The sequence below is a fragment of the Onychomys torridus genome, chromosome 15 (genome assembly GCF_903995425.1).
Source record: "Onychomys torridus chromosome 15, mOncTor1.1, whole genome shotgun sequence".
NCBI classification, from domain to species: Eukaryota; Metazoa; Chordata; class Mammalia; order Rodentia; family Cricetidae; genus Onychomys; species Onychomys torridus.
Genome location: NC_050457.1, coordinates 48,408,768 through 48,472,576, shown reverse-complemented (window position 1 = coordinate 48,472,576; position 63,809 = coordinate 48,408,768). Strand labels below are relative to the sequence as shown.

At 39.8% G+C, this 63,809-nt stretch overlaps 1 protein-coding gene across 3 annotated transcripts; it reads right to left on the bottom strand.

Moving 5' to 3' along the window:
* Window positions 1-4,309: 4,309 nt before the first annotated feature.
* Window positions 4,310-54,173, bottom strand: Ranbp3l (RAN binding protein 3 like). 3 transcript variants are annotated; one of them, XM_036207356.1, is made up of 15 exons: window positions 53,486-54,169; window positions 28,759-28,817; window positions 27,751-27,790; window positions 27,240-27,317; window positions 26,654-26,728; window positions 24,316-24,387; window positions 22,907-23,046; window positions 19,198-19,298; window positions 17,478-17,562; window positions 13,033-13,135; window positions 12,369-12,493; window positions 10,890-11,010; window positions 9,172-9,314; window positions 6,831-7,011; window positions 4,310-5,012 (listed from the first exon to the last, which is right to left on the bottom strand). In XM_036207356.1, exons 1-15 carry the CDS (start codon window positions 53,574-53,576, stop codon window positions 4,969-4,971), a joined length of 1,458 nt encoding a protein of 485 aa, XP_036063249.1. In that variant the 5' UTR covers window positions 53,577-54,169; the 3' UTR covers window positions 4,310-4,968. The 3 variants fall into 3 exon arrangements, with proteins under 3 accessions (XP_036063249.1, XP_036063250.1, XP_036063251.1); XM_036207357.1 differs by lacking the exon at window positions 26,654-26,728 and having other exon boundaries at window positions 53,486-54,170; XM_036207358.1 differs by lacking the exons at window positions 17,478-17,562; window positions 19,198-19,298 and having other exon boundaries at window positions 53,486-54,173.
* Window positions 54,174-63,809: the final 9,636 nt, after the last annotated feature.

Here is a 63,809-nt window from a genome sequence, read left to right as displayed (position 1 = left end):
GACAGAACGACCTGTTAATCGGTCATCCATCGATGCTGCCAACCTTTTCTTTTTTGGTGGAGAACAGGGTGGGAATGGGGGCGGGGGAGGCGCTTAGTTGGCTTACATTTCTAATCCATCTTTGAGGGAACCACCAACCTTCTATCATCTCCCTTATTTCCAGAGTTAACCAGATGACCAGATTGAAACTCAGAAGATACCATTTAGTCCTTAAATCACTTGGTTATGTGAAACATTGAGCCGGCTCAGTTCTTTCTGGAGTACTTGGCTGTGGTTTCTCTCAGCACACCAGTCCCCAGTGCTGTTTCCTTCACCTCTCGGATCCCCCTCTTGGACTCTTCGTAGACCCATCTCTGGGATGTAGCTCCTACCATCGACTCTTCTAGCATTCTTACTTTCACTTGCTCCCCCAATTCCGTTCTCTTGGTCGCTTCATCTACTGTTGTGTAATGAAGAGTTTGGGCCTTCAAAAGACTGATTCAAATCCCAGCTCTAGTGTGTATTTGTTTTGGGAACCTTGGACTGGTTGCTTAAGCTTTCTGAGCCTATTTCTTCATCTATAAAACAGTAGCTACCTGTAAAGTTGTACAGAAATGAATAAATGCCTAACCTATATCCACTATAAATTAGACCCTGCAAATATTAGCCCCCTTTGCCTTAAATGCCTTCAGCTATTTCCAGCATCTTCAGCTCATACCATTACTCCCGAACTTCAAATCCTTATTTGTAGCTTACTGTAGGAGGTCTCTTCAGTTCAAATATACAACAAGTATCAGTGGTTACTAAAGTATATTTGAATAGAACACCCTACTGGGTGCTGGAAATCAAATGATTAAGAGTTTTGTTCTTTAGGAACCTGAAGAGTGTACAATGAGAGAATTCTACAGAGTGCTTCTAAGAATTCGGAGGAGCAGGTTTTAAATCCGCTTAAGGAGCTAGGGAAAATATCCTAGAAATGTCTTGAACTGACACTTAGTAAAACATGAGTGTCATCAAGAATGAGAAAGGAATTCTGCAGAGGAAATAGTTTAAACAAGTGTGTAGAGACCCAGTGAAGTGGCAATTCCGAATTTCTAATGAATTGTGAGCAGTGGGCAACACTCGGAGTCATTACTGCAGATACAGACAGAGGAAAGTGTTATATCCATGCCAAGGACCTTGGCTTTTGTGCTATACATGTTAGTAAGCAACAAAAAAGACACAATGGCATAATTAGCTTTGCAAAATCATAAAATCTTCTTGAAAGAAACACATGCAGTAAATAACCCCCTGAAGAGATGTTCAGCCATATTACAAGTCAGAATGATACAAATTAAGGTCGGAGTGAAATGGTTTTTATCCACTAGATAGGTAGAAATTAAGAAATTCTAGGAATATCCTAGTTAGAAGACTATCAAGCCATCAAGACCTTAATAGGCTAAACCATCAATCATTTCAATGATTCTTACCATTATTACAGTCTACAAATACTGTCTTAGCAGTTCTAATATGATCTTATATTTCAGTTTGATAATTACAAGTCTGACAGTTAAAAAAAATCAATCAGTATCATAGAGTATATATGAGAGGTATGATCTGACACAAAACTCCTGACATTCATTGGACAGGGTGTCAGCTTCACATTCTCTCAGACAAAAAGGAAAATTTAAAGATACTGAATTTCACAATCTAATCCCAGTGGTTTAGTATGGCAAAGCCAATGCGGTTTTCTTTCTTTCTATTTTTCTTTCTTTCTTTTTTTTTTCTTTTAGGTTTTAGTTTTGGTTTTGGTTTTGGTTTTTCGAGACAGGGTTTCTCTGTATGGCAATCCTGGCTGTCCTGGAACTTACTTTGTAGACCAGGCTGGCCTCAAACTCACAGAGATCCACTTGCCTCTTCCTACCAAATGCTAGGATTAAAGGCATGTGTTGCCATGCCTGGCTGTGATTTTCTAATGAGTGATCCAATCAGCTACATGTTAGCTACGTCTAAAGCAAATATTACTGTTCCTACATTTTATGAAAGCATTGTATGTCACTGATATCTTCAGTTTGGAGATCTCCAGATGCCTTAAGATGTACTCTTTCCAATCTCTATAACACTCAGGTACAGGTGACTGTGAAAAACCCATAACCCTTTTTATAACTTTCATATATTCTAGTACTTGTATAGATAGTTTTCACTGGGGATGAAGGGCACCTTGCTTTGGTATTAATGGATGTTTGTGGTGGTTTGAATGAGCAATGCCCCAGTAGGTTCAAGTATTTGAACACTTAGTCTGTGGTTGGTTGCACTGGGATAGGTTAGAGAATGTTCAGGAAGTACATCACTGGAGTTGGGCTTTGAGAGTGGATAGCCTGGTCCCACTTCTGGTTCATTCTGCTTTCTGCAGGTGGGTGAAGAAGTGATCTCAGCTTCCTGTTCTGGCTCCCTGCTGCACTGCGTCCCCACCATATGGATTCTCTTCTGGAGCTGTAAACCCAGATAAATCTCCCTTCTGGGAGCCCCTTGGTTTTGATACCTTATCACAGCAACTAAAAGTAACTAATAAAGGATGTAAAATAGTATTTTGTAACAGAAAACATTTTAATGATTCATTATTATGCTAAGCAATTGAAGTAAATACTATTGAAAGAGAATGATTAGATTATCTTATTTAAGATATGTAATTCAATATAAAATTAGATATATATGTGATATATTTGGAGACTAGTTAATCAGATTTTAATAAAAATAGCTCATGTGGAAATCCAGAATGTAGGATTAGCAATCACCTGTCTGACTAACTTAAGAAAAAGGTATTATTGTATAATTGATTATTTCTCATTGAAAGGAGATAAAGGTTTAGGAAAGTAGAGGGGGGCTAGACGACGTTTCTTTTAATCAAAATGGAGGAATCTGATGCTATATATCATGTTTCTGCTCTTTGTCACTCTTTCATGATCCAGAAGTTTCCACTGCCTCTGCCCTGCTGCCATTCTAACCTACTTGGGGGTCTCCTGGCATTTCTGCATAGGCCGCAAGTCAGTCTGTTTCTCCTTTACCATCCTCACAGAAGACCAAAGAAAGTCAGAGTAGATTTAACTATATTAAAACAGTTCAGACCCAGAAAAAAAATATTGCTTCATTTTCATTTCAGTTTTGGAACAAGAAGGAACAAGCCAAAAAATAAAGGAGGGCTCTGTTCTCTGCTTCACTTTAACAATTATCCTATAAATACAATGTTCCCACAAAGTTAGGGTCTTATAGGTGAGCCAGTGCTGCCTCCTGATTATGTTTTGTTCCTTGTAAGAATTATCCACTGACTGTGTTCTGCACCAGAGTTACTTGCTGTGGATGATTGATTGATAAATAAAACACTGATTGGCCAGTAGCCAGGCAGGAAGTATAGACGGGACTAACAGAGAGGAGAATTGTGGGAACAGAAAGGCTGAAGGAGAGAGACGCTACCAGCCACCATGATGAGAAACAATATGTTAAGATACCAGTATGCCACGAGCTACGTGGCAACTTATAGATTAATAGAAATGGGTTAATTTAAGATATAAGAACAGTTAGCAAGAAGCCTGGCACAGCCATACAGTTTGTAAGCAGTATGTCTCTTTGTGTTTACTTGGTTGGGTCTGAGTGGCTGTGGGACTGGCAGGTAAGAGATTTGTCCTGACTGTGGGCCAGGCAGGAAAACTCCAGCTACAGTTACTTTCAGGAACAGTGGTAGAGGAGAAAGAAATCATCTTAATTATATGTATTAACTCCTTCCTCTGATACTGTCTCTTTCTCTTCAGTATTCCTTTTCTCTTTTCTTCTGAACATATTACTTAAATCCATCTCTAAAAGAGCTTATTCAGCTGCTGTATGCTAAACTCTGAGATCTGAGCTGAGGTTTGGTTAGTAAATATGTACATGCAATGGTTTTGTATTTATGAAGGCAATTAAGCAATGTTAACTTTTAAAATAAATATTCATGTATACTTTCAAAGAATATTTTCTTCAGTGTAGCAGTTTGTAAAATTACACCCTCATTACAAGTATGTCAGGGTTCAGAAGACATTTGGAAACCATTTAGGATCCTGAATCTTTATTCCATGATGGGATTGTTTAGGATACTAACAAAATAAAATATGGCCCTAAGTACTGAGACTGATTTTCATATGTGATTCATAAAGTATCTCTGAAATATCAAAAGGGCATAAACACATCTGCTAAAAATTATTGAAATTATTATACCAAAATGATGGAATTTGAGATAGTTATTGGCTATATATGATACATTTGCTATAAAAGGGCTTCTATATAGCCACACCTACTAGACTATTAATGACAACCACATAAATAAAGCACATTGATATTTGGCTTTTATATTTTTGACATATAGATAATATATTACATTTTGTTCAATTATTCCCCAACATTTGTGAGCTGACTGTGAGCCTAATCACATAAGATGCAATGGATACAAGTCCATGAATGGACACTTTTGTAAAAGAATTTCTACTTGAATATATATATTAGGAAACTCAAAGTATAAGTGAAATATACTTTTCTCAGAAGATAAACATGATTTAATGAAATGCCTTGCAGTTATAATATTTTTAAAGATATGGCTGTAAATTTAGTAAAATATTATTTCTATAGCCAGACAATATATGACTAAAATACTTTAGTGAGATATTTATCAAAACCAACAATTTGTACTTTTAATTATTATATCCATCAACATGATGAATAGTCCAAATTAGTTAAGAAATCCCATTCTAGATTAATCCACAAAATGATGAATTTTTATCTTCTGAAGTTCATTTCTTAAATTCTATCCACAATAATCAAAATGCAAAATAAAACAAAACTTTTAATTACAAGAAGTTGTATTTCTTTAATTAAAAAAAAAAAAAACACCTCTTCAAAGTATGTGTAGAATCTTCTCAGGACAGTCTGGCATTTCAGTTGAGTGACCAGTTTCTGTAGATGTCATGTTTACATTCGAGAGTGCTATGAACAGACAACTGACTGTCTGTGGTTCCATCTTGAAGGATCTGTGGTAAATGTAAAATATTTCATTACATAACATCATACTTAGACTTAATGTCAAATACAGATAAACATGAATAGCTTAGTGATAAGGAAATGAAAGATAAAAGTATGCTTTATATATGTTTAAATAATGTTAGAAAATATTGCTAATAATTTCCACTCCCACCCTGTATCAAGGGTGGTTGATTTTAGCACGTGTGTACTCTGTTTTTTCAGCCTTTGGGTTTATCACCACCATTATGGTGTGTGTGTGAGTGTGTGTGTGTGTGTGTGTGTGTGTGTGTGTGTGTGTGATGCGGGAGCACACATGTGCTAAGGCATGTGTACGGAGGCCAGAGGATAACTGTGTAATATTGGGTATCTCCTCCCACCTTTATGTGGGTTCTGGGGATCAAACTCAGTTTGTTAGGTTTGCTTGACGCATGCTTTCTCTGCTGAGCCATCGTACCGACAACGTCCCTAATAATTTTAAAGATGCTATTTCCTGAAAAAAATTAATTCATGGGCAATGAAGTCCAAACAGGCATTTTATAACTTCTGTAACTTTTTAGCATTGTGTGCAATACTTCCTGAGGAAGGTGCTGTGTGTGAACGGGAAACGAGCAGAAGGAGGGGCCTGTGATTGACAGGTGCCTTACATTCTTTCCATTCATTTAACAGGAAGATGGTCACATATCAACCTTTTCTTAAAAAGTTTCATTACTGTGTCTCATTGATTAAAATTTGCCATTTCACCTTCATTTTAAGTTGACATTTTCTAATAGAGTCCACAACACAAACATAGTAATATGAAAGATAATTTACTGATTCATTTCATTTCATTTGGAGACTCATAGACCTATTGCTCAATAGATTTGTTTAAAGTGGAAAACCATACTCATGTAGTTCTCTGGCTCATTGAGTCAAGCAACCTAATCTGCCCACACGGTAGAATTTTCCTTTTAATTGTAACTTTAATGTTAAAAGCAAAGTCCTCCATCTTGTTTTATATGTTCTTTGTTTTAAGATTATGTATGATTAAAGCAGCTTTACGATTTTAAAATGATTGAAAGTGGGAAATGCTCATCACATTATCATTTTATACTGTCAAGTACCTCTAGGCAGAATTTGGGGTAAGTGAAGCTGTCACTAAAAGTGACTAGATGACTCTGTTAGAATAGCCACATCCATAGAACACAGCTACGCTTACAAGGTCTTTGGCACTGCCCACCCTCCCTGCCGATAATGATATCAGGGTGTCACTTTTAAATCCACACAGCAGGACAAACTAAAATCTGAAAATCATTTTGCTGCTGACTCTGTTTCAGCCTTAGTTCATTTGTGAATCCTGACCCAATTTAAAAAGTTGTCATTTTTGCCCTAGTCAACGGAGGACTTTGCAGGATAATACTTATACCATTTAGTTGTTTCTCTAAGCAGTCAGATTCCAAAGTGGGAATAAATATGATGTTCAGGACTTAAAACTAGATCTACCTGGATCCCCACTGCATACATTTCTATTTCCTCTAGTTATAGCCAGTAATAGACTGGAACGTGAGAAAATGAGTCAGTAGTGGTTACTTTCAAGACAGCAATGTAACACTTTAAATTGTGAATGAAGTCTTTTATGGAATTTATAGGCAAATGACCTAAGGGTCATTTGGTCACAGGGAGGTCGACTTGAAGGCCCCTCATAGGAGACATTTCCAACCTACAAACAGCCAGGCTCCAACCACCACTCACTTAAAGCAACCATTTTTATGACCCAAAGGCCTATTCAATATTCTGGACTATGACTGCGATACTGCTTTTAGGCTTCTGACCTAGCAAGAATTACTTACCTGATCCATTTTTAGTGACTTGCATGAAGTCATCCTCATCCTCGTCGCAGCTGAACTGCTGGAGGACTGTGTCCTGCTGACTTTCAGCTGGACCACCCTCAGCCTGCTTCCTGAGGCTTCGAAGGGCAACAAGGCGATGATGTATTGCCGCATACAGACAGCCTGTGTCTTTGGCACTAGCCTTTGTGAGAAAAGTTACCTTGTTGAGACTATAAGTAATGGATAAATGTAGCCATGTTTACATCTTTCTCTCTCACTGTTTATAAAGGAAGGGATTGTGCTACATAAATCTGGAAAGTAAATAAATGCCCGCAGCCCAACATGTTCAAAAGTAAAGCTGACTCATTTTACACCAAATTGTATCCCAAAGTGAGTAATGTTATAAGATCTCAATCCATACATTTTAAATTAAGCAAATGCAATTTTGTTATTTAAGAATCCTCTTCGAAGTGAAACCTTTAAGATGCTTCTTACTTTGCTACCATCTGCCGTAGAACAGCATAGACCTAGAGGAAAAGCATTCCTGCTTCTTCCCATCACTTTACTTATCCACCCTCCAACCCACACAGCTTTGTGGAGAAGCAAAGCTCCTGAGGAATCGGTGACATTTTCAGACATCGATCTTCTCAAAACTTCTCCAAGCTAAGTTTTGGTTGTCATTAAAATAAAAACGATGGCAGCAGTAGATGAATACTGGTATAGCATTAGCTGTTGTGTTTGTGTTCATCTACATTAGCAAAAACTCGTAGTACATGTGTACTCATCCCTCTTCCCTTTACAAAAGAGAACGCTGTGACTGAGAAAAAGAAAGGGACATGTCTATGTTACAACATTAAAGCACTCATTTACATTAAAAAAAATTAATGTTTTGTCATCATTTTAGCTGTTTAATCTCAGCAGTTTTATAAAGTATGTTACTGTTGCCTTCATTTTGCATGTGAGTAAGTCAGTTTAATGAAAGCTAAGTGATTTGGAGGTCACGTAATTGTACAATGTGGCACATATGTATGGATATGTACACATTTAGCTTTTCCTGATTTTGAAATATTTACAGATACATAATAAGATATTTTGTGGATGTAGCCCAAATCTAACCGAAGAATGTATTTATGCTTCATCTATACATAGCTTATAGGAATTTTTTTTCCAGTATTTTAGTGTGCCTGGGACCCAGTCATACAAGGTCAGAGGTGGAAATTTCCTTGTTGAAACTCAAAAAATGCTGGAGTTGGGAGCATTTTGGATTTCAAATTTTTAAATCCGGGAAGCTTAATCTATTTGTGTAAGACTAAAATGTTGATAGTGATCATAACAGATAGTCTGTATTGTATTTCCTTTGTTGGTCTCTTGTGAATGTACCACAATTTAAAAGTCCGTGGGGTGGAGTATTATGTCCTTAAATGATAAAGACGAGTTATCATCTTGCTCTTAGGTTTTTGTTGTTGATGTTTGTTTGTGGCTTTTTGTTGTTTTTTGGTTTTGATTTGTTGTTGTTGTTGTTGTTTTTGCTATTGCTCCTGATTCAACTTTTCCTAACACTTTAATACCCAAAAGGTCACTTATTCCTGACAAAGCACTTTTAAGTTAATAAAATTTGGGAGTTTTGTCACATACCAATTTTTCTTCATTATTTAGTAGAAGTCTATCCACTTATATTGTTACCTACTCCAAGTATCATTTGTGTACTCATATTTTTTCAAGTCCTCTAGGTCTCAGACTATGGAAAAACCCAGTTGAGGGAAGGAGGCTGGGGGTGGCGGGAAGAAGGCTTTGTTTGAGGCAGCTGGCTCTCTTGTATCTGTATCTTGTATTTGAGGTCAGGCCTTCCTGCTGCAGGGAACAGCCTGACTGTGCTTCCATCCGTTTCCCTGGAGATTTTCTCATGTTCAGAATTGGAATTTGCTGTTGGACTGGTTGTAACATGCTGGCCCTGTGCTTTTCCATTCCTCACTGGCTCCTTTGCTCTGCTCACAAAGCCTCCTCTATCTGGGTAACGGCGTTAAGTGGCAGGTTAAGATTCTGCTGACCTCCTAGGAGCCACTTTGACAATGTCGTCACTGGGAACTCATCAGCTTATTGACATGATTGCAGTAGTAGAGGAAATGATAGGTAGTAACATCCGAATGTCTTAGAATGAGGACCACCTAATTCATATTGACTTTGGTGTCAGTTTAAATAGATGTTAGGCCACATTACACTGTCAATAACCACAATGAGCAGCTGATTTCTTTGCCAGTCATGCAGATGATTATAGCAAAATGCAAAAATAAATTAGGTGTTGCAAGAGGCTAATTATTGTTTTAGTAGGCTAATCCCCTCATTGCTGAAATCTGTAACTTACCTGAATTAAAAATACTTTTATACCATCGTCTTCTAAGTCAGTCGCAGTGATTTGCAAGTTTTTGTGATTTGCTCTTTGAACCTTCATTTGAGTCCAGAGTCTGCTGTTGAGGACCAGCCTCAGATTGCCTTGGTTGTGCATGACTGTGATGAGCAGATAACAAGTCAGATTAGAGTTGGTGATGCCTTAACCTGAGAAAGGATAAACATCTCTGAAGGAGAAGTTAATCCTGTGGTTGTTTTTTCAAGCTGTGTTTTCTTTCACTATCGAGTGGTCATCTAGCTAGATTATAACTCTGTTTTAAAATTGAGTCTTACGTTAGAGAAAGTTGATCTAATAACTTACTTTAGTTTCAGTGTTAGAATTCTATTTTTTCTAGAATTTTTAAATGATTAAATTTAAAGGGCTTCTTTGAAGACCTGATGACTTGAAGATTATCTAAGACATGTTTACAATGAAAACAAACAAACAATGTTTAAGTGTTCAAAATGTTGAATCAGATCAATTACAGCTCAACCAAAAGAGAGAACACTAAAAGTCATTCAGTAACAGTACTGAAGGAAGATACTCATATGGGAAGATGATCCTGGAATACTATGTAAAAAATGCCAGGTCAGTATAGCACCGTGAACCACAAATTGTGCCATCTATGCAGAGAATGGCATCCACAGAATGCATTGTTAACAAACTATCTAGAAAATAGATCCTGATACTATTGTATCTATTCTTTGGTTGATTTATTTGCTGCTTTCTGTAGTGAACCCATATTACCCACATAATAACAACAACAGTAAAGGTATTTTGGTCTTTTTTTTTTTTTTTTTTTTTTTCTGGAGAACAGTAGAATTAAACCAGAGTTAAGAACAGCCAATGAGGCCTTGGTGGCATTATTTAGAAACCTGTTGGTCTGTTACAAAGCTGAGAACCCTGTTCTCGGTCTTTTGATCTGAATTCTATCCCTTTGCATTTTTTGAGCTTGACATTTGAAACTCAACAGATCCTCATACACCCCAGATCCAGATTCTGTGTGTAGTTTCCTTCAAAACTTTGACTTCTCAGAACCATCTGGCAAGAGAATTCACCGCACCAGCCCTCTGCCCTTGCTCATGTGCAGTTTGGGTCTCTGAACGAAGTCCAGTGTGCCCTTTTGAATGCCAAACATCTGAAATTTTTCTCCAGCTTCTCATCACCCCCTTGCTGCAGGACGCAATAATTACACACTTGTCTCCTCAGAAACTGACCCTTCATCCCAGCTCCACACTGTGTTTGGATGCCAAGTATACATGACGTGTCAGCTCTTTCTTTTTCCCGAAACTTTAAATGTTGCCAAGCTTTGCTTTATACCCCTTCCAATACTAATGACATCACTATTCTGGTGTGTGCTTAGCTTTGACACAGCCGCTTTCCACACAGCATCTCATTTTCACAGTTGCTCAAAAAGCCTTGAGTTATAGCATCTCAGTGAATTCTCACCAACACCGAAAATGCCACAGACTACTGTTATTCAAATTTTGAATTTGTATAGTCAAACCATTTCTTTGGGGTTTCTAGTAAGTGGTGGAAGAAAAATGGGAAGCCCCTAGAGTACATTAGAAATATTGTTTTCCATAACCAGATTGACTGGTGTGTTTTATAATGCACCTGCAGAAAGCAGCGTGCATCTACATGAGACGTTTCACCCTGAGAAATCGTGGCTTACTTTACAACATTGTCCTTACTTAGTCTTGACTGGAGTGTCCCACAGTCACTGTTCATTATGTCGTTCAGTCTCAACGTTCCTCTGCCTCTTTCAGTCCAGGATTGTGTTGTCTTGGCGAATACAAATATCTTACAGTTGATCTAAATGACAATTGTTTAAAATGTCAGATACATTGAAATTTTTTCAGATTAAATTCTTTCTTATATCTGGCTTGTCTTGTTAAATTAAATTAATCTTTGTTAATGATGAATGAACTAAAATTTGAGATTTATTTAACTTTCAAGAACATGCGATCTCTGAATAGTTCAAACTGCAAAAAAATATGAAAATAACAGCATAGGGTGAACTGAAGAGGGTTCCCAACCCTTGCTCTCCATCTTCCACTTCTGCAGCAGGTGGCATTAATAATAAAGAATTTATTTATTCTTTCAGAGATGTTTGCAGGTATACATACCAATACATATGTTTCCATTGTTTTCTAAAACTACAGGATACTATGTATACTTGCTGCTTTCTTACTTAATATGTCTCTATATGCCAACTTCTGCATTAAACTTTATATTATTTTGGCCACATAATGTTATTAGAAATAAATGAATCATAGATTTGCATGCTAAAATATTTCAAACACAGCACACGGACATGGAGAGTTGTGATATGATAACACGGGGTCCCTTGTGGTAATTTAGTGGTTACCAGTTATTAAATACTCCCATGCATAAGAAGTCATCTATACATTCAAATAAAAATGCAGTGCACCAGGGACTGACCCCTAGAAGTTACTCCAATTAGAGCAAAATTATGCCTTGAGATGCACTTATATGGAATAGAAGTATCCTGAGGTCATAGTGGAAATAAGGGGGAGTGGAGAGAGTGTGGGAGAAGATGGAGGAGGCCAGAGGGGGACTGGTGCCTTTAAACAGTGAGGTTACAGATTGACCTGACCCCACTCAGCCCCAAATCAGATACAGGGCACACCTGTGAAGTTCTTGATTTGTGCAAAAGTCTACACTTTAATAAACAACAACAATACCAGGAAAAGCTTTTCATCTTAAACTGAAAGCAAGTCTCCTTTCAGTATGAGTAGAGCTGATCATAGTAATGGTACTGCGTGTGAGAGCAGACAGGAGAAGTGTAAAATGGAAGTCTGAAGTTATTTGAAGACAGAATCCTAGCCTGTTTATACAAGCCCCAGAACTCGGGGGCTAAAGCAAGAAGATCCTAAACTTAGATTCATTGCCTCTTTCTTCTATGAGAACTAGAATGAGTGGTTGTAAACACACACACACACACACACACACACACACACACACACAGAATTTAAGAAGATAACACTACTTTAGTTTAACAATGAGGTTTTACAAGCCTCAAATAGTTTTTATCCAAGAAACTTAGTCTCCCTGGAATTCTATTTCTAGCTATTTCTGAAGATGTCTCTGCTGATGTTGGCTTTAGTCTATATAATACTTTTAGTCTCTATAATGCACAGCATACAAACCTTTAGCACATTATGTTCCATTTCTTCTCCCGTTATGACATCAATTTTCTCAAGCAAGCATTTTTGTGATGGTTTGGGAGAAAATGCAGCAGCTGATTCAATTAGGGACACAGTTTTAATAGAGTCTGTCCCAAAGAGAAAGCAGGAAGAAAAATTAGTAAGACCCTGTTTCCTCTGCCGTGAAGGTTGCATGCTAACCTTGTTAATACCTCTTTTTACCTTGTATTTTAAAGGTCGAACTGTTTGAGTAGGTTAAAAACCACCTAATTCATTCTTCCATAGTATTAAGTCAATAATTTTAAAGTCTATATTAAAACTTAATTATATGTTTTAATCCCTACCCAAAACAATTTAAATACTGGATTGTAGGCTTTTAAAATTGTCTGGATATTAGGTAAATGTCATTAAAAATAGGAGAACAGGGGCTGGAAAGATAGCTCCGTGGTTAAGAGCACTGGCTGCCATTCCAGAGGACCCAGCTTCAGTTCCCAGCACCCACACGATGGTTGCTCATTCCCAGGGGATCCGATGCCCTTTTCTGGCCTTCTTAGGCACCAGGCACACATGCATACATGCTGACATACATGCATGCAGACCACCCATACACATAAAAAGCCATAGGAGACGGTGAAGTTAGATGGTTTACAAATGAAACAATTCTTACTTGGGTCTGAAGCGGCAGCAGGACATTTCAGAAGAGATTTGAATGTTTTTTCCTTGGCAAAGGAATGGTCTTGAAGTGGAGGCTGGGTGAGCTTTTGAGTGCCCTAAGTGAGGGAAAATGTACGTTGTTTAATCTTATGCCTAGATATTTGCAATAAGCTGAAAACAAAAAGATTTTCTTTTTCAACATAGCACACAAGAAAGAGCTACTGTGGGTTTTTTTGGGGGGGGGGCCTGGGAGTGGGGGTGGAGGGCTCCTCTGCGCTTGACAGAGAACTGGGCTACAGTCAGGAAGCGTTGGTTCTAACCTCGAACACCAGAGCTCACTTATCCCAGCCTGTCCAGAAGGGTCTGGTTTTAGGGAAATAAGAAAAGCTGCAGTTGCAGGGAAGCAGCTGGTGTGGCTCTGTGCTCCACCAGGCTGACCAAAGGGCCGTTCTCTTCGCTTTGGGTGTTTTTCAGTGATCCCAGAGATTCGCTATTGTGTCTACTTCCCAGGAAAAGAAAACTCCGCTAGATATCCCAGAGAACAGAAGGAATCCTGATGTCTCCTCCAACATCAGTGTTTGCCAGCTGTGGTGTGTGTGTGTGTGTGTGTGTGTGTGTGTGTGTGTGTGTGGCATGTGCATGCCAAGACACATGTGTAAAGGTTAGAGAGCAGTTTGCTGGAATCCACTTTCTTCTTCCACCATGCGGGTCCCTCAGATCAAACTCAGGTCACCAGGCCTGGTGGCAAGTGCCTTTACCTCTGAGCCATCTCTCTAGCACCCCAACAGTCACTTCCAAGGCTCTGCATATCTAATGTCGTAAAAGCCCATATGAAAAAGATTAACAACTGTGCTATTCACAGCTGTGCGTGTATTCCCCTTGCAGAGCAGGATGGAACGGGGCCTTTGTGAACTCAAGATTCTGCCCTGTCAATTAGTGGGAAATCAGTATAGTCCCTGGAAGTAGGCAAAGACGAATCATTTTCGGTTTAAGAAGATAGAAACACAAGCTCAAAAAGATTAGTGACTCATTCTAAAAGCTCTAGTCAGGAATGCACTTTGACCCCCGTGTCACAAGGCCATGGGTTCACAGATTAATTAGAGGAAAAGCACAAACTATCTGGATTGTTCCAGGATCCTTGGGACATCCTCTCTGAGAGAAATGGGAAGCTTCAGTCCTTTCATAAGCCACATGTATGATTTGTTGACAAATGCTCTCTCACACCCAACCTCTGGGGCCCCAACTGTAGTTTGTTCTCACAGGTTTCTCTCTGTCTCCCTTCCTACACTGTAAGCCTCTCTAGAGTACTGTCTGCGTTAGCTTTGCATAACTACTTAGGTGGATTCCAAACCTAGCTGTACATTAGAATGACTTGACCTCACCCATAGCATTTCTGACCTAATGATACAATATCTTACTTAAAGGCTCCCCGGGAAGGGGAGCTGGGAGATGGCTCAGTGGGTAATGGTGGTTATTGTACAAACTTCAGGACAAATGCCCAGCACACACATAAAACTAGATATGGCCACCCCAGCACTGGGAGTCAGAGGCAGGTAGAGACAGGAACTCGGCAGCCAGCCTAGTCCAGTAAGCTGCAGGATCAATGAGACCCAGTCTCACAGGAATAAATTGGAGAGCAGTAAGAAAGGCCCATGGCATGTGCATACATGTGCATACACAACATACACACACATACACACACACACACACACACACAGAGAGAGAGAGAGAGAGAGAGAGAGAGAGAGAGAGAGAGAGAGAGAAACAAACAACTTTCCTCTTACTTAACTTAAGCATACAAGCTAATAGGACTCATTATGGCATCTTTATACACGTATTGTCTTTTGCCCCTTCATGCCTCCCCCTCCCCTCCTGCTGACCCTCTACCTCCTACCAAATAATGTTCCCTCTCCTTTCATGTCATATTTTTTTTTGTTTTTGTTGTTGTTGTTGCTTGTTTTTGTTTTTCGAGAGTCGTGTCATATTTATAAAAAGTCTACATTCTGCAGACAATGTCCACTTATTGTGTAGAAATCAAACCAAATATGCCTAAATTTACTTCAGGCAACTAAGAGTGAAAACTATCAATTAAACGGAAGGATAAACTACGTAAACAACAAGGTCATCAGTATGTGAACTCAGGACCTCCTGTACCATAGGAACATGGTACGTGGTTGGTTAAATGCATGTTAAAGGTCATCTTGTGAATATGGAAAGCATCTTAATTGTGCCTGGCATTCTACAGAGCCCATGACTACCCAAGTGTCAAACTTAGGAAAAAACAAAACAAAACAAAACAAAACAAAAAAAACCTTCCTAAATGTATTGCCCAAGGTTTCCCCTGGAGCTTGCTTGGTGCACTCTGGTTCTGACCCAAAGATGTGAGTCACTATCTCCGCTGTTGGTGGAGTTGCTCATCATTTTATTTGTTTTATTTTTTGACAGTCTGAGATGGTCTCACTGTTTAGTGCTCGCTGGCCTTGAACTGTCTACCCTTCTACCTCAGCCCCCTGGTGCTACAATGAAAGACCTGGACCCACACTCCAGGTAGACCTGGCCTTCTTGGCAGTGACAGAAAGGTACTTTAAGCTAAAAAGATCTACCCTTAGAATTAAGGGCAGTCCTGAGGTGTGTCTACAATAAGCAAGATCCAAAAATAAAAAACCTGACTCAGGAGAGCTCTAAAAATATTGAAAACAACTAGCTTTGAGAATTTTTTCTTTTCATTTTTATTAGCATATGCTAATTGTACAAAATAATGCATTTCATTGTGGCATTCTCTCTCTCTCTCTCTCTCTCTCTCTCTCTCTCTCTCTCTCTGTGTGTCTCTGTGTGTGTGTGTGTGTGTGTGTGTGTGTGTGTGTGTGTGTATGTATTGTACATGCATGGTATATGGGCACATATGAGTATACAGGTGTGTTCATCCATGGTGCACAGGCATGCAGAGGCCAGAAGAGGATGTCATTGGCATTTTCCTCTATGGCTCTCTGCCTTCTTCCCTGGAAGCAGGGTCTTTCACTAACCTGGAAGCCTGCCATTTTAGCTAAGCTGGTTTTTCCAGGGGTGCTGCAGATTCCAACACAGACTCCTGCACTTACAGAGCAAGTGCTCATACCCACTGAACCACCTCTCCCCAGCCCCTCGCTGTGACATTTTCAGACATATTCACCGTGTTCTTTGATCATAAAAGTCTCTGCCACTCCATTAACCTGCCTCATGTGACCAGTAACCCTAAGACAATCCCCTTATGCCAAGTTCAGATATCACTCTAGTTTAACAAAGTCTGGAAAACCCTGTGAATCATGACAGTGTGCGGGCATGCCAAGGCTTCCACTTTGCTCTATATTGTTCTTTTCTTTACAGTAATGCTGCCTTAGAAATCAAAGTTCTGGGCAAGACCCAGAAGCAGCAGCAGCAGCAGCAGCAGCAGCAGCAGCAGCAGAGGAATTAAATATAAATGATACAATAGCATTTGGGAGTTTTCACTTGTTTCCTAGACAAGTAAAGCACCTGGATTTTTCTCCTAAAATGCAAACCATTATAATAATGTTTTTCAAAGTACAGGTTTGGCTGTAGTTAATAAGAGCACATTGATTTATTATTTTCAACTAGGTGACATTTGTTCAGTGGGGTAGCCACTGAGAAGTTGCCCTTGATCAACTAAATAACCTCCCACTCATGCTCAGGCAAGAAACTCATTCAGTGGACTACACAGAAAAGGAAGACATGAACGTAGGAGGGGGACGTGTCGAAAACAGCTCCAGCAGGAAAGGGAGGAAGATGAGAGAGAGAGAGAGAGAGAGAGAGAGAGAGAGAGAGAGAATGACAAAAACTCACAACTGTATGTAACTGTCAAATAGTTTTTAAAAATTAAAGAAAAACACTGCTGAGAAAACACTATTAAAATATTATTAATTGAGCTGATCATCTAACTGCTATGTGTTTCTGAAAGTTCAATGAGTGCTTTGGACTGAACATAAGGCAAAGAACTGTTTGACACTTCACATTGGTAATAATGAAGTGATTGTACAGCTTCCTTCCTCTATGGCAGTGGTTCTCAACCTGTGTGTTACAACTCTTTGGGGATTAAATGACCCTTTCACAGGGGTCATCTAACACCATTGGAAAACACAGGTATTTACATTACAATTCATAACAGTAACAAAATCACAAATATGAAGTAGCAACAAAATAATCTTATGGCTGGGGGTCACCACAGCATGAGGGGGGTGTGTTAAAGGGTCGCAGCATTAGGAAGGCTGAGAACCACTACCCTATGGGCTTCACATCTATTATTCAAACAGCTGGGACATACTCCCCAGAAGCCTTTTGTAGTTAAAGAAAGAAATTGTGACTTTTAACCCAGAACTAGGAAGTATTCTCGAACTGAACACTGATTAATTTCCCTTGAGAAATGCAAAAGGACGGTTCCTCTAAGATAATTTACCCAAATCTTACCAAAACTCTTTCTACCATGTTTTCTCCAAAAACGAAGTCAGAACTACAGCCTTTAAAAGAACACTTATCTTCCTTTGGTTGGTACCTATGAAACAGAAATAAGTATTTGCTATTTTAATGTGTGGGTGAAGCCACTTTAAGCTTTAGCAGGCAAAATAAACAGGTGGTTCAAACAGAAACATACTGCTTTGTTCATATGAAATGCATGAGAAGTGAATGAAAAACATGAGCTGAAGACTTCCAGGGGTAATAGTCAGAATATTGTTGCTTACTGTTATGACGCTGGAGTTGGCCTGTATGGATGACCTCATGCCATTTACTCTGTGGGCTACATGACCAGCTAGAGGGCTGCCCAGGCCTTATCTTGTTGCATTCCAGCAATCCATAACCGTTATTCTTTGTCCCTAAGTGGCCAATGATGCTTTGAACAATTCAAGATCTTCAGGGCGTCTTATCAGTTGTACTTGAATGTGCATTGATTGTCTTAATTCTTTTTTTTTGTAAAGATTTATTTATTTAGTATACAGAAGAGGGCGCCAGATCTCATTATAGATGGTTGTGAGCGCCATGTGGTTGCTGGGAATTGAACCCTGGACCTCTGGAAGACCAGTCAGTGTTCTTAACCTCTGAGCCATCTCTCCAGTCCCCACCCCCGACTTTTTGCCAAAGCTGAAGACCGAACCCAGGGCCTTGAGCTTGCTAGGCAAGCACTCTACCACTGAGCTAAATCCCCAACCCCCCTGTCTTAATTCTTATACTCCAAGAAATTTGATTTTTATATCAAATTATGTTCTGCATGATGAGAAAATCAAACACGCAGCCCCCTGTTTGTAGGCAGATGCACTGAAATCCTCAGCACATTCCCATGAACTCATAGTACTCAACCTGGATAGAGACTACTCTTGTGAGTCAATGTTTGTCCACAACCGCCTTTAGTATTCTCTCAGATAAAACATTCCTCCATCACCACTAATACTAAGTCACTAACTTTTCACTTAACAGATGCATGATGCTTTTCTTTACCTAAACAATTAATGCCAATTAATCACAGATGGCACCAAATTAATCACAGTTGGCATTAGAAAGAGGGGGAAAGCACATAAACAAAAAGGAAGATTAACAGCAAGAAAACTTGGACCTGAAGCTTAGTCATATCTTTTTGAAATATTCCAGCCCAACTCCATGAGATAATGAAGATAATCCAATGTGATTATGATGACAGAGAAGTAGCTGAGGTATTCTAAAGAAATTTCTAAACTAATATTCCTCTAAAATGTGCTTTTAAATCTTGTCAATTTATTCATACAATATCAGAAAATTACAGTGTATGAATAGTTAAAATGGTCAGAGAAAACAAAAATGAAAAGGAACCATTTTGGTTTTCTCATTAGGTTGAACATCCTGAATTAGAAAATCTGAGATACAAATTTTTCCCAAATCTGAAACATTTTGAGCACTGACATAAATTCCTCGCCTCATATAATGGGTCAAAGTCAAAATCATGAAAAATATTGAATACAGTTACATTCAGATTATATACTCAAGGTGTATGTAAATCTGTGTACATGAGTTTTATGTTTAGATTTTAGTTCCATCATAAAGATATTAACTACAGTATATGTATTCAAATATTACAAAAATCTTTAAAAAAAAAAACTAATTTGAAACACCTCTAGTCCCAAACACTTTGGAGAAGGAATACACAGGCTGAATATTTTACCCTGATATCGCCTCTGAGACTTGTAGGTCAGTAGACAGCTGGACTGAACTTCTGGCATTTGGTAAATTTTCACTTAGTAAACTAGAGTTTGCCTCAGATACCTGAAAAAAAGGAGAAGAAATCCATCTGAAGGGTTGCTAGACTTGCTCTGTCTAGAAACATCAGACAGAAACCAGTTATAGTCACACATGTTAAAAAGCTTTCTGTGTTCAGACACGCCCCCAGCCCTTCATGTGCCTCGTCTCACGTGATCTTCACGGCTAGGTGCACCCACAGTTTACAAATGAGCCAACAGACGTGGGAGAACTCACCCACGTCACACAACCAAATGGAAGTAACATTAAGTACAAGTCTTTGATTCCAGAGATGGCATATTTCATTACAATACTCACAAACTTGTTGCCTTTTGTAAATTTTACTTAGTTTATCCATTTGGGCTTAATGATTACTTCTGGATTAGTGGGGGACTTTTCAGGGCTGTTCAGTCTCTGGGAGTACCCTAAGAGTTTCCCTTCCAAGGCACCCAGTGTAAGAGGAAATCAGCTCATCTCTTCATCTTGACATTTTCCTTGGGTAACTGCGTCAGTTGAAACTGGTTTTGAGCATGTACATAATGTGCTTGGCCTACACTGATACCATCCATGTGGGAGTGAGGGATTTCAGAGCTGGAGTAGGGTCCAGCAGTAAAGAACTCATCTGGTCCAGTGTTTACTGTGTTTTTTGGGGTACCTCTTTTCCCCCCATAGGGATTTGCAAATGTGTTCTGGGGATAGTACATGTTTTCAAAGTCAGGCAAGTTGAGTTTCTGCTTGAATTTTTATACTAATCAATAAAAGTATTAATCTTTCCCTCTTATACCAGGAAGCTAAAAAGCTGACAAATATCTACAAGAGATCATGTGCCTTGGTTATCTAAGATCAATGTATATGTCGATGGCCTTGTTACTCAATTTATCCTTCAGTCTAAGTGACACTTTCCACTCTTTGTTGCTTAAATCGTTTTATGTGTATTTGGTTTGATTTATACACAATAAGTGGACATTGTCTGCAGAATGTAGACTTTTTAAAATATATGACATAAAAGCAGAGGGAACACTATTTGGGAGAAGGAAGGGACCAGCTGAAGAGGAGGAGGGACAAAGGGCAAAGTAAGATGCTATGTCTGGATGGAGATGCCTTACTGAGTCCCATTACCTTGTATGCTAAGTAAGAAGAATTTACTTTTACTTTTCAAGAGCCAATGACCAGACCCAGGGCCTTGTGCTTGCTAGGCAAGTGCTCTACCACTGAGCCAAATCCTCAAGCTTGTAAAAGGAAAATTTAAAAATATTTGTTACTTTTTGAGATTATAATTATCTTTCCTTTCCTCCCTCCAAGTTCTCCCATATATTCTTCTCTGCTCTTTTTCAAATTCACGGCTTCTTTTTTTCACTAACTTTTGTTACACACACACACACACACACATATGTAAAATTCCTAAATACATAGATATAATCTGCTTAGTCAGTATCATGTTGCTTGCAGGTGTATGTTTTTGGGGTTGTCCATCTCATAAAGTCTCACCAACATGACTGCCTAAACATGATCTAAACAAAGACAACAATAGACATTCTAAAGTGGACCGGGGCAGGGAAACTGGGGGCGGGGGCCCCTCAACCCCGCACAAAGAGTAACAGGCAATTAAGGATTGCTGAGAGCTGAAGAAGTAGTCTTCCTCGGGGAGAGCACACCGATTGATTGTCTAATACCAAATGGAAACTTTTTAAAGGCTATAAGAAACAGTGTTGCCAAAGTTTATAATTTCATTAAACTTCTATATTAAAATAGTACCCCATTTTGGTTTGTAGTTCTTGAATTAATGGTGACAGTGAATATTTTTACTAAAAAGTAGCAGGGTGGACACTAATTTATCTAGTTTTGACAGTTTAATACTTGTCAATAAAGAATATCCGATAATCTATAAAATTCACTTAAGGATAATTTTCACATTATCCACAGATTACATTCATTTAGTTAAACTTGAGCCATTGAATTTCATAGATTGTGTGTCTCTGGAGCCTCAAAGATCATCATGGAACAGAAAACTCAATAACAGGTATTCCCAGCTGGACTTCTCTATAACTGGAGTAATCTCTATTTATTAGACCTTTAAATTATGAAGAAATATTTACAAACTAGAGCTGGACATTTTCTGTTTTATAATTTAGGCAGAAATAAAAAACTGTAGTAAGTAATGAAATGCAGTCACTAGGATCTGAGTTCAAACCCCAGAGATTCAGGTGCAGTAGCAAACATTATAATCCCAGGGCCAGGCAGGCATAGAGGCAGATCTCTGGGGTTGCTGGCCAGTAGCCTAATTGTCAAACTCTAGGTCAATAGAGATCCTGTGTCAAAAAGCAAAGTGGAGGGTTCCTGGGGACCCAAGGAGGCCACCCAAGTTTGTTCTCTGGCCTCCAAATGCACATACATGCACATATACAAACACAGATGAGATTTATAAAAGTCATGACAAGGAAGAAATATAACTACATGTTATAGTTATATATATATATATACATGTTATAGTTATATATATATATACATGTTATAGTTATATATATACATGTTATAACATATAACAAAAATTGGTCTCTACTTATACAGCATTCTAAAATGGTGTATAACATTTCAAAACTTAGGCAACTTTTCCTTACAAAATTTAAGACTTACTTAACACCATTCTTCCCAACGTTCCTAAATAGATAAAAGTAATTACTAGATTGTATTTAGTTAAAACTTTTGGTAGTATAGCGTTCTACAATTAAGAATATGTTTTATCCTATAAACCACTTATCATCTGCCATGCATAATTGATTAAATTATTATTAAAATTCACAACGGGCCTCACAAAAATCATATCTTATAAAGAAGGAGGTTTGGAAGCATAACAATTATGGACAATGCTGACCAAATTCAGCTTCTTTTTTTCCCTGGTAAGGGGAGTGTTGGGTGCCTTGTTTGGGTAAGCACAGATTGTTGCAGGGCAAGACGACTTCCATTCTGATTCTTTTCCCTTAGTCAAAATGGCTGATATATTTCACTTCCATGTGTTACCGTCATTGTGTTCGGTGAAAACCAAACCAAACCAGTTGAGCAAACTCAAGAGTTTGAAAACAAATGGCTGATGGAATAACTCAAATTCCAGACGCCTAAATTGTGCCCCATTCCTCCAGAGTGTCACAGCCATAGAACATTCCGGAACCCCATGTCTGCATGCCCCAAAAGAGGATCGCCTTAGGGAAGCCTTTCAATGAGTGATTCAGACCCTTCAGTGTTCAGAAGAGAGAATTCTTATCTGTCTCTGGGGGCTGCTAAGCTCCCATACTTCCACCCACGGTTATTCTGCGTATGGAATCTTTGCTGCTGTTATCGGTGAAGAAGTCTGATGTGACCTACACTGGCAAAGCCTCACTATGATGTTGGACAGCTGGGGATACAGAACCCTCTACTCTGTTTTTTGACTAGAGGTTCTGGCCCCTGCTCATTGCTTTCCCGAGTTTCCTACAGCATTCTGGGACTCCTACTGTGCTCACAAGTTCCCACTGCCTGCTGCGCAGCTTTCTCACTTGGGAGCGACAGCAACCACATCATCTGGTTCAGGGAACACTCTCCAATTTAATACCATCACGAAGAGCGTTCCAATGTCACTCCTACCAAAGGGAATTCCTTACCTTGTGCTTGGTATTTTCCTTAGTGTTGCAAGATGTCGAAGCACCATGCCCAGATGTTTTGCTTATGTTTTCGCAGCTTTGAACTTGAGGGGGCTGCAGAATAGCAGGTCTCAAAACATGCTCTGAAGGTCTCACAGGACCTTTAAAGAACAGAATGAAAAGATCAATACCTTTTGGTGAAATACTCCTTTGTCCCTATTTTTAATATGATGCTTTAAAAAAAAAAATCACAATTAAGTTTTTAGAGACTAGTCAAAGTCAATGTAGTCTATGAATTGCCTGCAACTCAGTTCTTACCTAGATTTTACCAAATAAGTGTTTCATTTGATCACATGGCTTGTCTAATCAAATATTTTTATCAAATGTTTTGTCACTCTGCCCTACCTATGTACACCCGACACCACACACACACACACACACACACACACACACACACACACAGCCCCCCCCCACACCCAACACCACACACACACATACACACACACCCAACACCACACACACATACACACCCAACACCACACACACATACACCCACCACACACACACACACACACACACACAGCTCCTCCACACCCGACACCACACACACACACACACACACACACACACATACACACACACACAGCACCCCCTACACCCAACACCACCACACACACACACACACACACACACACACACCCCCCCCCAACACCACACACACATACACCCAACACCACACACACATACACCCAACACCACACACACACACCCAACACCACACACACACACACACACAACACCACACACACACACACACACACACACACACAGCCCCCCCCACACCCAACACCATACACACATACACCCAACACCACACACACATACACACACACACACACATACACACACACACACACACACACACACACACACACACACACACAGGTGGAGGGAAAGAGATTAAAATATGCATAGTAAACAAAACTTCTGGACTGCAGCCAATAGGGTCCTGAGTCTGTTTACTTTTCTCAATTATTTAGAAAAGCTTGACATTTTCTTTGTTTCTCTCTATCTCTTTTCTAAGCATGCCTCCCTTGACACTTCAGCCTTACACCGATATTCTGAGCTTCCTTACTCTTTCGCCAAAGTTTCCCTCCTTGCCATGTGGCTATGTATCCACCTGATCTCTGTAGCAACCTCCATGGCATGGCTGTGCCAACCTCCATGGCGTGGCTGTGCCAACCTCCATGGCATGGCTTTTTACCCCTTCTATTCATCAGGCAGCGGCTGGGGTCCTATAGCTTGCCTGCCCAGTGTTTTTCTTTTAAACTCTAACATAATTTCCCTTGTGCCTCAGATACATTAAACAAACAAACAAATTAATGGTGAGAGGTAGAATTTTGGGGGTTCTTGAAACTGAAGAGTCATACCTTGCTCTACGCTGTTCATGTCAATATTCCTCTGCACCAGACTTGATGTCATAAAAACATTGTTTTTCCTCACTATAAGAAAAAAAAAGCATTAAAAAAAAAAAGCCTTTAAAGTCTGTGACATATTTTACATTTTTGTAGAAAAGTTCTGTTCTGAGATTACCAGTAGATGTCGCTATGGGTACTAACACCACTAGAAAGTTGGGCTCATTGGAGGGCTGGTCCCGTTAAAAATGGGATTGCCAGGTGAGTTTTGCTACCTACTTCTGCTCAATTCTTAAAAGTCTAAAATTAGGCCTTTTATGGAAAAAGGTAATCTTATTTATAATCATTAAATAGATTAGTGCCATTAGAAAATTTGCAAATTGCAAACCCTGCAGTGACAATGAATCTTGTGTGCTTATGTATACGTCTCATGGGATGCTCTGACACTATCAACATCGTCTTCACATCCTCTATCAGTGAGACTTCGGAGAGAATTGAGGATGGCAGCTATGCTGATTGCGTTTGTTTGTTTGTTGTGTTTTTGTTTTCTGTCAACTTGACACAAGCTAGAGCCACTTTGGAAGAGTGAATATCAATTGAGAAAATACCTGCATAAGACAGACCTTTAGGCAAGTCTGTGGGGACATTTTCTTGACTAATGACTGATGTGGGAAGGTCCAGCACACTATGGGCAGTGCCACCCCTGGGGCAAGTGGTCCTGACTGTTGAAGAAGCAAGCCAGGAAGCAGCCTTCCTCCATGGTCTCTGCTTGAGTTCCTGCCCTGACTTCCCTTCATGACAGACTATAAGCTGTAAGGTGAAATAAACCCTCCCCGCTCCTAAGCTGTTTTTCTCAGTGTTTTGTCATAGTAACAACACCCAAACTATGACAACAATGATGCCAGATTGTTTTCCTTTAGGTGTGTTGCTGGGTACGATTGGTCATGGCTGCGACATAGGATTTCTGAACTTTTCAAAGGGAGGGTATTGCCTTGGTACTGCAGTGGCTGGCATCTGACTAACAGATGGCAAGGGACTAGCAATGCTCCTTTAAGGTGTTCTTTGGCACATCATCTCATGGTGTTGGAATGGAATTGCTGCTTTAACCAATCTGGATCTGGTAGTCCTCATTATCTTTATTACTGAAACAAACAACAAATGGACCACATACACTGTGCTGCTTTTCTCATTGCCGTTTATGATTCTGCACAGCATAAAGTAGGAGTGCTGCTTACTGAGGACTGTCCTCCGCCTTGTCTATCCTTTGTGTGTCTGATTTTTAAAAATGAAGTCATTATATAGATCAAATAAAGCTGTCCCTTTGCTTTACACAAAAACAGTGAAGCAGAATGCTTTGCCTCTGGGATTAGCTCCCTCCCCATTTCTCTTATACAGCTTGCCATGTGGGTTCAGAGTCTATTGAACTGAGATGCATCTCTTCTGTGACTGAAAAGTGTCTGATACACTCTTGCTCAATCATGATTGTAATTACTGTTATTAATGTCGATTAATTGTTTGAAAACTCTGCAGTTTGGGGGCAGAGGGCAAACAAAAGGAAATAAGAAGGATAGATAAATGGATGGATGGACGGATGGATGGACAGACAGACAGACAGACAGAGAAACAGAATTTCATAGTGATAAACACTGGAAAATGCAGTTGACTGCTCAGTACAAATAAAAATACCCAGGAATATAAGTCATTGTTTAATGTGAAGGTAGTGCTAACCATTTCATTGTGATAGATATTACATCATAATAAAATTGTTTTACTTGGCAAAGCATTATGATTTTTGAGAAAAGAAAAATAATATTTTAATTAGTGAAATCTCTCACAAAATCATTCTAAGTGTTAGAATATTACTTAAAAGTATGGTTATATTTTGAGTACTATATAAGCTATATGTGTAAACAATACTAAAATTTTTATAAAAAAGCATGCTACTTTTACTTTGTAGATCTACCTTCCACAAAGGCTGTATGACCTATTATGAAGAGCATTCCTAAATTCCTTTGATACAGAAACAAGGTAAAGTAAATTCTTAACTGACTCAGCATATAGTACATCACAGAACTCGTCTTTAAATGTAGGCATCCGTTTATTTCATATACGAAGTCCTAAAACATTCCAAGCTCAACCTTTTGGCAAAAATAAAAGACACATTCACTGTCTGGATTTGTAAAGTTAGTATTCTTCAGATAGTCCTCTGGCATATGTGGCTACAACTTCTCTCTGATTTGTTGCTCACACTATTAGCATCTTATGATGTCTGAGAAAGAAAACTCATCATTGATAAGAATGAGTTTTGTGACATCAAAGTGTCAAGACTGAGGGTCTAGGAGTCCATCCTTACCTGGCCCAGAGGGAGGGAAGGTTGGGACATCAGTGAATGATGAGGACCTCAGGCGCATCTGATTCGAAGCTGCCACTAAAAGCAGATTGCAGATGCAGGTCAGTAATAAGCATGTCTTTCATCTAGTTTGACTAGGATTCTGTTGTTTGGAGAAAAATTTAGATCTCCAATTCAAACAAAACTATTTTTTTATCAATCGAAACAAAGACAGCCTATCATGATCATAAGTTAATTTTATTTCCACTCAACTCAGTAAATATTTCTTGAATACTGACCTTGTATTAGACATTCTTTTAGGTACACAAAATATGCCACTTGTGAACTCATACTGGGTGGAGATATGTGTACATAAATTGCTGCTTTACAAAGCCCAAAGGCAGTAAAGCCCATTAAGCAGAGCAGTACTGGGGTAGGCTGGAGTGCGCATGGGCAAACTATGTTCTCAGTTGGCTCAGATATAGCGTAAGATGAATTTCTTCTGAAAGTGCTGACATGTTCTTATTTCATAGGTGCTCACTTTTAAATGACCAGTTTGAAAACTGCTTAGTAATTTCACATGTAGACTAACAGTCAAAACTATACCTACCTCCTGGAGCCTGAGAATCTGTAGTATGAAGCGTGACAGATGAAGACCGTATCCGCTTTCTGGAGAAACCACTGAATTCTGAAAGAAATTCCATAGGAACGGTAATGTGTTTACAGTAACACATTGCACAGTAGAACCGACCCTTTTGTGTATGTAAGTTATCATTTCACAACGTGATGACTTGTGGAGCCCAGCATTAAATATTAGGGATCCTAAGGCGATTATAACCCTACAGATATATTAACATGGAACAGTTAGAATTGAGGCTTCTGCAGGAAGTTGTATACACGTTCTGAAGTTCTGCTTGGAATCACAGATGCTATTCACTCATGCCCCTGTTCTCAGGAATCTGCCTGTCATCTTTCAAACTAATCCATGTGCACACTTAAAAACAAGGAAAACTATTAGTTTTACAGGGTTGGTACCACAGGCCCAAATGCTGTGCTTTACTGATTTTCTCTGTATAAAGGTTGGGGTTTGGGATTTGGTAACACAGAACGTAATCCATTACCATGCTCTGCCGTTACATCCAGCCTGTCTTCTGCAGGTCTCTGAAAAGACACAAAACTGCCAGTGAACGCTGAGTAGTTGCTATTATTGCATTAATTTCCCACCCTGCCTCTGTATAAGAGAAGTTCAGGAGCCAGAGCTCTGCAGCTCACAAGGATAAAGTGACACACCACAGTTTCACCAAGAACATGTCAACAGAGAAGTCTAGCCCAGTGGTTATACACTTCAGTGACTATAGAATCATTTCTGAAAACTCATTAAAAATGTAGAGTTTTTGAGGCACCTGCTCTCATGATTCTGAAGTGGTTGGTCTAGAGTAAGAATCTGCTCTTTCAACAATGGAATAAAGGTAGTTTATTTTGTGATCAGTTCATTAATGACTGGATGTAAGAATGAATTCTCACAACCATAATAAGATAATGGGTGCTGCTGATCCTCCAAGCCCTATGGTTCCAGGATGATGCTTCAACATCAAATGGACTCCATAAACCCTTTCAGACTAATATTGCGTGCTGGAGTTTTTAGACCCAGTTTTAGGCTCTTTCAATAGCAGGGACCTAAGGAGATCCTCAACCTTCTTAATCTTTTTCTATTTCTTTTTATTTGTTTTGTTTGCTTGTTTGTTTAAGTCACATTTTAAAAGTCACTCCAAATAAGCATATATTTTAGGTAAACCACTTTACCTACAACTTAGAGTTTTCAACCAAATTGATGTCTCTGAGTCCCAACTCCAGAAACATACAGCTAATGGAGAAGGACAAGTTAAAATCATGCAGCTACCATCTTTTAGTCTAACTACCTCCTTAACATATTATTTATCAGCCAGGCGGTGGTGGCACACGCCTTTAATCCCAGCACTTGGGAGCCAGAGGCAAGCGGATCTCTGTGAGTTCGAGGCCAGCCTGGTCTCCAAAGCGAGTTCCAGGAAAGGCGCAAAGGTACACAGAGAAACCCTGTCTTGGGGGGGGGGAAGGTATTATTTATCAAAACCAGAATAGCTTTATCTTACCTTGAAAGTATGTTCTCCTTTCTCAAAAACAAATATTGGTTGAGCAATGACATATTTTTCTGCAAAAGAAAGGAACGTTCAAGAAATCAAAGAACGCTGATGTCTCTAATGCCACCTAAAAATACTTGAAGGTTTTTTTTTTTTTTTTTCATTTTCCTTGCTGTGGTGATTTGAATGATAATAGGCCCCAAAAGACTCATATATTTGAATATCTGGTCCCAAGTTGGTGGAAATGTTTGGGAAGGATTAGGAGTTATATCCTTGTTAGAAGAGATATGTCACAGGAAGTGGGCTTTGAGGTTTCAAACGCCCATGCCAACCCACTGTCTCTCTTTCTCTGCCTGCTGATCAGGATACGAGTTCTCAGCTACTGCTCCAGAGTGATACTTGTCTCTCTGCCATCATGCACTCCACCATGATGACCATGTACTAACCCTCTGAAACTGTTCGGAAGTCTCCAAATAAATATCTGACACATCAGTGTCCATCTTAAAACTCATAGCTGGCCTTGCAAACTTAGTCAGTGTTCTATTGCTGTGAAGAGATCATGACCACTGCAACCCTTATAAAGGAAAGCTTTGAATTGGGGCTTAATTACAGTGTCAGAGGTGTAGTCCATTATTGTCATGGCAGGAAACATGGTGGCATGGAGGCAGACATGGTGCTGGAGAGGTACCTTAGAATTCTACACCTGGATCTGCAGACAACAGGAAGAGACACGGAGCCTGGCTTGGGCCTTTGAAGCCTCATAATCCACCCACCAGTGATACATTTCCTCCAACAAAGCCACACTCCTGATCCTTTCAAATAGCGCACTCCCTGGTGACCAAGCATTCAGATCTAGGAGCCTGTGGGGGCCATTCCCATTCTAACCACCACATTAATTGATGACCATACATTTCATGAGCCTAAGTCAAATAGCAGTTCAAGCAATCTCCTTTTCGCAGTCATTATCAACATACTGTCAGTGCTCTGGTGAACTAATTTGCATCCCTGAGCCTAATAAATAAAGCTCCAGTTGAAGAACTTTGAGAAACTACCACACAATCACACTGTGTAAACATTAACAAAGAAATTCCCTTCCCCATGATTGCATCCTGTGAGATAGTGTCTAAAACTCCACCACACTAACTTTAGTATACCCAGAATAACTTCCTCTTCCATGCCACTGAGGTACACTATTCAGTACTTGTACATGATTTTCCTGCTATCTTCCCTGAAAACCAAATGACTCCCCGCCATGAGGAGAGGTCTCTGCAACACTGGCATTCTTATAACATGAATTTCTGTTAATTCTTGGTTCTTTTATAAAAATAAACTCCATTTCCAGAAATTACATTATATTTGAGCTGTAAGATTCCTTAGTGACTGAAAAGAAATAGTTTCAGACAATGTACCATAGATACAAATTACAAATTAGGATAATAAATGGCACTCTTATGAAGTAGCCTTATGACAGTCATCATTAAAGCAGTGTGATTTCCTCTAGTCCTAGATGAATAATACATTGACATCCCCTCTATCAAAACATACAACTGAAAACATGCAAAATAATCTTCAGTGGTAGGTAGCATTAAGGAGTTTACCACAAAGAGTGCTTATATAATATGGAAGACATATTATAAAGTAAGATGGTCACATTAGTCATTAATTCAGCAAACACTGAGTATAATTTTTTTTTTTTTTTTTTGGCTAGGACTATGCTAGGTGCTAGAGATCCATGAGTATGTTAAAGCTGTGTTAGTGATGGGTACAGCCGCCTTCCCTCCTTGATTATCACACAGTCTTCACACTTTGTTCCAGCTAGGCTCCTCCCCAGTCTATGCAATTGTCTTTTTTCCAAGAACAGACTCTAAGCATTTCTCAGCTCAATGGGTCTGTAGTGGGATGACCCAGGAGGAGAATTGGAAAATAAAACAAAGCCCTTAAAATTTTATTTTAAAATGTAGTATTTTCTCTCTGATAAAGTCATGAAAGAGTCCATCTAATCTACTGAGATGGATTGCAAGGTGATGATGCACAAGGCATTTTCAAGACTCTGGGCTTGTGGTGAGGCAGGACATCAAGATGGAAATAGCAAAGCCGATTCCTTCATCTCATGTTCTGGGAGCAAAAGAAATGGAAATCATATACCCAGAGTCCTACCACCCCCATAAGGAATAAGCCCCAGCACCTAAGTTCATCCACTAGACCCTACCTATAAGGTTTCTACCACCTCCTAGCAGTGCTTCCTTAGGGACCAAGTTTCTAACCTATTGGCAATAGGAAATAACCGGGATCCAAACCACAGCATTGGTATACATCCAGTTGTGCTGGTCTGCCAGCACAAATTATGCTCTAAATGGATGCTATGCACCATCTTCACCACACCAAGGAAAACACATATAAAATAACATCCTTTTTAAAACCTTGCTGATTGACATACACACATGCTCTTCTACTCCCTTTGGAAATCAGAACACACAGCAAAAGAGAGTTTCAAGCCGTTATGAGGTGGCATGAGATATTTAGAAGCTAGGAAACAGAAAGGTAGGTAGTGTCTGATTTAGCAGACCAGGAAAGCTCAACTGAAAGTTCAGGATAGCAGCAGTGGGGAATCAGAAAACAATCTAGTGCGCCATGCCCCCAGGAACACCACGATTCAAATACTGATAGAACTGATAACTTCTAGAAGAAGAGATGAAATTGGGCTCAAGATAGGGAGATCTTGTGTATATTGGCAGCAAAGTAACCCAGCTGTCCTACTCCTAGCCTACCAGACATCCGAGATCTTCACTTTTATCCAGGACACCATCCAAACCCCATGGCAAGAGTTCAGCTCAGTGTTACGTGCATATGCGATGACTCTGCTTTTTAGGATCTTCAAGTGCCATGGCAGTGTTTACAACAAATATACAACTTTTCTGTTATTTTAATACATACCACAATTTCCCTATTCCAAAATATCAGGTGAATTTTTAATTTTTGCCTCTGCTTTCTATTTTCACACATTTAATTGGCACCCAACCTGTTGAATACACCTCTCTCCATTAGAAGTGGCTGGAGTTTTTGTTGATGAGTCGTCTTAGAGGAAGGGATTAGAAAGGATCCACTGAACCAAAAGGAGGGTCTTAAAGGTAGAGAAAAGACCAAGAGTGGAGCAGCTTTAGCCTGAGTCTGAGAGCCTAGAGACCCTCAAGTTTCTGCCGCTTGGCTCCCCACCTAGAAACAGCATTCTGCTCATCGCAACCTGGTAGTTGAGGGAATGCAGAAACTTAATTCTTTGTGCCAGCCAGAACCAAGCTACCCTACCCAAGGCTGGAAAGCCATGTCCACATAAGCCTTGCAGGAAAGAGGGTGGCAGGTGGCCAGCCCTGCCAAATGGGTCACTTCTAATTGCCACCGGGACTGGAATTGTCCCCTTGGACTGCATCCCTGACAGGCTCTGTGTGTTCCTCCCTCTGTCTTTCTGGATCTTCCATGTGTCTGTGCCACATTTTCTTCTCTAAATTTTTCCTCCTCAGGCATTCTTTGTTCTCTAAAGCTTTCCTTTGTGCCCCCATCCTTTTCTGTCACTGTCAAAGCCAGAAGACAGTCCAAGGCCTGTTGTCTTGTTTATTGTTTTTGGTGTTTTTTTTTTTTAATTCTCTCTCTCTCTCTCTCTCTCTCTCTCTCTCTCTCTCTCACTCACTCACTTTCTCTCTCTCTCTCTCTGAACATGTAGCAACACCAGGCTACAAGTTGCATAGAAAACACTCATTAAAACTTGGGTCCCTTCCCCCCTCTGGGTCCTAATATGTCAGCAGTGGACACACCACTTTGTGGTAGCTCTGGTGGAAGTAGGTCACTTCTCAAAATGGCATTTTCTTTTCACTCCCTTCCTTATTCTTACCCTGAGTTTTCTTCTACCTTCTCTCCCACCCCTCAACCCCGTCTCTTAAAACAGTTTAATATCAATAGGGTTCTGTATTCAATCTGTGGCCAGAAGTAGCCTTAGAAATTCTTGCTCCTCAAAATGTAGTCCTTGGGCTGGTGGGTTCAGTGGGTAAAACACTTGCAGCTCAAAGGTCAGAGTTTGTATCCTGAGGACTTACAGCCAGTAATCCCAGCACTCCTGTGACAAGATGGGAGACAGAGACAAGAGACACTTTGGAAGTTTGTGGGTCAGCTAACATGTTGTTTGTGGCAGTGGACAACAAAAGACCCTGGTGGGAGGCAAGAACCAACACCTGGACTTGTCCTCTGACCTCTATGTGCACACATATGCATAACATATTCTACAGATGCATCATATACACATGTGCATACACACACACACACACACACACACACAAAGTGTGGTTGAGATAAACCAGCAGCATTGACCTGAGTTTGTTAGAGATTTGAACTGTCGGTTAAACCCTACACTTTAGACCCTTTCTTGGTGAGTTAGTCATTCAAGAAGTCTTGAAGAACACCAGATTTCAGTCAACCAACATCAAATTCATAAAGAAAGCAGTAGAGACTCTTGAAGTTAGTGAGTAACTAACTCTGTGGGATGTACTGAGAATGTTGACAATTAGTGAGGAAATGATGCTATTCAAACCATATACTATGACTGATTATGATTCCTTGTGAATTCATAGACCATGCTAATCAGTTTAAAAGAAGTCTCTACATTACAGATATTGGGATGTCACCATTGATAGTGAAACTAGTCATTCATCTTTGCATGATTTCCTTTGTGATGTAGAAATTTGTTTACTGTTTTAAAAATATGTCTGGAATCTGCCCATTTTTCATGAAAAAAAACTTAGATGTCATTACATGAGATTATTAAACATTAATTAAAACGTTCATTTTTACACAATTATTCTGGAAACAGGCATTTCACCAAAAGCAATTGTTACAGTTCTGAGTCTTCAAAAGGAATTTGAATCATTTGAAGTCTCAAGTGTGAAAAATGATCACATTTTTAGGAAAAGTAGGCAATCACAGCAAGTGACCTCAATTACTACATGGACCCCCGGAAAGGGTTGGGTTGTTTGTTTGTTTGTTAAAGAAAGAGCATTATTAAAATCTCCTAGGATGTTCTGAGAAACACAAACTTAGCCCCAGAATGTAGAATTGGTGGCAACTTACACTGACATTCTGTAATATTTCTAGCCACACAAAGGGGGATTCTCTGTGAAATGCACACAGAGTTAAATAAACAGCAAATTGTCTGTGGTAATATTTAAGAACATGCCTCTATAGAGGAAGATGGGGGACCACAGCATCTCATATCGTTATGTACTATGACAGTGCACTCTCATGAAGATGGGGGACCACAGCATCTCATATCGTTATGTACTATGACAGTACACTCTCATTTCTATTTTGTGAGATGCTTTGCTCTGGCTTGAAAGCAGAAAACAGGACCCCAGAGTGAATCCGGCAGTCTGCACAGCAGGTTTTCAGCCTGACTCACACAGCACTAGCTCAATGAGTAGGCCCCCTGCAGTGGCTTCAGGCTGGCCATCCCTGCTGAAGTTATGAGCAATTTGTGTATTGTAAATAGCAGCTGATTGGAAAGCATACAGAAATATTCTAAAAAGAGGGGGGGACCCTTTCTTCTGTTGGTCTAATTCTGCAACTTTCAACACTACTTACCATTTTTATTGGAAAAAGTTGTCACCTACCAACTGTAGGAAACTGAACAATTCTTAGTTTGGATTCATATCTGAGGAGTACATACTGGAGAGAGGAAAACAAAGAACACCATTTCTCTTCTTTGACTTGAGTCATTTTTGGAAAAAGAATCATTTTATAATAATATTAAGGGAACTGTATAGGAGAAGGGAGAACTCTCTGTCACACTGACTACAACCAACACCACCCAAAGCCAACCTAACTCGCCCTATTCCCAAACTTGTTTACTCCTCCTGCTGACAGCCTTCAAGGGACCCATCCATGTAAGTTCCAGAGACCCTCAGTCCCTTCCTCGTGGATCTTTATTTTGGTCAAGATACAGACAGAGGCCAATTTCAAAAAACAGAAGCACAGGAATAAAGGGATATCTTATTTGTATAAGAAGCATCAGAGGGTATCCAACACAGACTTGGCTTTGATTCTGGAAATAGAGCAAACCCTTGAAAGTTCTGTGATGTATATGCTTTCACCCTAGCCACCGCTCCAAACTGTAGATTATCTGTGAACCATCTGTGCTCATGGTTGTAGTCAGTGATTATTTGCATTGAGAACCTGAAGATTTGAAACAGATAGCATCAATGGTAGGCCAGGGAGCTAGGGGAAACCAAATGCTACTGTTCTACTAAAGAAATGTAGCGATAAAATGACTTCCAACAGAATTCTGATATATTCATAGGTCAGTGTCTCACTCAGCCATCATCAGAGAAGCTTTCTCCTGCTGCAGATGGAAATAAATACAGAGATACAGAGGCCCACAGCCACAACAGGACAATGTGCAAAGAGTGGAAGGCCTTGGAATACTTGGTCCTAAATGGAATGTCTCCATCAAATCTCTCCCCTCAAGGCTCAGGGAACCCAGTGGAAAAGTAGGTTTTAAGATCCGAAGGGGACAGAGAGTTAGGACCACCGCTCCAGCTGCATGCCCGCACATGCACAGTTCAGGAGCTAAGCAAGGGGTCTTGCGTCTTCTGTCATCTATGGGCTGCATGATTGCACAGATGCTCGGTCATGCAGCTGGAGTGGCGGCAGAATCCTAAGATAGAGGACCCTCAGGAAACAAGGCTTTCTAAAAATAGCAGCATTAGGGCACCTATGAACTCGCAGAAACTGTGGCAGCATGCACGGGGCCTGCACAGGTCTGGGCCTGAAGAGGTCTCACTGCTGAAAAGGGAAGTGAACACAAGCCCACATCCCTAACCCAGAAGCTATCTCCAGTTGATAACTGCTTGCAAATGAAAAGTTACCTTTCTCAAATAGACTCTCACCGGGTATACAAACCACTGTTAAGGCCAGGTCACGTGCCCAGCAGTAAATGACCAGCACAAAATGAAATCAATAGCATTTTTGGAGGTCCTTTGTCTCATGGTGCCTTTTCAGGGCCTTGTATTTTTCCCTTATAGGACCTTTGCATATGTATTATGGTTTCTAGTTTTGTGTTTTTATGGGGTTTCTGTGTGTGTCGGTGTGTGTCTCTGCATCTGTATGTGTTTCTTGAGCTTTTTGGCTCTTTTTCCTCTGTCTGTTTTGTCTTATTCCAGCATCTTTGTTTTTGTTTTATCTAATTTTATTTTATGCTGATTTTTAGGTGCCTGTTTGTATCCTAATGAGAGACAAAAGAAAGATTTGAATGGGAAGGGGAGGATCTGGGGGGAACTGGGGGAGGGAACCATAATCAGAATATATTGTATTTTGTATTTAAAAAAATCTGTTTCCAATCAAAAATACAAAAGCAAAAGAGCCAACAACGAATCACCAAAAAGGAAAAAGTATCCTCATTTCTTTAAGTTTGCTTCCTAATGCTTTTAAAAAAATTATTTTCAATGAATAAATTTGATTTCTCACGGGTATTACAACATACTGCACTGCATGTTTCAAAGTCAAGAGGTTATTCTTTGGCTAATTTCCTTTCTTCCTTCCCTCTTCAAGACAGTAACTGGCATATGAAATGCTTTTGCAAGTCCTGACTTGTCTTGACCTATTTGCCTTTTGGAATGTTTGACTGGATATGACCCCAATGAACACTGAACATTAGACCTTGCTGAGTTCTCTGGCTTCTGCTTTTATGCGTTGGCATAGTACGAAGACTTACGCATTGACATCATACTTTAGCTATTGTAAAACATATTTAAATATATTCATATTTGGCAAATAAATAAATGATTACTAGGAGCCAGAATACATGGATTTTAGAAGTCTATGCTTTGAGAAGACAGGTAATTTGTTATGTGGGTGCTGGAAGGTCATTGCCCCTCGGAGCAGACTTCCTCATCTGTGAAATGGGGATCATAAGACCCACCTCACTGAGTAGTAATGATTAAGGAAGGTTACTGTGTGGTCACTGAGCACAGTGTCTGGCTTCTGAGAGATGAGTTCCAAGTCTCCTAGCTTTCATGTCAGTCCAGTCTGCATCCGGGTTTCCACCGTAAGCTCTCGCGTGATTTGACAGTTGTTTCTGAAGACTGCCATGGCTAGGGTAGAGCGACTCTTTCCTGCTCCCATGGACCTGGACAGGCCTGGTGGGGATGGGGTCCAATGTCGCTTGTGTGTTCCTGCACACTGACTTTTGCCGTGTGAGTTGTGCAAAAGGAGTCTTTTATTTTTATTGTTACGTGTTCAGATTCTGACTCTAAGGAACTGTGTTCCAGAGTGTCTGCAGGTCAATAACACAGTGATCCCAGCACCTGTAAGTCTCATGACAATGTGTTGAGCCACTGGCAAAACAGTAACAAAGGGAAGTATTTCCTTTGACAAGAACATACCCATTTGTCCCTAATTTGAAGGTGCTATTTTGTTATTAAAAAGACCGTTGTATGCTTCTGTGAGAAGGGTGCCTGTAATCATAAAATATGTTTATCAGAGCATATATAGGGCTCTGGAGAGATAATTCCAGAGTGATCTGCCTGCTCTTTCTCTACAGCATTCTCTTGACTGGGCCTGAGGGCTAATAAACATACAGAATGTGTCCCTGGATGTGCTTGGTCAGCCAGTACCATCTGGAAATACATATTTCATTTGACAACATTTGTAAGTCACATATTTTCCCCTCAGAATAGCTCACAGTGTGAAAAAGCTTCCATATGCTGTAAATGGATCCTCACTTTGCTGAGGGAGGAAAGGAGCAGAAATACAATCTAGGTTTCATAGGACATTGAAGATGTATACTGAGCAGGCACATGGGTTCAAAGTGCCTTATTCTTAATGTTAATCTCAACTAATTATGCATTGGTGTTTACCTGTTTAAAATTAAGTGGGTAATTTTGATGCAAAAGTATTTTCTTCATAAGAATTAAATCACTATTCTAAAAGACTACTGGTAGGTTACTATATATTCATGCATTGAATTTCAATAAACTTTATATCCTTCCATTTCAGCAGAGAGATAACACTGTTTTTAAATCCCTTCATAATTCACAAAACACAATCAGGATGAAAATAATGAATGTGACTATCTCCAGTTCCTAAAACCCACCCATCTCTGTCTGAGTCTTTGAGCAAGATAGACTCCCAGCTTCCCCATTTCCATAGGAATAACCAAGTGTTCTACTGTGGTCGGTCCTTGCAGGCCTAGCCAACAAAAAGGAAGCCAACCTGCCATCCAGCTTCACAAACCCAGAAGGCTTCATCCCCTGTCCTCTCGGGGGCACACAGGAAGTCTAGGAACAGTCTGCTCCTTGATGGGAAGGCTCACCTGCCCTCAGACTCCTGGGAGCTGGAAGTAAGCAGGGATAATGTTCTGCTTGCTCTGGATTGTTCTGTACAAATAGCATGCATACTAGGACAGAGTTGGGGCATAAAGGGCAGAGAGCAATCTGTATACTTACTGCAAACACTCCGTTCATCACAATACATAATAATATAGGAAGTAGGAGAACAAATTTCACTCTTAAAATTTATGTGACCTGATGTTTTCTCAGGAAAGTTGAAAATGGCCCTTCAGATGTAATATCTCATGATCATTGGAGTCTCAGAATAAATCAAGCTTGGAGGATTGGAAAAGTCATGCTAATTGCATGACTTTTTAATTTTTTCTAAGTGGTAAAGTCAAAAGTATTGACCACTTTAATGTTTTAAGGACACAAAATGGCATTGACTGCACTCACAACATTGCATAAGGATCGCCATAACCCTATCCCCAGAGCTTCACTCTTATCCTTTACCTTGCATTTAACAGTAAAGCCTCATTCTATACCCCACTCCCCAGCCCTGGAAACCACTGTTCACCTTCTGTCTTTGATATTTCCACATACTTCATAGAAGTGGGAGACTCAATATTTGTCTTTTAAATTCGTCAATATTTGTACTTAAAATTTCTCTCTCTCTCTCTCTCTCTCTCTCTCTCTCTCTCTCTCTCTCTCTCTCTCTCTCTCTCTGTGTGTGTGTGTGTGTGTGTGTGTGTGTGTGTGTGTGTGTGTGTACCACAGTGTACACACAGAGGTCAGAGGACAACTTGGGGGAGTTGGTTCTCTTTTTCCACCATGTGGTTTCCAGAAGGGGAATTTAGGTTGTCAGACTTGGTGGCAAATGCCTTTACCTGCTGAGCCATCTCTCTGACCCTATACCTGTCTTTTTAATCTAACTTATTTCACCTATCATAATGTCTTCATTCATGTAGCAGCAAAGGTTGAATGGTGATCAATTCTCTATCCATCTGTTTATCTACCTATCTACGTATCTATCTATCTTTATGTCTCAGAGGTGATGAAGTACACAGAGAATTTACAACTTTATTTTAGAGGTATAAAATGGCATTAAGTATACTATATTATGTAATACACATTGCATTTTTAATCTTTTTGTTCATAGATGGATATTTAAATCAACATCTCCCTGTTTTCCTCTTCCTCATTTCTTTGATGCATTTGGCTTCATATTTCTAACATCTACATGCCCTCACCAATCTCCCACCTTCTCTTGCCATTTCTACCCCCCTCCCCAACTCTTACACACTCATTGCTTTATCTACATGTTTAATGTTAGAATTATTACATGTCAGGTCTATTTTCTTCTTCTATGTGTTCAGTGTTGGTGACTGAACCTAAGGCCTTAGGCATACTAGGCTAGTGTAACTATTGAGCCACACACTGGTCCCTAATGGCTCTGGTATTTTCAAAGGAAATAAATCTGCAATTACCACATCTTAAATTCTCTGTCACTATGAGGTGGCAGCTCTTACACAGCTGTACCAAGATGTAGTTCTTTGTCCTAACCACTGACCTTGAGCACAGTTTTCAGTTCTAGTTTAAGACTTGTGGTGCATAATGTCAGTGCGACTAAGTGATCTTCGAAACCTTGACACACAGTGACTTGTGGATGCCAAACATTTGAATAAACTATTTAGAAAATAGATTTATTCATTTATTAAGGGTTAATCATATCAAGAACAATAGCATTCTTTTAAGCTTAAGGCTGAGAGAGTGAGAATTGTTCACACAGGGAGGTAGAAGTTTCATGCGTATGCAGAGATGCTTTTGGGATTTGTCTTCATGATTTTTCTGTATCTTTAAATTTGTAGCTACACTTGTTTTCTAAAACTCCCTCCAGACCTTAGTTGTCTCTTCACAATCCAAATAGCCACTCTCCTTGACTAATTTTAGTGTAATTCCTTTCTCAAAAAGGAAAAAAGCAAAAAATAAGTTAACTCTACCCATATTTGAGAATGGAGCACCTTGTAAACAAAGTTGTCTTGTTAAATAAACAGAATTCATAGTCAGTAGTGCTAGTTTATGTTTTGCCTGTGGGCGACTTATTAACATACATACAGACATACATGCACACGAGCATGTACACACACACACACACACACACACACACACAAACACACATCTCTGTCTACAACCACGTTTCTCTACAGATGACTAAAGGATAGCACAGCCAACCCCCAATCAAAATGGTCTACTTCTAACATTTTCAGACTTTTTTCTATTTTTGCTCTTTCTCCTTAAATGGCAATGTCCCTACCCCTTTTAGAAGTGGTGAGCTTTTTGGTTGCATTCTGTGGATTTACCCCACGGTCCTCATGCTTGCTAGGTAAGTACTCTTCCACTTAGATGTGTTTGAAGTCCCCTTTTTTTTTTTTTTTTTCATTTTTCACTTTGAGACAAGATCTCACTAAGTTGCCTGGCTGCCCTTGACAGAAATTGCTCTCAGGCCAGGCCGACTTTGAGCTTGGCGGCTCTTTTGCTTCAGTCCCTGGAGCAGCTTGGATCATAAGCCTGTGTCACCATGCCCACTGTATCCTATCTTCTTGCAAATCATTTTGGAACAGAAGAAGATTTGATGCCAATTACTTCAGCAGGCCATTGTACAGATCCCTGCAGGTCATTGTCCCTGGTTGAAAGTCTAGATCATATTTCTATGACCTTTTGGTTGTCTATGACCATCCCCCGCTGTGAGGTGTCTGATCGCTGGGTAGAAGGAATGCAGCTCTACAATGAATAAAATTTTTAGTGCATTTTAAATCCTGACTTTTGGGTATTTTGCTAGATTTGCCCATCGACTTCATTAAAAAACAACTGGGGTGTGAAACTTCCTTTGCCAAAATGTTGATTAAATTTTCAAGTCAAAGTTAATGATTTAATACAATAGCTGACCCAACATTTGAAACATAGTCTCCTGTTTGAATTGAAAAAGAAAGCCGGGCCTGGGACTGTAGCTCTGGAGTAGAGAGAGCACTTGCCTAACATGTGTGTGACTCTGGGTTCAATCTTTAGCCCTGTCAAAAACAAAAGGTGAATTACAATAATGACCATTATTTAGCCCCTTTTCAATTTGTAGCTTCGAATAACCAACAACCTAAACCATTTCTCTCAAGCCATTTCAGCTTAGTTTATTTAAAAAAAAAAATAGTGCACTACATTACTTAATACTTCATAAGATGTGAAAGACATGGGTTCTCAGCACTAGACAAAACTGCTAGCCTGGCAGATGGGTTGCTAGTGTAGGGCCCATAGCTTGCACTCATACAGCTACATTTTCTTACTGGTTTTGTTTAGACTAAAAATTACCCCCCTGATATTTATTAGATGTGGCTCAAAATCCATATAGAATTCAACTGGTGATTTAGTAACGGCCTATTTGAAGCAACCAAACCACTAACCAGTCACCAGGGCAGCTCTTTCACAAATTTACCTGAGTATCTAACAGCTCAGTCAACCCAGACTCAGGCCTGACTCGAGGTTATCTTAGCTACCTTTTGTAATGAAGGAAAGACATGAAGTGCTTAGTGGTGTCTGGCATCTTAACAAATGTTCCATAAACACGATTTGCTTCTAAGTGCTATGTTAATGCTGTGGTATGGTCTAAGATACAAGCCTACTTCTCTGCTCTCAAAAAGCTTGTCAAACATCAGTTACTTCATGTGGTTGTCCTCAGACCACAGGCTCTTGTAAGTCCCTGTTAGAAAGTATCACCCTCACATAAGACAGAACAGAAAATAAGGGTTGCAGTTGGATTAGGACCATCTTCCCTAGCCCCACTGTGGCAGCACACATGTATGTGGGCTGTAGGTATGTCGAGGTCTTGCCTCTTCATCCCATGGGGCCAGCCGCCAGACTCTACCGCTGAGAGCTATGTATACTTTATTAATATATATTTGCCTGATTGCAGAACCCATGAGAATGCATTTTCCCCTATCACAGTCACAACTGGCTGAAGAAGACATGAGCAAAGGTTTATGTTTTACACATGAAGGCTAGCCAAAATTCACCACCTTTGTTGGTATCTGCTGACTTACTGGGGTATTTGTGCCCAGGGGCTGTTTCCAACATCAGGAAACTCTCACTACTAACTCCTCTCTTATGTATCTCAATATCAAAAAAATATCAAAAAGTTACTGTAGTTAGCAAAAGAAATACATTTTTAGTGAAATTATTGGCATTCGAGAACCTTGGATTATCTAAAATATTTTAGGAGTGCCTCCTAGTCTTCCACAAATGGATATAAGGATCTGGCATGGCACACAGTCTGTACTCAAGTTCAATGTTCAGTGTCCAGTGTTTTTTACTGAAGGTCCAGTGTCCATTAGTGAACAGAAGAATTCCTAGCTACTAACTGAGTACACAGAACACTGTCTGCAGAATGCTGTTTCATCTAAGCAAACTTGGTAGAAAAGATGTAATCAGATTACAAAAAGCAAAGAAAGTTTGGAACATCATGTTAACTATTTCATGCTTGTTTGCACATAAATATTTGCTTAATAAGTGCCTGTCCACTCAAAAGAGCTTGACCTAAGACCTACGTTTTTAAACACAACAATGCAATTGTCAGGATGTGGTGATATCGTGTTCCCCAAAATATTGTGCACCCTAATAAACTTATCTGGGGTCAGAGAACAGAACAGCCACTAGATACAGAGGCCAGAAAATGGTGGCCTTTAATCCTAGCATTCCTAAGGCAGAGACCCATCCGGATCTCTGTGAGTTTAAAGCCACACTGGAAACAGCCAGGCATGGTGACTCATGCCTTTATTCCTAGGAAGTGATGACAGAAAGCAGAAAGGTATATAAGGCGTGAAAACCAGAAACTAGAAGTTTTTGGTGGTTAAGCTTTTAGGCTTTTGAGCAGCAGTTCAGCTGAGATTCATTCTGGATGAGGACTCAGGCTTCCAGTCTAAGGAAACAGGATCAGCTGAGAAGTTGGCCAGGTGAGGTTAGCTGTGGCCTGTTCTGTCTTTCTGATCTTCCAATGTTCACTATAATACTTGGCTCCTGGTTTGTTTTATTAATAAGACTCTAAGATTCATGCTACATCAGGGCATAACAATTTTTACCCCATCTCTAACTTTTTGGTGGTTACCTCTCCACAAAAAATGCCAAAGCTATAAATGACCAAAAAGCCCAAATTAGTATGTAGTCACTCCCATCTCATGCAGAGTCAAAACCAAAGATCTTATATAAGTGCTCTCCATCCCTTCTCTCAGCTCTTGCTGGATCCTTAACACTCACCTAACCTGACTTAGGCTTCTTTTGGTCCTTCCAAAGCACCCAGTGACCCATGGCACCCACAAACAGCAGATGAGAACATGTTAGAAAGGAAAATTCTCAGCCCCATAAATCCCTACAGACATTCTACTTGGAAAGCCACCACTTAGAAACTTCCAGCAACTGTGCTCATTTGATGGTTGGTGGGTTAGTTTTTAAGATAAAGTCTTGCCTTGTAGCCCAGACTAGCCTGGAATTTGCAAGCCTGCCTCTGGTTCTCAAGTGCTAGGTGCAACCCCAAGTTTGGGAACCACCAACTGACACGCTGTTATATAACAGCCCCTCAAGTTATTCTCCAACATCGTTGTGAATATTCTGTTTTGATTTTATGGTTTTAATCCTGCACTATGCTTAATTTATAATAAGAATTTATCATAGGTGAGTAGATAGGTCATCCCTTGTACTCGAAGGGAACCATGTAGTGACATCGCACCAAAGCAAGCGAGTCAAGAACGAGAATCACACGCAGAGTCTAACTCATGGGCCTCCTTACCTGTGCTTTTGCACCAAAGTAAACCCGGAGGGCTGTGCCCCCAGTGTTGCACAGCTTTCTCCCTCATGTCCTGCAGGTCTCTCTGCACATTCCTCTTTCCTAATGAGGCCTGGCTGATTTCTTAATGAGCACCCTCCACAATGACACTCCCATTCCTTGCTATTCAAGTTTTCTCTGTCTGTAGTATAACCACTTTCACTATATATTTTATTTCTTTTCTTTATTCTTCAGCCTGTTAGAAAGTGGTGTCGCGTGGACAGGAAGTTCTGAGAGCTTTGCTCTCTAGAACCTTAACACGGTACTTCATGCCAGAGGTTCAGAAAACATCTGTTTAACAGAATGAATGGATCACTTCCTGAGTTTAAGCAAGAGGAAGAAGTTGAGAGGGAGGAGGGAAGTTCATGAAATAATCCATTTTTGCTGTTTTCTACAAGAATGTTTATGAGATACCATGGGTTTAACAAAAACAAAAACAAAAACAAAAACAAAATAAAACAAACAAACAAAAAAAACCAACCTGAATTTTGAAGAAACTTCAGAGAAGCCATTGACTCTAAACGATGTTCAATGCCAGACAGGGGCCTAAAAAAACAAAATGCTAAGGTCTCTCCCTAGCTATTTTTGGAGGGTTCAGGGGATCAAATTTAATGCTTTGTTCATGCTTATCACACAATCCACCACTAATCTCTACCTCCAGCCCAAGCTGTGAGACAGTGATTTTTATCGTATTTCAATTTATCTGTCTTAAGCTCATTAATTTGCTAATTTTATGTCACCGTGATATTAATATAGGAGCTCTCAGCTCAGAGATAATTTAAACCACAAAGTAGTGCTAATTATTAAGCTCATAGAGGCTAATGACTCACATTTCATACTGAAGGCTGGCTAGTTCCTGAGCCCAGTTATGGCCCCATTGCCAATAGGCCACTGTTATGTTCTTGCTTCTTTGACAAGTAGTTAAAATTCACCAAGACACTCCAGTCCCTTCATTATCTGCTGAAGCGGCCAAAAGAGGCCTGGAGGCAACTTAAGAGAGCTAAGCCTCCCAAGCAATCTCACACTTAAGAACACAGAAGGATAAATCACATACAATAAAATTCATGGGTAAGTTTTGAGAACTGTATGTATATCCTCAAGTCACCAAATCTCCATCCTGATGTAAGACAAGTCCACTACCCAAGAAGTTTCTTTATATCCTGTTTGAATACTTTCCCTATTGTGGGAACAACTGTTGTGATTTCTGTCACCATGGCCCAGTTTTGTTTTAGAATTTCATGTAATTAGACTAAAACATCATAAACCTTTTGGTGTTTGGCTTGTTTGACTCAAAACAGCATTCTCCGGGACTCACCTTCATGGTTGGATATTTCAATGATCCATTCCTTTCTACTAAATGGTATTCCAGCCTATGAATACACACAGTGTGCTTATCTATGCACAGCCATTTATAAATAAAATCTGCTATGTGCATTCATTCATTTTATACTTCCCAGTGGAAGTGATGGTTCATAGGGCTAACTTTAAAAACAAAACAACAACAACAACAAAAAAAAACTTGACTAACTCAGTTTTCAAACTGGTTTAGCCACTTCACAGCAATGCACAAGAGTTCTCCATATCTTCTTTCAAACATCGTATTATTGTAGTTTAAATTTTAACCACCATGGTTACATTACTCATCTTTCCATACTGTGACAAAATATCTTCAGTAACCCATTTAGAAACAGGAGAAATGTATTCTGGCTCACAGTCAGGAAGTTTAAGTTCATGGTTGATTCATCCTATCGTTCTGGGCCTCTGGTGGCACAGCAATTGGAGAGCATAGAGGAGCAAAGTCACTAAGTTCATGGCCAGAAAGTTTAAAGAGAAGAGAAAAAGGCAGAAGACCCATTAACCCCAAGGGCCTCACAACCATGAGGTTTTTCAACGGGCATCACTTACTCCAACACCTCCAGGAGTGCCACACCTGCTAAGTAGCCTTTAACACATAGACCTGTGATGACGTCCCAAATTCAAACTACGGCACTCACAGATGCACAGTGATGCCTTGTGTGGACTGATTCTGTGTTGCTTTAAGACAGAACAATGTTGAGCATTTTAAATGTGCTTATTGGCCATTTTGTTTTAGAAGTATGTGTCAGACCATTACCCCCCATTTTAAATCAAATTATTTTTCTTGAGTTGTAAGAGTGCTGTATGTATATGTGACACAATCATTTTCTCCCCGTCTCCCTTCTTCATAGTATCTTTTTTAACAACAGATATTTTCAATGCTGGTAATCTAATTCATATACTTTTATAACTTAGTGATTTTCATGCCTGACATCAAACACTGTCCATTCCAATGGTAGAGATATTTTCTTACAGTTTCACCTAGAAATTTTACACTCTTAGCCCTTGTGTTTTAGTCACATCCCATCTCAAACTAGCTTCTATGGAAAAACGAGTTTTGAAATTTGTTTTTAGTAATACATTTTTACATTTGTTATAGAATTGTTACAGAAAAGACTACCTTTTCTCCCATTAGAGTTATTTGGGCTCTTTGTCAAAAATGACATATGGGGTTGGTGAGATGGCACAGCAGGTGAAGGCGCTTGCTGCCAAGCCTGATGACTTGAGTTCAGTTCCAACCAAGAGAAGGAGAGAACTGATATCCACCAGTCATCCTCTGACCTCTGACCTCCACACATGAGCCATGACACATGCATGCTCATACATATAGCACCCACACAATACACACACTAAACAAATACAAAATTTTTAAATGTGTTAATAATATATTAATTGATAGATACCCAATTCTGCCCCCAAGAATTTGTTTTTCTATCCTTAAACCAATATTACACCATCTAGAAATCCAGAATCGGAAGTTGTCAACCTTAGTTGTCTTCTTCAAGATTTAATAACTATTCTAGATCCTTTGTATTTCTTTATGAATTTTAAACTAGCTTGTCAAATGAAAAAAAAAAAAAGCTGCTGGAATTACAGTGAGAATACATTGATTCCATAGATCAGTATGGACGAAGGTTGGTTCCTTAGTAATATCAAGCCCTCCAACTCATGAGTTCAGGATCTCTCTCCTCTCTCTCTCTCTCTCTCTCTCTCTCTCTCTCTCTCTCTCTCTCTCTGTGGGGTGGGGTGGGGACTTACTCCCTTGAAACAGGGTCTCTCACTGAGCTAGGTTGGTAGCCAGAAAACCCAGGGGTACTCCTTTCTTTGGCCACCACAGTACTAGTGCTACAGGTACACCTATAAGCCACACCCTACTTTTGATGTGAATGCTAGGGTCTGAACTCAGTGCTCATATTTTCACACCAAACCCTCTTACCATTCAGCCGTCTCTCCAGTCCCCAAGGATAAATATTTTCTTATAATTCAGTGAACTATTGCTTCTCTTGTCCGTGTTTAAGTGCACAGACTATGCATATTTTGTTGGCATAATATGCAAGTATATATATTGTAATATTTTGAATATATTAAAATTTAGTTTGTTGTATGTTGACTTGACATTCTTAATTCTCTTTGGGATTTTTTCTATCAGTCATCTCTAAATAAAGGCACTTTCTTCCTAATATGTAAGTCTTTTATTTCTCCTAAAGAAACTTAGTACACTGGCTAGACTCTTGAGCATCCCGTTGACTAGAAGTGGTAATGGCGAGTGCTCTCAGTTCTTTGGGAGGCACATCTTTTGTCTTCTACTATCCAACAGCATTAATTGTTGATATTTGCTTACCTTACAAATGTGCTGCTGTCATCAGGTTCAGAGAGCTCAATTCTATTCTAAAGATTTTGATTTTCATTTTACCAGTTAGTGTTGAATTTTTTTGTCGTCTCCCCCACTTCTTTTAAAAGTGCTAATGACACCCTCTCTAGCACTCATTGTATTAGTAATAAGTTTTGTAGTTTTTCATTAGTTAGACAACTTTTGAGAACCAAGGATGTACAGACTACTGCCTTGACGCTTTGTTCTCAAAGCTAGAAAAACAAATGACACATTCAATTATGAAATTATTATGGCCTTGGGCAACTATGGCTTTTTAAGACATGTAGTAAAATATACTTTCTACAATGTTTATCCTTGTGGCAAGCATCAGTTCAGAAGAATTAATGATATTGATATTGATGTTCAGCCCACCTCTAGAAGTCTTTTTCCCTTACAAATAGAAACTGTATCATTAAGCCATCACTTATCACCACCGTCCGTCAGGGAAGTTTATTTAGATAAGGATTCACGACACTAGGAACAAGCTTGAACACAAGAGTCAGATAGTTTTCAGGCCTAAAGTGATAGTTTTCAGGCCTAAAGCTTCTCCCTTTCCAAACCCTTTAAAAGCGGTCCATACCTATCTCTATCAATTTGTGGCTATAAAGGCAAGTAATACTGCAGAGCTAGAACAACAGTCATTTGAGCCTCTGCAAGGCTCCCTTTGGTCGCAGAGAAACAGAAATACGTGTAGATCTTCCACCTTTGGTCTGAGTTCATTTGACTGTGTCGTTCCTATGACGTCACACTGTGTGTGCAGCATCAGTGCTTCAGAACCACAAAGGAAAATACAAATCTGTTTGGAGAACCGTAATAGTATTTACTGATAACCTCACCTAAAAGAAATTATGTATTTATAATCATGGAGTAACTATTGAAGTCTCTCTTTGTGCAGGTAAGTTGATTTCATTTAGTTCATATGTTTCCCTAGGTAATAAATGAAGGGCATTCATACACAGCTACAGGAGACATTTGAAGAAAATAGCACATTTACAATAATCCAAATGTAATGTGTATTTTATGGTTTTGAATCTATTCAAGGGGTTGAAAAATATTTGCTCTGTTCTTAATATTTAATTCCTCAGAAAACCCACATTTGAAAGTAACCTTAGGAGAAAAATGTGTTTGCGTTCTCAGTGTCTGATACTCAACCTACTCCATGGTAGGTATTAGTTAAAAGGTGTTGATTATGAATTCAAAGCTGAGAGTGTTTCTCTATTCCTTTTTTGTATATTTTTCTTTCATTGAAAGTAGTTTTTTTTTTTTTTTTTAAATACAACATGTTCTGATTTTGTTTTCCCCTCCCCCAAATCCTCCTTGGTTTCTCCACACCTCCTCTCCCATCAGAATACACACCCTTTCTGTTTCTCATTAGAAAACAGGCATGTTGGGATGTCTTGCAATTCTTGACTTTTAGGAAACTGAGTAAGTTATGTTGAGAATAAAGCACAACCAGAAAATTACCAAATATGATAGGTTAAATATGTGTGTTCTTTGACCCCAGTCCTTTCACAGAACTTCACAAGCTGTGAATTTCTGAGTGATAAGTGTCCTTGTGTGTGTGTGTGAAGTGACCAATAGTAGACCCTCAGATCTTTTTGTTGTTTTGTTTTTCGAGACAGGGTTTCTCTGGGTAGCTTTGCGCCTTTCCTGGATCTCACTCTGTAGCCCAGGCTGGCCTCGAACTCACAGAGATCCGCCTGGCTCTGCCTTCCGAGTGCTGGGATTAAAGGTGTGCACCATCACTGTCCGGCACCCTCAGATATTTTTAAGAGTAGGGCTGGCCACATCAAGAAGACTAAGCCTATGGTTGGGGGTTGAATTACTCAGCTCCTGCCCACCCAAGGGATGTAGAGAAGGGCTGGTAACTGAGTTTGGTCACATGATCAATGACATCATCAATCACACCTACATAATGAAACTCATATAAAAACTTTAGACAGTGACCAGTGAAGTCTCCTGGCTGATGAATATATCAACCTATGGAAGTAAAGCACACTTTGCCTCCATAGAGACCAGCTCCTATGCTCATCATCCTCCCAGACCTTGAGTCTGGTCTCTAACCTGGTTAATCATCCACATCCTCCATAATGAAGTAGTGATCACAAGCAGAACAACACACAATTCTGTAAGCCTTCCCAGGGAATTATCAAGTCTAGGAGAGTGTTGGGAAATTTTGAATTTGTGGTTGAGCTGGCAGAGGTGCAAGCAGCTTGCAGACTCCTGACATTAGTGATGGTGTCTAGACCGGGGCGTCCTTGTGAGCTTATGTGACTAACTTGTGGAGTCTTTGTTAACTCTCCATAGTGTAAATAATTGGATTGAATCACAGGACTCTCCAAGAATTGGTGTCAGAAAACTGGTATCAAAACACACAAAAAAAATCAAGAGGCATTCCAAGGCATTTTGAATACTTGTGGGAAAGTTTCTTTGATATGAACCTATGAAAGAAGATCAAATATTGTAATACTAAAGCACACACTTTGTAAAACAATTACATAAAACAAATATAACATTTAAAATAGCCCTTAATTATTATATAACCATAGAAAAGTAATTTAACCTTGAAGAGTCTTTCTACACATCTTTAAAGTGAGGTAATATACTGATTTTTAGTTGACCGTGTTTTGCGTCAACTTGGCTGGGCTACACAGTACCAAGATAGTTGATCAACATGTCTAAAGTGCTTTGAGTGACATTAAAATGTGTGGTTAAGTAAATGGCTCTCCACAGTGTGAGCAGGCTTCCCCCAGTCAGCTTAAGGCTTGAGTAAAACAAAAGATTGCTCTCTCCTGAACAACAAGGAACAGACATTAACTGGAACACCATCAGTCTCTGCTTGGGCTCAAGTTTATACCTGGACTTGCCAGTATCCACAATTTTTCTCTCTCTCCCCCCCCGACTAGTGCACTATTTTGTAGGTTTGCTGCAAGCATTAAATGGGAACGTATATGAGGTCATTTGTAAATTTTAAAGTGCTAGAAAACACAAGGAGGGTTGTTTGCTTAACGTATGTAGTTCATATTGAACCTCACAAATATATACATTAGTATTTACCAGTGTGGTTGATATTGCAGATCAATGGATTAAATCAGCATAGAAGAAGCTGTGAGACAAAAGGAAGAAGAAGGAAGGTACTCATTTTCTGTTCTGGACAAACGTAGTGTCTTTGCCATTGAGAATCAAGTTGGGGTGGGCAGGAAACTGTAGCTGAATTGGCTTAGCTCAATTGTGCGTCTGACACAATACTTGGCTTAGCTCATGTATCCACCTGGTGTCTGACACAATACTTTGCACAGTTACTGCCTAAATGGTCAAAGCATAAATAACTTTTATCTCTGCAGTCAACCCAAACAGTCCATTTTCATGAGTGACTAGGTAGAAAGACTCAATTAACCAGAGTTAAAATAAAATACATTCGCACACTGTATGGAGAGCTAGAAAGATGAATGTATACTAAAGCTGGTCATGCCTCAGTGGAGTTACGTGTTAGTAAATCATAGTCCACACGGTAGATGAGAGAGCTAGAAAGTCAACCTGGCTGAAGTGAGGCCACAGGCATGAACTCTCAGGTAGCTGGTGTACAAATCTGTAGCCAGGCATCACTCTGAGGCAATGGCTTTGCTTCCTTGGACCTTTGCTGAACTTTACATAATAGCAAGGTGCAAACATAGCTTTTGGGAAAAGCCACTGCAACCACACTGAATGAGCAATTTAAACCCCAAGACTGCAAGACATGTAAACTTGCAGGTTCTAGGAACTGGAACCGCCTTCAACATTGTTACTTGTCAGTTCAGACCTCTAGATGACATTCCTTGGGGCACTCAATGGCTAGTTTGGGCTTCATTAGAGTGCCTCACAACTTTATGGATTATGGTTTTTTGTGGGCAGATATTTTGAGAGCTGGCCACAGAAGAATATGGTTGCTTTCAAAACATTCCGAATAAAGAGCTTCAGGCTGAGAAAACAGGAACAGGCTGCTAGTCTTCTTGGTATTTTGGGAAGTGTGTCATCGTAATGATATTTCCAGCCTTCTCTGGATAAGGCCAGGAAAGGAGAAACCATTAAGGCAGCCTTCCTTAAATTAAAACAACAGTGGGATATTATTTTCTACTTATAAAATTGGAAACAGATTTTAAAATTAATGCCCAGAACTACTGAGAACATACTTTCATTCATTACTGGAGAGTGGAAAACCACTTGGCCAGGAAAAAAAAAAATGTTTAAAAATTGCAATAATCTTTTAAACACATCATTCTCTAAGAATTTATCCAAAGAAAATAATCATCTGTGCACAGATATAACTGCTAATTTGTATTTATTTAACAATGTTAATTTTAGTGAAAAATGTCTAACATTGACCACTAAACGAACACTCTAAAGAACATATAATGACATGAGAATCTGGGCATCCTATACTGTTCATTAAGAGGCAGTTGACAGAGTACTATGTGTCAAATAAATCTATTTTTTATTTTTAAAAGCAAGCAAAGTAACAATTCACGTACAAACATTGAAAAAAGGTTAGATGTCTATTAAAATATTCATAGTACCTATCTTTAGGTAGTAAGTTACAGGTCATTTTTTTAACTGATTTCTTTAGGCTCTTCTTACCAACTTTTCTATTATGAATATTACATCTAAATGAGGTCTTAAACATTTCAGGTTTGAAAAAAGCAACAGAGAAAGACATGGACAAAACCATGATAAACTAAGATATTCTAGTACCGTAGGAGCAATGTGAATAGTGCTGTCTAAGGCTATTGGTTCAAAACTATGTTTTTTAACCTGGATGGTGTAGCATGTTCTGAAATGTTTGCACTGCAGTCAATTTTCAGGAATCCTCTCCTAGCCATGCTATATTAAGCCCTGTGTGGCCTGAGATCACTTGACTCAGCTCAGGATTCTTGCAGGGAGGTGGCTTGAGACATTCACCGAACGTTAGCACACAGATGCCACCTTGAACATGGGAGGTTTCAGTTCATTAGCGGCTGCTCTCTGTGAGAGTGAAAGCCAAAGCTGAGTCTACAGGGGACTAAACGAGGGGCTCAAGTGCCGTGTATCCTGGACCCATCACAGACTGCCTCTGGGGTGGGGTGGGGGGATGATGTCATCAGTACATAGGCTTTTCCCACAAGTGTCTTCTGCAGTCCTTAACAATGAACTGGAGTAATAGTTGGTCTATTCCCATCAATCATCTGCTGGTTGGGTAGTCAATGTGAAATGCTTTTAGGGATTAGTCATGGAAAAGCTATGAGGTGTAGAGGTTAGATGCTCATCAAGTGAAATGCCACACTGTCTGTTCCAGCTCTTTTTGGACTATAAAAAAATGAGTGTCAAAAATATGTATCTCCACAAATAAATGAGTCAGAAGTTCACACAAAAAAAGCTAGGTTCAAACAAAGCCCTTACCAGTGGGTTAGGGCATGGGAATAGTGCCAGGCTAGCAAAACTGTTCTCCACTAAATTCCTCCAGTAGCCAAGTCAGCCTTGCCCCAGTGGGTGTTTTTAGTTATACACACTCTATCATACTGAACACAGCTGATTATGGCTAGAAGTTTCAGTACACATTTCCAAGGAATATGTATTCTTAATAATCTTCTAACCATTGATAATCCTTCAAATCAACAGTGAGTCCGTGTTAACCCACTGTCCAGCCTCACTATTCTTTGTCACTGCAGAGTTTAAAAAACTTTTTTTTTTTTTTTTGAGCTGAGGATCGAACCCAGGGTAAAAAACATTTTTTAATCAGAGCTTCCCGAGTACTTCCCCAGCCCACCCTTTTCCCAGACATGCCAATGGCCAGAAAGTCACAGAACACAGGACGCAGCTCTCTAGACCCACCTTGCTGTTGCCGGTCGTCCTGCACCTTCAGCTGACACGTGCCCACACCGGTGAACAGGTGGCTGTCGTCCTTCCTTTGTGTGGTAGACATGGCACCAACAATCTGGCTGTGGCTCGGGGAACACTAGGGCATTTCGTCTTAGCCAGCCATCTAAAACTGTCTCCAGAAGTCACTTGAAAAGAACACAGAGGCACACGCAGATCTCGCCTCGCATGTAAAACATTTACTCCTCGAAGAACGTGACAGAGTTTCCCCTGGTTAAGAACCCTGCAGTAAATATTTACCAGTGTTACGTCTCCTGCCTACAAAGATGCCAACTTATTTGGCTAGAAACAAGACTTCGCTCTTTGCTTCAAAGCATTCTGAAAACTTTCTCCTTTGATAATGTAAAATCCTACAAAGAAACTATCTCTCTCGGTCAGTGTTAGCCATGTTCGATTTCTTCTCTGATCTGGAGTCCAGTCCCTCACGTACAGAGAGGACTGCTAGAGAAACCCACTGCATAAGGGGAAAGCACTGCAGGATGAAGTCAAGGTTTCTCTGCTTGGTCAGAATTTACCCTGAGACAGCTGGATGCGCACAGTTCTTAAGGGAGGCTGCAGGGGGAGGAGCCGAGAGAACTAGCTAATTAGCATAAAGAGACAGGCAAGAAAAGGCCTTCTGATTGCTTTGACGTAGTAGTTAGTGACCAAAGCAGGGATTGTAAAGAAGCCCTGAGAGCGGGGTAATTAACCATCTGACTTCTGCTGCTCTGTCGTTAGAGCACAAGCCCAAAGCGGGGCTTGAGTGGCGTGGATATTCTCGGGCACATGTGAAATGGAAAAGGTACCGGCTGGGGCGGGTCATGAGCTCATGGAAATGTACTGCTGCAGCCCTTGGAGTCTGTAAACAGCTGTGAGGCTCCAGGCGAGGACAGTTATGGGGCCAAAGCAACTATTTAGAGTTCTGCAAGAAAAAATAAACATACGGCAACACTACCCAGAACCTTACCTTTGCTTCCCAGGACAGCCTCCACTATTGCCGCTGCTCTCGAGCTTTCTTGGGCAGTCCGGTTCACCCCAAACACCTTAGATTCAAGGAAGCCCTGATGAATGCCCTAGGTCTTGTCCTGCATCATTCACTTCTCGTAGAGTCAGAAAGGAGGTAATAGACAGAATTAAGCAGGCCAGAGCTGTCTGGATGCTGAGGCTTTCTGCTCATATTTGGAAACTGGTATTAAACACCCTAATAAGGTTATTTCCTCATGATATCTGGGGGCAGGGGAATTATGTCTTTTGCTATTTTTTTTATAATGAGGGAATTTATAATTTCCCAAGCATATGTTGGTTCCTAAAATCTCATGAAATATATGATTTCTCTTTTTTAAATTCCTATGACTAATTAAAGTGAAACTTTTGTACTATATTTTAGTTTTTATTTGGTAGAGTGGTCATAAAGATAGAAATTTGGAGATGCAGATTCCTGGGCCCAGCTGCACAACCTGGGCTATAAGGTTAAGTATGGAATCTATACACACACATGCACCCGCACATGCATGCACACAATGCACACACACACACACACACACACACACACACACAGAGAGAGAGAGAGAGAGAGAGAGAGAGAGAGAGAGAGAGAGAAATGTGTGTATTTCTTAATTCTCTTAATTCTTCTGCTCCAGATAGAGAAGCCAGGCTCTTAAACAGACCTGGTTTTTGCCTTCTTTGACTGACTACAGCTTTCCTGCAGGCCTGTTTCAAGTGCAACCGTGTGAGAGAATAGGGCAGATGCTGAGGACCCTTAAGGGTCTGCTTTGGATATCACTGTGCAGTCCTGGGCAGTGGCCCTGTGACCAATCATCTGCATCAAGGGGATGTCTGAGCTCTTGCCCTGAATGTTGTTACACTTCTGCCCTTGTGGGGTTGGGTTTCTAGACTCCACTGGAGTGAATCCAGCGTGGCTTAGCTCTACATGTAACGGGAGTGAAAAAGCATCCTAGAAACGCAGAGTGGGTGTTTCCCTCACAGCCACCCCCTTTTCTCACTTTTTATGAACACCCACCAAGTTCCATTACTTCCTGACAACCATGCTTTGCTGTGCTTTTTGCTTATAAGGAAAAGCAAGACGTTGGAACGGCAAAGTTTCTTGGGTCAAGAAACAGAATAATCATTGGTGTTTTTATTTACAATTTGATTAAATAATATGTTGTAATATCATAAGGGTTGTTTTCCTTTTCTGTGACTCCCTCACTTCAAAGAATAACACTGACTGTGTGTGTGTGTGTGTGTGTGTGTGTGTGTGTGTGTGTGTGTCATGTGGCATGTATGTGACTGCATATGCCCATGCACACATATGTGGAGGCCAGAGCTTGCTTTCAAGTGTCTTCTCAAGTTACTATCCACCTTATATTTTGAGACAGGTTCTCTCAGTGAACCTTAGACTCACTGTGTTGGCTAGACTGACTGGCCGGCGAGCCACAGGGATCTATCTATCCTTGCCTCCAGCACTGACATTATAGGTATGTTTGGCCAGGACCAGGTAAGGATCCAAACTCAAGCTGCAATGTTTGTGCAGCAAGTGCTTACCCTGGGGGCATTCTCCCAGAACCCCGCAGACTTCTTTCTTTATCTTCCTTCTCTATCCTACCTTCTCTTCCTTTCTGGAAACCTGCATCTTTTCTTTGTGCTCTCCGAAGGCAGAGTGGAGTGGTGTGTTGTTACAGCTCCCTAAGCAGCCTGTCAGCTCCCACTCTCATGGGAGATACTTGGAAATTTGGAATCTTATGATTAGAGTTGACAATACAATTGAACGCTATAAACAGTACAGAGTTCACTGGAGAATTTTCTCCTCTTAACTGAACCATGTTTACAAAGCAGAAATGCATTTTCTCAGGTAGGTTGCTTGTTTAATTCATAGCTTGCCTTATTTCAAATATATTTAAAATAGCAAGTCTATGGATACATTATTAGTTTTAGTTTAGTTCTGAGAATTCCATACAATGAGTTTTGACCTTACCTACTCTCTCCCCCACTTTCTTTCAAATCCACCCCTTCCCTACCCACCCAACTTATCCTCTGTTGTCCCCCATCACATGCTGTTTGTGCTGCCACATATACTGCTGGGTGTGTGATTTTCCAGTGCAGCATGGTCATCCTCGTGGTGGCAACACTCTTGATTCTCCGTCTCCCAGCAACCATCAACTGTTATGTAGTTCTTTGAGTAGGAGTGGGACTTCTGTCAACCTTCCCCTATAAGGGCTGAGATTTGGTCTGGCTTGAGATTACTCTACTGTGAGTTCACATGGCCACCTGTCCTGTATTGTCCATAAGACACTGTTTCCTAGTATTCATTCACCACCTCTGGCTCTAACAGTCTCCGATGAAAGGTGTCATATGACAAAAAGCCATAGTATGGCATTTGTCATTTTCACCCTAAAAGGACAGCATGAAAGACTGCTAACAGATTGTAAGGATGAAAGCTAGAGAACCTGGTCTGGCCTCAACACCACCTCCTAAAAGCAAGAATGTTTGAAACACTGTTATAGTTGAGGAACAATGGATTACTGCTGAGGCTTTCGGCTTCCCGTTGATTTGAAATAACAGAACCCTTGTTCCTTTATGTAAGTCAATAGTAGTTTCCTCTCAGATCATTCTTCTTTAACATACTGACCACAGACATTGTGGATGGTAATTCTGAGTTTCAGGATCTTACAGTGGCATATGCCATAAAATAAAATAGCCATGAAAGTGGGCTGTGTCTAGCTGGAGCCATGTTACTCTACGTTTTCAGCTTGTAGAGTGTCCTAAATAATACAGTTGGCTGGATTTCCACTGTCATCTGTGAACACATGGTTTTACTAGACACAGCTTTACTAGAATACCTATTATCCAGGAGCTCATCAGGCTTCACTTGCATGGCTTCAAAATCCTACTTATGAAAGGTGCTCACTGTTCAGAAATCTCTCACACTCCATAGACACTGCACTGGCAGTTCAAAGTAATGTCTGTTCTGTGGCTGGTGAGCACCACTTTGGCTGCTGCAGGGCTCCCTCTGGAGGTCAGCAGAATCCAAGACTGGGTAGCTAAATCACCTCAGCCTTGAGATACCCGAGATCCACAGGATTTCAAGTCTAGTGGTTGTGAGTTTAGGAAATGTTTATGGTCTGTATCTGCAGAGGTGGGAAAGCTCCCTCATGGTCCTCCTATAGGTGAAATTTGGTTGCTGTTTAGTGAGGTTTAACTTCCCATAGCTTTACATCTTTAATTGAAGTCTTTTGATCAAAGTCAAAACAAAAAAAAAGATAAAGCCAGAGTTCACGAGTGGGGGGGGGAGCTGCTTTATTTTTAATGTTTTAGGGGAAAATATACCCCAAATACATTGACTCCATTCCGGTGCCATAATGTCCACCTTCCAGGGAAGGATGAGCTGATTCCCAGAGTCTGACTGTTGTCTACGGGTGCTGGAGTCCACGGCCACCATGATGAATGGATGAATGAGGCGGAACAGAGCTCTCTAAAGGTAAACATGCAAATAAGCTTTCATAAAAGCAAACTTTTGTTATCCCATATAAGTTCACATTAATAGGAATAAAATACTAATCAAAGGATCTTCCCCCTCCCTTCATAACTCCTTTTCTTATTGGGTGATTTGGGTTTTTAGTTCCATCTACTTTCCCTTCCTTCTGAGTCTCTATTTCTCCTCAGACTCAGTTTCTTTAATGATAACCATGTTGAGTTTAGAATGGTTTTAACGTATTAAAAATGAAATGAATTTGCATCTCTCTGGTGGCTGGTGTGGTTTTTCATAGCCTCGTTGGCCATTTGTCATCCATTTTTTGAGAACTGTTCATTTCGCTAGCTCATTTACTGATTGGGTTGTTTCATTTCTTGCTGTTTAGTTATTTTGAGTTCTTTGTATGTTCTAGATAGTAATTATCTGTCAAGTATATAGCTAGCAAAGATTTTCTCCTGTTCTTTAGGCTATTGCTTGATTCAATTAACTGTTTCCTTTGCTGAGCAAAATAAAAATTATGATAAGATTTCATCTTTCTCCAGTTAAAATGGTGGTATTTGAGAAAGCCAACAATACATGCTCAAAGACGTCTGGACAAAAAGAACACATTGCTGGTGGGAATGTAAACTGGTTCAGCCACTATGGACATTGATATGCAGGTTCCTGAAAAGCTGAAAATAAATTTACCATATGACCCAGTTCTTTCACTCCTGGGTATTTACCTAAAGGATACCAAGTCCACATATCTCAGAAATATGTGTACATCAGTATTAATTGTAACACTATTCACAATAGTTAAGTGAATGAAACAACCTACATGCCCAAAAACAAAAGCATGGATAAAGAAAATATGAAATATATGATATAGATGATATAATTTTGCTCATCTATAAAAGAACAAAGTTATATCACTTGCAGGAAACATAGAATTAGAGATAAGCATAGTAACTGAATTAAATCATTCCTTTAAAAAATGTCATATATGTACATATGACATAAATACAGAATCAGAACTTCCTGGAACAAAGAGAATGGGCAGGGAAGAAAGGGGAGGTACAGAGATATGGAGGGATGTGTTCAGCATATGATGTGTGCTTGTGTCGAAGTGTCCTTACGCAACGCAGTGCCAGGCATAGCGAATATATACAATGAACATTTTTAAATGAGACTGTTTTCTATCTGAGTCTTGCTTCAAGATCGTATAGACAACAGATGAGATGAAATTGGCCATAAATTGATAATTATTCAATCTAAATGATGGTTTACTAGGGGTCTAATGTGCCCTCTCCCAACACAAATAAGTAAATGTAAAAAACCAAAACCACAGAAAAGAAGACTAGGACGAAGTACAAAAGCATGGACAGTGTACTCTATGAAATTATAGAAAAAAATCCCTAAGCTTAAAAGGAGGAAATTATGTAATTGTATTATAATCTCAAAATATTATCTTAAAAAAGCCAAACACCCAAAAGCAAGAAGCATTTAGGAATTCAAACAGACATGATCAAAAAAGAGTCACTCCATGAAATATCACAATCAAAATGTCAAAAATACAAAGTGAAGAAACAATATTAAAAGCTCTGAGGGAAAAGTGTCAATCTGCCTATGAAAGTGAAGATATTAGGATAATACCACATTGCTTGGATTTTAGGTTGGCATCCTAACATACAGAAAAGTATAACATGATGTATTTCAGACCTTTAGAGTAAATAATAGCTGAACTACTCATATTCAGTAAAGCTACCTCCTTAAATTGACAGAGAAAGTTGGGAGTGGTGGTCTGTAATCCCAGCACTAGAGAGGCAGAGGCAAGCAGATCTCTATGAGTTCAAGGCCAGCTGGTCTACAGAGCAAGTTCCAGGACAGACCGAGCTGTTATTCAAAGAAACCTTGTCTCAAAATCAAACAAACAAGCAAACAAAAAAACCAACCAAACAAACAACTACAAAAACCAAATAAAATTGATAGAGAAATAAGAACACTTCAAGGCAAGCAAAAACTAAGGCAATTCATGGCAACCAAACCAGCTCCATGAAAAGTTCTTAAAGGACACTGAGAAAGAGAGAAGGTAACCACATTCACAAGTGTACGAGAATACACTTCGAGATAAGAAGGCTAGATAAACAAAGGAGAATTAGGAAGGAACACTTCCTGTCCAGCACAACCCTCATATCAACAGGAGGAGAAGAAAACTAACAGTACTGTGATCAGCCCAAACCACATGAATTAGCAGTACCAACTGGACTTGATGGAGAGAGACAGAGAGACAGAGACAGAGAGACAAAGAGAGACTGGGTGGATAAGGAAGTGGGGGTGAATCTGGGAAGAGTTGAGGGAAGGGAGTAAACCTGATCAAAACACATACAAAATTCTCAATGAATGAATACAATTTAAAACAAAAATAAATAAAATTTACTTCAAAACACATTCACATTTGATATCAATATAACTACATTTTAATCTTCAGTCTTCCTGCCTCTACCTCCCAAATGCTGGGATTATAAGTATAGACCATGCTTAAATTCAATAATCTTTGATAATCTGATGATACTTGGCTTCACATATTTTTCTAATTAATGTTCTTTAACTGTAGTTGTGAAGTCAAGACATTAGGACACCTTTCACTTAGCTACTTGTTGGCTTGATTTAACGCTCTTAAATTCAGGGCTGGCTATGTAGCTCAGTGGTAGAGTGCTGTCTAGCATTCATGAAGTTTTGTAGTTGATCCCCACCCCTAAGTGGAGAGGGGAGAATCACTTAAATATATAGATTTAAGATGTATGCCTACACTGTCCCAAACCTCATAAAGATTGGATAAGCATGAAAAAGCCCCCACCTGCAGAGGCTCAAGATAGACAACCACCATCCTGAAAATGGATAAAGCAGAAGGCTGTCCCAGGATGCCCAGGGATCAGACGGATTCTGAGTTGGAATGAAGACACCCACAGACCAGACTGGATGACATCCACAGCTGGAGTCAGCGGAGAATTTCCTAAAGCCAAGTCTTCCACTTTCTCCCACTCACTGGCCTTCTGTGGTCAGTCAGCTTGCTGGCTCTTTTCCCTCCATCCCTTGAAGTCCAGGGAGACTTGAGAAGGGAGTTTTAAACTGGGTAGTCATTGAAATTAAAATACTAAATTTGACTACAGATATATGAAATTAGACCAATGCTAACCAAAGTGTGCTTTAATTTTTCAGCAGAATAGCAAGAGCAGGACTTGTAAAAGAGAACTGGAAAACCACAGCAAAATAAAGATATGGCCTTTTATTCAAATCTTATTTATTTGAATTTTTCTGATATGGACCACTTATTGATAGCACTGCACTAGAAAATAGGACACTTTGAATCTAATACTGACCAAGGGACAACGACGGAAGTTATTATTTCACTAGCCTGAAGCACTGAGCTATGATTTATGTACTGAACTACCTAAGAGCTTCAAAACATTGGTTTCTTCACCTCCATATAGACTGAGTCTGAAGCTGGCATGTGACTTAGCATCCATGTTTTAAAAGTAGCTCAGGCGACTCTAATGTCCATCCATGGTTTTAACCCATGGGGTAGGCATCTGGTTGGTCATTTCCTTGACAGTTTTGTGTCTGTGTTATCAGCTTTGGGAATGCTCACCACTTTCTTCTACTGATGAGGCCTTTGGTCTCAGGTGCTTCACAACAGCTATTTCTTTTTCTTTTTCTGCTGAGGAGTGTGTGACAGCCCCATCAATGACCTGGGGAAATAACCTGTATCAAAGCCAATTAGTTGCACTGTTTCCATCTTAATGAAGTAGATCAATTATTGGAGGAGGCCTAGACTGGGAAATTCCCGGGCCTGGCAGACCAGTAGCCATGGTTAGGTACAAACCCACTCACTCATTCAACAAACAGATATTAGGCAATAAATATGTTTTAGAATCTTGAAATAAAAATGATGAATGTGAATTTGATTCCAAGCTTCAAACTGTTTTTGTTTGTTTGTTTGTTTGTTTTGGTTATTCCAGAAATTAATGGTTCTTAGCTATCTGAAGTTTACTAGTTCTTAGCCCTGATATTTCAAATAGTGTTTTGTAGACTTTGAAATTTGATAGACTAGTAATTTTTTTTAGTTCAGTGAGCTAACAATTTTTAATTTTTCAACTTAGACAACTAAACCAAAGTCTTTTAAACACAAACAATAGCACGCAGACCGTCTCACTACAGTTACCATTTAAATAATAGTTTCATGAAAAATTCTGAAAATCTTAAAATTTGGAGCCAGATTACTACCTATCTGAATCTCTCTCACAGTATGTGGATTATTCCCAAGTAAATGTGTTAGTGCATATTACAAGTCACATTAGTAGCCAGTATGTAGAAGAAAGACCAGATTTGTCTCCCATAGAAGCCTCTTAAGCCACCAACAAGAAAAGACACTTAACAGTGTTTTCAATGTAACAAAGATGACTGACTCCTGAAAACCAGAAAGGCAATGGGGACAGCCCTAAGATTTCTCTAGTCTCAAGAGCAGTTGAGTCTACAGAAAAGGGATGGAACCCATGTAGATCTTGTAATATTCTGGGATGATAGAGCTAAAAGTTCAGAATAAACAAGGTTACTGGAGCTAATAGGCACATCATGAAAGTACCCCGGACTAGGAGTAAAATCACCTGGAATGGGGAGAGGTTAGGATGTCTAGCAGTCACACAGGGTCAGAATAGTGCTCATACCCAGAATTCACAATGGGAAACCTCATGATTCCTGTTTCTAAAAATGAACCGAGCAAAGTTTTTAGATAAATCACTGCTGTGTTTTATAAGGTTCACTTTTCAATAAATATTATCACTTTGATGTTTACTTTGATCAAATTCAGCCATGAAGGCATTCAAGCAAAGCTAATTTCTAGTTTAGTTTCCCTTGGGATATGTTTTGATTCAAAAATTGTTTATCAAATTGTGCTCATTCCAGAAATAAGAAAACAAAAGTTACCTTGCAATGGTCTTCTTAATATTTTTGCAGCTGTCCCTCTTAGAACTTACTGCCTGGAGCTTGGAATAACATCTTTCCTGGTTAGGGAATCCTGAGGTGTTGGACTTGGTGTTTCCTTATATAATCTTGTATTCAAAATATATATTTGGGGGCTATTAGGAAATCCAAGGTTACAGCAGTCAGTAGAACAAAGACAGCCCCTGCCCTTTGGAGGTTATATCAAATGATGAGTTTCCAACGATAAACACTGGATATGGCAGCGGCAGAGTAGTGCTTATTCATTCAACTTGTAAGATGTGTGAGTCAATCTAAGCCACTACACCATACACCATACACCATACACCATACACCATACACCATACACCATACACCATGGGCTGGGCAGGTAGAACAACATCTATTAGTGATAGTTCTGGAGGCTGATAGTCCAACATCAAAGTACTAGTGGATCTAACGTCTGGTGAGAGTGGCTGGTTTGCAGATAGCGGTGTTCTCACATAGTCTTCACACATCAGAGGCCAAAAAAAAAGAAGAAAAAAAAAACATCAGACACAGAAAAACAAATACCATGTGTTCGCTCTTATACATGGATTCTAGCTTCAAATCCTTAGATTTGTGTGTTGAACTCAGAGTACCTGTAGAAGCCAGGAAACTAGAAAGAGTTCATGGTGGGATTAAAGGAGGGGTAGAACATGGGCCATATGAAAGGGGTAAGGAGAATGAATAATGGAGGATGATTCAATGGGAAAGGGAATGGAAAGCATACATCATGTGGGTATAAGAAGAGAAATGTGGAGAGAGAGACAGGGAGTCTTCTCTAAGGGTAGCCTCTCATAGATTACCCCTCACAGGTGGGGACACAAGCAG

Coding starts and splice junctions, on each gene's coding strand:
- Ranbp3l (XM_036207356.1), bottom strand. CDS start 53,576: ATGTCTACCACACAAAGGAAGGACGACAGCCACCTGTTCACCGGTGTG. Junction 12,494..13,032: donor TGCTGCCGCTTCAGACCCAA/GTAAGAATTGTT, acceptor TCTTTGGGACAG/ACTCTATTAAAACTGTGTCC. Junction 5,013..6,830: donor AGTCACTAAAAATGGATCAG/GTAAGTAATTCT, acceptor CATTTACCACAG/ATCCTTCAAGATGGAACCAC.